We start from the raw sequence: 56391 nt of genomic DNA on the forward strand, positions 1-56391 counted from the left end.
GTTCTGTGCCATCCACTTCAATGGGGCATGATCCGTCACCAGTTCAAACTGTCTACCCACGAGGTAGTACCGGAGAGAATCCAAAGCCCATTTCACCGCCAAACATTCTTTCTCAATGGTGGCATAATTTTCTTCATGGGCCTTCAACTTTCAGCTGAGGTACATAACAGGGTGTTCCTCCCCCTTGATAATCTGAGACAGTACAGCTCCTAAGCCCACATTTGACGCATCTGTCTAAACCACGAAGTCCCGTGAAAAATCAGGCGAATTTAAAACTGGCTGACTACATAAGGCCTGTTTTAAAGCCTGAAAAGCTGTTTCTGCTTCGGGAGTCCATTTGGTCATTACAGACTCCTTCCCTTTGGTCAAATTGGTCAGGGGAACAGCCTGTGAGGCAAAATGGGGGATAAAGCGGCGATAGTAGCCCGCGATCCCCAAAAATGCACGAACCTGTTTCTTGTTGGTGGGACGTGGCCAATCCTGAATAGCCTCAACTTTATTTATTTGGGGCTTGATAAGACCTCTTCCATTGGTATACCCCAGATACTTCACCTCTTCTAGCCCAAGGGTACATTTTTTTGGATTGGCTGTAAACCTGGCTTTCCAGATGGAATCCAACACAGCCTGAACTTTTGGCAAGTGTGATTCCCAATCCTCACTGTGGATGACAACGTCATCGAGGTATGCAGCAGCATTGGCTCGATGAGGCTGAAGGGTCTTATCCATGGTGCGTTGGAATGTGGCGGGAGCATTTTGTAACCCAAAAGGCATCCTCCGATATTGGAAAGATCCGTCTGGAGTTACAAATGCTGTTTTTTCCCTGGCCGACTCCGAGAGAGGTATTTGCCAATAACCCTTGGTCAGGTCTAATGTTGTCATGTATCGGGCAGTGCCTAGGCGATCAATCAGTTCATCTATGCGGGGCATGGGATAGGTGTCAAACTTAGTGATTTGGTTAAGGCGGCGAAAGTCATTACAAAACCGCCAACTTCCATCTGGTTTGGGCACTAAGACAATGGGACTTGACCAATCACTATTTGACTCTTCTATCACCCCCAGCTCAAGCATATTTTTTACTTCCTGGTGAATTGCCTCCATTTGCTGCTGGTGTCTCTGTTCCAAGCCTGCAATGCTCTCTCGTGAGCTGCAAGACTCTCTTGGTAAACCTGTTGTTGAGCTGCCATGCTCTCTTGGTAAACCTGTTGTTGAGTTGCCATGCTCTCTTGGTGAGCCTGTTGTTGAGCTGCAAGGCTCTGTTGTTGAGCTGCAAGGCTCCGCTGCAAACCTGCATTCGTCTGTTGTTGATTTGCATTTGCTAAAGCCAGCTGTTTCAGTATCTCGTCCATTTTGGGTTTACTTTAACTGCCCGCGGCACTCCACCATATGTAAGGGGTTAGCTCGGTAGCGGGGTGTGTGACCCCTTGGATGGGTTCACCACACACTGAATTTATACAGACTGGCAGTCGAAGACGGTTGAAAACAAAGTTTTTGGTTTATTTTTCCATCTTGCTGGAAAACAATTGCAAGCATCCAAACAGCATAAACAAAATCAAACATAAAATAAACCCTAGCCACTCTGGGCATCTACCTTCCACACAGGAACCTATCTATGGAGTCTGACTCAACCTAGCGCTGGGCAGACAGTGCTGGTCGTTAAGCAATAGTCTTTTGATTTTTATCACACAGAAAAATCAATTTCCTCCTCACCTCCTCAGAAGACATTCAGCTACTGCTCTCTCTCACTCAGAAAGCCTCAGCCTGCAGCTAATCAGTGGTAATCCCCTGGATTACTTATAGAGGCCTTAATTGCCTCATTCTGAACAGCTGGAATCTTCCAACGGCCTTTAGCCTTCCTGGCTACATTTTGCAGCTGACGCCTAATAACAATTAGTGTATTGTCTAAACAAGGCAGAAATGTAGGTCCCGTCTGTGACAACATCCACAGATTTACCTGACTTCCTGTCACAGACTATTATTTCACCATTTATTTGATGCACATTGTTCATTATGGTTATAATGAGTTAACTTTATATTTTTACACACATATTCATTTTTTATTGATCACTAGAGAGATATTGGTTTTGCATATCTTTTAGATTAATTATGATGTGCATACCATTTCTGGTGGCATGACTCCCTTGTTTATTTTTGCTTTCTCCCTGTTCTCTTTGTTATTCATGGTTATGTTATATTTTTAGCTATGTCTCGTCACATGTCCAAAATAAAAATATGAAAAAAATATATATATATAGTTTGGGGTCTTCTGTTCCCAATGAGGACCTGCCCCCTCCATTGAGAAATGTTCTTTTATTGCTTTCACTGTCTGTAACCTGATAAATGGGGTAGAACCTGACAAGTCACAGAAGTCTATTTCCAACTCACAGATTCTGTTACAGGCAGTGAAAGCAAAGAAAGGAGAATGGAACCCGAGTTCAGGGAATTTTTTTACAGAAGCTTCACAGTAGAATGGGAGCTTTTAACCTCCACAGTGCCAGTAGTTCAGAGACAGGAAGATGACAGGACATTCCGTTCAAAGCTACTAGCTTGCTAATAACCCCATTTGGTCTTAATATGTCTCTGTCATTGACCACCTATTGTGGTAAACACTGAACTATATTGGAAACTATAGCTGTGATGATTATAAAATGTTTACTAATAAAGTGAATAATAAAGGACACTCTAGAATATAAAGGTTACTTTAAAAATACACTTTTAATTTCCACCAAGATCATTTTGTAGCATACTGTAGCATTAGGAAATTTGTCAAAAGACTATACCAAAAAAAATTATGTTCTGTAACAGATCTCAGCTGGAAACAATATTGAGTTACCAGAATCAAACATGACATCCCTCTTGTTTGTATATCTACATGATGGCTTTTTTGGATATAGAACTGGTTCATATTTTTTCATAATCACATCATTTGATATGTATGGGAGCCAAGAAACTGCCTTTCTGTGCTTCTAATATAAACATGCTGTAAGTGACATAACACCGTCTAGTCAAAAATGTTCAAATGACTGTAGACATCAGAAAATTGTAATATGCTAATCCTTGCCTTTATTACCTCTTAGGCCCCGTACACACGACCGAACATGTCTGCTGAAACTGGTCCGCGGACCAGTTTCAGCAGACATGTTCGGTCGTGTGTACGGCCGACCGGACAGGTTTCCAGCGGACATTTGTCCAGCCGACCGTTTTCCAGCGGACAAATGTTTCTTAGCATGCTAAGAAACATGTCCGCTGGAAGCCTGTCCGTCGGACATGTTCGGTCGTCTGTACAGACTCACCGTACATGTCTGCTCGGCCGCCATCCCTCGCATGCGTCGAAGTGATTCGATGAATGCGTGGAAGCATTGACCTTCCAGGGCCGCGCACGTCGCCGCGTAATCGTCGCGGCGACAGCGCGGCCACGTCACCGCGTATCGTGTACGCGCGGATTTCTGTCTGATGGTGTGTACAACCATCAGACAGAAATCTCCGGGCAGACATGGCCGTTGAAAACGGTCGTTGAAAACGGTCCGATTTCAGCGGACAGTCCGTCCGTGTGTACGAGGCCTTAAATGTTTGAGGCAAAAATAAACGTTTGTTTTGTTTACCCAAATCTTATAACCTTTGTTACCTATAGAGTAAGCACATGTTACCTCCAATAGATCCCAATACCTTCCTCCATCAGCAAGTCGGGACCTATACTTACATATCCCCTTCTCTGGGAAGAACCTCACTGCCCAGCACTACACAGCTTCTTATTTAAAGCGGTAGTAAACCCGTTGACTTTTTTTTCCTTTACATCTGTAAGGGAAAAGGCATAATGAGCTAGTATGCACCGCATACTAGCTCATTATGAAATACTTACCTTAGAACGAGGCGTCGGTGTCCCTCCCGGTCCACGCCGAGGCAGCTGACATTTCGCCATGGCGTGTCTTCCGGGTATCGCGGCTCCAGCACTGTGAGTGGTTGGAGCCACTATGTCGTCACTCGGGAGACTTCTTTCCGGCAAGGTCCGTTGGCTGCCGAGCCTTAAGTGGAAAATCCCCTGTGCGCATGCGCCACTGCATTCAGCGGCTCATTGCGAGGGGAATATCTCCTAAACCGTCAAGGTTCAGGAGATTTTTTTTACCTACAGGTAAGCCTTATTATAGGCTTACCTGTAGGTAAAAGTAAAAGAAAAAACGTTACTACCACTTTAAAATACCCACAGTCAGACCTTCCTACTCTTTGCAAGCATCATGGTCCCCCTTCTTTATTTGCAAGATTATCAGGTAAAAGAAAAAGGCCAAAAAAGCTTGAAAAAAAGATGAATGCATGAAATTCTGTGTATCATGTTGATTATCCCATAAGGATGAACAGTTTATTGACGTGCACATACAGTAGCTCACAGGACTTAAAGTCATGCAGCCACATATGTCTGTCAGTACAGATAATACATTCCTAGTGTCACGAGGAAATTAGATGTTATTTTTTCAAAAATGCAGTTATCTAGGCAAACCACCTTGAGTGTGATGGATTAAATATGACATTTGATCAAATAGAATCCTCTGTAAAGAACAAACCACGCGTTTGTGAATCAAACAGTCATAGATAGCTGACTACAAATCGTAGATCCAGTAGAACAATAATGTAAGGGTATCCATGTCTGCAGCCAGCACACTATAATGGATCATGTGTAAAATGACAAACATTCCCAATCCAGATGATACATGCTTAAAAATATCTTGAACCCAGAAGGGGGCGCCCGCTCGTTGCAAAGAAGGCTTGTTTACAGACTTGACAGGCTTAGCTGTCCAGATCTGTGAGTTGGGCTTGGGCCCGGATGCCCAAGTGAAATGAAAGAGCCCTTCTTTGCCACAGAAGCTGAAGACTTTCTTCTAGCTGAGGGCTTTTGTCTTGCCCTCTAGCCCCCCACCCCTCCTCAAAAAATGTATTAAAAGCATTTGAGACGGAGTCATCATTCATTCAAGACAGTCTCCATGAGTGAGTGTACAGGGCATGTTTTGGCTGGCTGGCTGAGGCATTTTTAAGTACCCAAGGCTAATGACATTTGGATGGGTCAACACAGGCAGCCCTAGGGCAAGACAGTACTGTATCAATAAGGAGAGATTGTTTCCTTTAGGATGGGTGAGATAAAAAAAAAGAAAATGTGTTTATTTCAGAGCGGAGAGAGAAGTTATCGGTACACCTAAAGACTCCAGCAAAAAAACTGAGGTTTGCTGAGAGTAATAAGGTTTTATTGGCGCTGTCCTTACAGCTTTTTCTGCCAGATTCTGACAATCACCCAAAGCAACATATAACCCAATTGTTAAATACAATTCTGTGTCCTTTAATGTACAATTATGAAATAAAATGTTTGTTCTTGTTGTCTTCACAGCAGCAAACAACCTGAACTCACTGACACTTGGAGGAGTAGTGCCGTTAATCCTGGCGCATCTTATGGTTTACTTATTTTTATTTACTTTGGTTTACTTAAGTTTTATTGGGCATAATGCGGTGAATTTTTAATGTACAATGCTGCACTGAAAAAAAGTACTGCTTGCCATAAACTGGCATGATATGTAACAAAGTTTTTTTGCCTTGTCTTGCATTGGCAAGACTGCCCAGCACAGTTCCTGCTTCCAATCCACATGGTGTGAACAGGCCCTTAGGATCAGACAGTGGAAAAAGGTAAGGAAAACCATAAGGCCCCGTACACACGACCAAACATGTATGCTGAAACTGGTCCGCGGGCCAGTTTCAACATACATGTTCGGTCGTGTGTAGCAGACAAATATTCCTGGACGTGTTTTAAAACCGTCCGCTGGAATCCTGCCCGCTCGGACATGTACGGTCGTCAGTACAGACCTACCGTACATGTCCGAGCGCCCGCCGTCCCTCGCATGCGTCAAATGACTTAGACGCATGCGCGGAAGCCTTTAAATGGCAGGCCCGCCCACGTCGCCGCGTCATCGTCGCGGCGACGCCGCGGACACGCCCCGCGTATTGTTTACGCGCGGACTTCTGTACGATGGTTAGTACAACCATCGTACAGAAGCCCTCTGGCAGGCATGTACTGTGAAAACGGTCCGACGGACCGGTTTCATCGTACATGTTTGCTTGTGTGTACCGGGCCTAATGGAAACAGAAATGCTGCTAAATTCTGTACTGCACAATCTGTGAGTCCACAACTTGTAAATGAAGAGGGAAAGATATGGATAGACTGCATGACATTACTTACATGACCTAGGGGGTTCAAGTATCTTTTACCTTACTTGTTACTATAGTTATGTCATGAAACCTCCTTTTTCTGCACTGTTATGCATACAGATCACCGGACATTCCAACAACAAAACCGTGGATAAATTTCCAATGATGTTGGCTCAAACTTGTCTTGCATACACACAGTCACACAAATGTTGTTGGAAATTCCGAACATCAAGAACGCGGTGACGTACAACGGCACTAGAAAAAGGAAGTCATGTTAGTAGAAGTTTGGTGAGAGACAATTCGCGCTTTTCAGCCTCATGCTTTTCAGTCCGTTACAGCGTGACGAATGTGTTATCTCCATTACGAACGCTAGTTTTACCAGACCGAGCGCTTCCGTCTCATACTTGATTCAGAGCATGCGTGGAATTTTGTGCGTCGGAATTGTCCACACACGATCGGAATTTCCAAGAACGGATTTTGTTGTTGGAAAATTTAAGAACTGGGACCTAAAATTTAGACAACAAATGTTCGATGGGGCCTACACACGGTCGGAACATTTGTTGTCGGAAAATCCGAGCATTACAGAAAGGGGCATAGGGCTAGTTTCAGAGACATTTACGTTACTCAGCGGCAGCGTAACGTATCCCATTTACGTTACACCGCCGCAGGTTTACAGCGTAAGTGCCTGATTCACAAAGCTCATACCTGTAAACTTGCGGCGGTGTAACGTAAATGCGCTCGGCGCAAGCCCGCCTAATTCAAATGGGGCGGGCACCATTTAAATTAGGCGCGTTCCCGCGCCGAACGTTCTGCACATGCTCCGTGTTAAAATTTCCTGACGTGCTTTGCGCCCTGAATTTTTTTTTGAACGGCGACGTGCGTTACGGCGTTTCGTATTCCCAGACGTCTTACGCAAAAAAATAAAAAATTTGAAATTCGACGCGGGAACGACGGCCATACTTTAACATGGCTGTTCTAAAGATAAGCCATGTTAAAGCAGGTGTAACTTTGCGACGGGAAAAACCGACTAGCGACGACGTACAAGATTGCGACGAACGCGCGGATCTTCGTGGATCGCCGTAACTAGTCATTTGCATATTCTACGCCGACCACAATGGAATCGCCACCTAGCGGCTGGCCTAGAATTGCATTCTAAGATCCGACGGTGTAAGTCAATTACACCTGTCGGATCTTAGGGCTATCTATGCGTAACTGATTCTATGAATCAGCCGCATAGTTAGGACGGGCGGATCACAGAGATACGCCGGCGTATCAGGAGATACGCCGTCGTATCTCTTCTGTGAATCTGGCCCTTAGTAATTTAATACACTTTTTAGAAAATAACTTCTTACCATCACTGAGAATTTATCAGTGCTGTATTAAACAGAATTTTTCTTTGTCACTACAAATTTGCTCCATAGATAGTAAAATCATACTATTCTCTGGATTCTGTTTCTTGGCATTTCATTGATGACATTTGTAAAGAATAATTCATGATATCTAAGTACAGATCTTGAATATAGTTCTCCCACAAAGACATTTCTATGGTTATAATTGGACTGCCTAGTCTAGCCTTTTTTTTTTTATCAAAAAGAGACCCATGGAACCCTAGGATTCTCCAGTGGTTGTTTGGCAGTGCCATAGTAAATTTTGTACTCACCTGACGATCCCTTTATAGTACCAGAGCTGGCATCACTCAGAAGAGCCAGTGGTGTTGAACCAATTGAGCTGCTTCTTTTGTTTCTCAGATAAGTACACGTCTCCACTAACCTCCTATATAAGGAGACACTTGTACGCTGACCACCAATAAAGGAGTGCACTTTTCCACTGTCTTATTACAATGACACTTTTCTATTGACCACCAATGTAACGCAAAACGTTTCCAGTGACCTCCAATGTAAGGGGACATATTTTAGCCTGTAAATATAATCATGTTTTAGCAAGGGATTCTTGGGACCTAAACATGATTTTAGGGGGTTTCTCTGTGGTTGAGAATAGCTCATCTACTCAAAACGTTTTATTTTTTAAATCATACAGCTTTTTCTCTGAAGGAGTCCTTTTGTGAAGGTGATAATCTTCCAGACCTGTATCTACACTTCCAATGTGCAAGTGAAATGGCAGGACTGTTGCTTCCATCTTGTGGCCATGATAAAAAGTGCATTTGATCCTGATTTTATTCTAGCACTTTTTCTTTTTCTGTTAGTATTTGCTCTCCTCATAGAACCTCTCGCACAAAAGATTAGGTCAGATCCAACGATTTTAGGGATAGAAGTAGGTGGCCATAATCATAAATTATGCATGTTTGCTGATGACATTCTCCTTTTTCTCGCGTCTCTCCAGGTTTCCGGACCCAACTTAACGTTAATACTAAACCAATTTGCTTCTTTCTCTGGGCTAGCTATCAATCCCAAAAAATGTCTTGCATTATCTCTGATATAGAGCTAAGCGCAGCCAAATCTGGTTTTCCCTGCAATTGGTCAGACAAGAACATCCCCTATTTAAGAAAACGCCTTACAGCAACGCCGTCAGAACTGTACTCGTCCAATTACCCCAATATTTTGAAACAGATATCAAATCTCCTAAAATCCTGGGTCCATTTACCACTGTCATGGTTCGGAAGAATTAGCGCGGTTAAAATGATAATATTACCTAAACTCCTATACCTCTTCAGAGTGTTACCCGTCCCTATTCCAACATACTTCCTAAGAATTGTGCAAAAAAGAGTTTCTACCTTTGTTTGGGGACTCACTAGACCGATAATAAAACCTCAAATCCTTCACCTTTCTAAAGTTAATGGGGGATTGGGATTACCCAACTTTACGAGTTACTATAGAGCAGCACAACTAGCAAACCTAGTGAAATATCACGCCAAATGCGAACCTCCTCTCTGGGTATCAATTGAAGCGGTAGAGTGCGACCCTGTTTCAATTTCAAATGTTTTATGGATCTCTCCCAAAGCACGTAAACACATACAGAATCCTATCACTAAGCACTCTCTCTCCCTATGGGACAGAATGAAGGTCAAATATCTCCTACAATCCCCTCATATCCCCCTACTCTCGTTCTATAGAAATCCTGCGTTCTACCCAGCATGGATTTATCCCAACACTTTTAAAGAATGGGTGATGAAAGATTGTACATGCCTGTATAAACTAACGGACACTTCTTCTTTCAAGTCCTTTCCCACAATCTGTGAAAATTATGACATACCGCAAGCCGAAATATTTAGATATCTGCAAATAATTTTTTTTTTAAGCCATCACTAGATTCTTCACCTACGCCGTTACCCTTATCCATTTTCGAATATTTCTGTAAAAATTATCCTCATGCTAGGGGAATAATTTCAATGATCTACTCCCAGTTACTGACCAGCTCTATCACAGGGAAATTATCTTATGTGAGTAAATGGGAAAAAGATCTAGAACTAGAGGCTTCGGAGTGGAAACAAATCTGGAATTGCACCAAGTCAGCATCCCTGAATGTATTAGCAATTGAAACAAACTATAAAGTAATCACAAGATGGTATTTAGTACCTGCCAGGATTGCGAAATATGTACAAAATTACCCGGAACATTGTTTCAGGGGTTGTTCATCAACAGGGACATACTTTCACATTTGGTGGTCGTGTCCAATAGCACAGTCATTTTGGTCAGAAATTTTCCATATAATCAACATACTCTCAGAAAAGAAAATTTCTTTAGATCCTAAAACTGCACTATTAAATTTAAAACCTGACAATTTGTCACTCACGCAATTTAAATTAATTATACAGCTTCTTACAGCTGCGAAACAAACGCTTGCGAAGGCATGGAAATCCCCTAATCTACCACTAAATGAAGTAGTCAACAGACTGAATAACGCAATGATTCACGCCAAAATGATGGCAATCGACACAGATACGATCACCAGATTTGAGAAAATATGGAAGCCTTGGATCACCTATACAATCCCAAATGTATTTAACAATGATGTTCTACAACCATGGTAGCCCAGCCAAGTTAACATCCTTTCCCCGACTTGTTCATTCCCCGACTTAGTTGGGGTAGGCGGTACACTTTGGTGGGGGTGGGTCAGCCATGCCCTGTGACCTTTGACCTCTGGGAACCCGCCTTCTGACCTTTGACCTTTGGGGGAGGTCCCTGTTCCAATTCCTGAGTCCTAGTCATATTCTTTAATGGGAAACCCTAACACCCTAACCCTAACCCATCTAACCCTAACCCTAACCCCAACCCTGGGACCGTGACCTGGAGTCAGCTGCAGCCAAATCCATCCTCACCATCAGAGGCTCTGGTGAAAATCTACTGGCTTAGATACCGCTCCCTAGGGACTCTTACGCTCTAGCTCCCTGTTTGGACCGTGTCAGTGTTCAGGTGGAGCTGCTTTTCTGAACCACCCAAAGCTCCATCAATCAGACGAAGGGTCCACAACCTTAGCGGTGCACTCCTAACCCCAGCAGTGTGCATCTGTCACCTGGCCTCAGGTGACCTGACAGTTTTACTACTTTAACTGGTAATTGCGCGGTCTGCTCACCATGCCTCTTAGCGACTAGCTTAGGGTGTCTACTTTCCAAAAAGGGGTCATCTAGGGGGGTTGTTTGAACGATCCTGGCATTTTATGCCCAACATTAGAAGCTTATGCCACACATCACCCACTCTTCTAACCACTTGAAGACCAAGCCTTTTCTGACATTTTTGTTTACATGGAAATTTTATTTTTTTGCTAGAAAATTTATTTGAACTCCCAAACATTAAATTTTTTTAAAGCAAAGGGGTTTAAAAAAAAAAAAGGACATTGATTTTATTTGGGTACAGGGTCGCGCAATTGTCAGTTAACATAATGCAGTGCCAGATCCCCCCAGTACCATGTGTATAAATAAATGATTAGCGCTAAAGTTCAAACATACAAGTGCATGGTGCTGGCACCTTGTGCCATATAATAAGAAAATGCTAATAAGCAATCTAATACAGATGTGTAAACTCAAATATAAATAAATAATTAGTAATATAAATAAGTAAATATGAGTGACATGAAATACAAAAATCCTGTTATCCACAGTGATCAAAAGCATATATGTGCAAAAATGCTGAATACACCACCTCTAAATTTAAGTGCAAAAATGTGAACTGTTGCTGAAGGCAACTAGTCTATAATAAAGTGCTGTCCGTGATGGTTAACTATGAATGTCCATGCTGGTAATGGTTCAATAGTGCAAACAATAGATCAGTAATGGAATTATTCCCATAGATGAGAGGTTCTCAGACCTCCTGGCCGTTCAAATTGTAGATCCTTCCCTGGTTAAGTTGTGAGTTGTATTATTGAACCATATGGGACCTCCTCCACCTGTCTCCCAAAACTCTCACCTCCCAGCTCTTTAAGTAAGGCACATAGGGCAAGCGATAATCTCCTAGTGTCCAAACGACTTGTAGCCTGTATCCCGTGGTCCGGTGTCCTACAAGGTGACTAAAATAGAGGGAGGGGGGCAGCAGGGGGATAGATCCAACCCGAGCCCAGTGGGAGGAGAAAAAGCCACTATAGTGTAGTATTTCAGTAAAAAAGTTTTAATATTGCAGTAAAAATGGACTCTTACATCAAATAAAGGGATTTTTAATACAGCTTACCTGTAAAATCCTTTTCTTGGAGTACATCACGGGACACAGAGCAGCATATTCATTACTATGTGGGTTATATGGAGTACCTTCAGGTGATGGACACTGGCAATCTCAAACAGGAAGTGCCCCTCCCTATATAACCCCCTCCCATAGGAGGAGTACCTCAGTTTTGTAGCAAGCATTATGCCTCCCAAAATGGTCCCCACAAGAGGGGTGGGAGCTCTGTGTCCCGTGATGTACTCCAAGAAAAGGATTTTACAGGTAAGCTGTATTAAAAATCCCTTTTTCTTTCTCGTACATCACGGGACACAGAGCAGCATATTCATTACTATGTGGGATGTCCTAAAGCAATGCTTTACTGAGGGGAGGGAGAAATCTTCCCAAGACACAAGGATTTAATTCAGAGATACTCTCAAATAATAATAAATCCAACTTAGTTGAGAAAATTAAATTTAAACTTAAATTTTAACTCAAGGGTGCCCCCGATTCTGAGGGTCTTAAATCGCAGCCCGCAGCACTGCCTGCCCAAAGGCTGTATCTGTATTCCTTCTTACGTCCACCTGGTAACATTTTGTAAACGTGTGGACTGAAGACCAGGTTGCCGCCTTGCAAACTTGAGCCATAGAGATCTGATGGTGTGCTGCCCAGGAGGCGCCCATGGCCCTAGTAGAATGAGCCTTTAATGATAACGGAGGAGGCAACCCCTTCAAGCCGTAGGCCTGAATAATTAACTGTTTAATCCATCTCGAAATGGTGGATTTTGCAGCTGCCTGCCCCTTCTTGGGCCCATCTGGCAAAATGAATAACACATCTGTTTTCCGAATCTTCTCTGTAGCTTTAAGATAGGCCTTCATGGCCCTGACAATATCCAAGGTATGCAGCAACCCTTCCTTTCTGGAAGTAGGTTTAGGAAAGAAGGATGGTAATACCAAATCCTGGTTCAGGTGAAAACTGGATATAACCTTTGGTAAAAAGGAAGGATGAGGACGGAGAACCACCCTGTCCTTATGCAGAATAAGATATGGCTCCTTACAAGATAAGGCTGCCAACTCTGACACTCTTCTGGCGGAAACTATGGCGACCAGAAATACCAACTTCCTTGTTAGTAAAACCAAAGGAACTTCAGCCAACGGCTCAAAAGGTTGTTTCTGTAGAGTTGACAGAACAAGATTCAAGTCCCACGGACAAAGTGGTGACTTAACCGGAGGTTTAATACGCAAGACCCCCTGAATGAAGGTCTTAACCAGCGAGTGGGTGGCCAGCGGCCTCTGAAACCACACTGACAAAGCTGAAATCTGTCCCTTGATTGTGCTCAATGCCAGGCCTTTATCCACTCCTAGCTGGAGAAAACTTAATACTCTATCAATGGTATATTTGCGGGAAAGCCATTTCTTGGACTCGCACCAGCCTACATAGGCCCTCCAAACCCTGTAATAAATTACTCTGGAGACTGGCTTTCTAGCCTTAATCAGGGTAGAGATTACTTGTCTAGATAGACCTCTACCCCTAAGAATCAGGGATTCAGCCGCCAGGCCGTCAAATTTAGACGCCGTAATGCAGGGTGGAGGATCGGGCCTTGCGAGAGTAGGTCTGGCCGTAGAGGAAGCGTCCAAGGTTCTCCCACTGACATCTTTAGGATTAGTGAGTACCACGCCCTTCTGGGCCATGCTGGAGCTATCAGAATGACTGGCTTGTGCTCCACCCTGATCCTGCGCAACAGGCGGGGTAGTAACTGAAGCGGGGGGAAGGCATATAGAAGATTGAACTGATGCCAAGGGCAAACTAACGCATCGGTCCCGCAGGCCATAGGGTCCCGAGTCCGGGACATGAACCTGTCTAGCTTCTTGTTGAGCCTTGATGCCATGACATCCACGTCCGGCATTCCCCACCTCTGGCAAATTATCTGAAATATTTGCGGATGCAGAGACCATTCCCCTGGCGACAGAGTCTGACGACTCAAGAAGTCCGCCTGCAGGTTGTCCACCCCGGGAATGAATATTGCCGATATGCAGGGCACATGATTCTCTGCCCATAGGAAAATTAAGCTCACTTCTCTCTGAGCTGCTTGACTCTTGGTTCCCCCTTGGTGATTTATATATGCCACAGCCGTGGCATTGTCTGACTGTACTCTCACCGGGAACCCTTGTAATTTGGAGGTCCAAGCCTTGAGGGCTAGCCGAGCAGCTCTGAGCTCCAAGATATTGATGGGCAATTGACTCTCCTCCTGTGCCCAAGTACCTTGGCGAGTGCACCCATCCAAGATCGCTCCCCAGCCCTTCAGGCTGGCATCTGTGGTCACTATCTTCCATGTCACGGGGCTGAAAGATTTTCCCTTCAGTAGATTCTGAGGGTCTAACCACCAACACAGACTCTGCCGGACTCTTGATGAGAGTGGCAACGGAAATTCCAAGGCCTGTGGCCTTTTGCTCCATGCTGACAGAATGGCTGCCTGCAGGACACGAGTGTGGCTTTGAGCGTATGGCACCGCTTCGAAGGTGGCCACTAGCTTGCCTAGTAATCGCATGCATAGGCGAATCGTTGGTTCTCTCTTGCTTAGAACCAGATGTATCAATTCTTTGATAGCCTCGACCTTTATTCGAGGCAGGAACACCCTTTGTTGTTCCGTGTCTAATGACATGCCGAGATATTCCAACCTCTTTGTGGGTTGGAAAGCTGATTTTTCTCGGTTTAGGACCCAACCGAACCTTTCTAGGTATCGAACCGTGAGAGCCACTGCTCTTTCCAGGCCAGGAGACGAATGATCTATGATTAGAAGGTCGTCCAGGTATGCTAGGACAATGATCCCCTGGATTCTTAGGTTGGCTAGAATTGGAGCTAGGACCTTGGTGAATACTCGAGGAGCTGTAGCCAACCCGAAAGGGAGTGCCACAAATTGAAAATGACGCCGAGCCACTGTGAAGCGTAGAAACCTTTGATGTGGCTGAAAAATTGGCACATGAAGGTAAGCATCCTTTATGTCTATGGATGCCAGAAAGTCGTTTTTCTGAAGTGCGGCGGCTGCCGATCGCACGGATTCCATCCGGAACGAGCGTACTTTTAAGTACGCATTTATTCCCTTTAAGTCCAAGATTGGCCTGACATCGCCGTTGGGCTTTGGGATGATGAACAGATTGGAGTAGAACCCTAGCCCCTGTTCCTTGGCTGGTACCTCTACTATCACGCCTTGGTAAAGCGAATGATTTAATGCCGCCATTAAGGCGGCCTTCTTTGTCGGCTCGACTGGCACTCTCGACTCCTGATAATGAGGTGGAGGGATTCTTAGAAATTCTAATTTGTAGCCTGTGGCCACGGAAGACCGGACCCACTTGTCGGGAATGTCGGTCTCCCAAATTTCCGAAAAAAGACGCAGCCTTCCCCCCACCTTCGTGGGTGGGGGCGTCCCTTCATGAGGCAGACTTAGGGGCTGTCTTTGCTGGCTTACGATACCACTGCTTCTTGCCTCCAAAGGCTTGTCCTGGTGGCTTATTGTTAAAGTATGATCTCGCAAGAGGCCGTCGATACTGCCTGGAATTGGCGGGCCCCTGAGCAGGGGGAAGCTGCCGTTTGAACGCAGGTCCCCGGACCTTCTTTTTTACTGGTAGAAGTGTACTTTTGCCACTTGAAATAGTCTGAATGTATTTATCCAGATCTTCTCCGAAGAGTCGTTCTCCATGGAAGGGAAACCCTGCCAGGAGCTTTTTGCATGGGGGCTCAGCCTCCCAGTTCTTTAACCATAAGAGCCTTCTCATATGTACTAAAAATAGTGACAGACAAGACGCTTGCTGGATGGAATCCTTTATAGCATCCACCGCGAAGCACATGGCTCTAGGAATATCAGATAATTCTTCCGCCTGTTGGGCCGGAATAACCTTAAGCATTTGTCTTGTCTGGTCTGTTAGTGCCTGACAAACTCCAATAGCAGCCACCGCTGGCTGTATTACTGCACCCGCCGTAGTAAAGGATGCTTTTAAAAGCGTCTCCAAACGCTTATCAACCGGTTCTTTAAACACCTGTATGTTTTCTACCGGGCAAGTCAAGGACTTATTTACACAGGAGATGGCGGCATCCACCACTGGGAGAGTCCACTTTTTGGCAAATTTTTCTTCCATAGGATAGACGACTGAAAATCTTTTAGGTGGTAAAAAGATTCTGTCTGGTCGTGCCCAATCCTGGAAGATTACTTCCTCTAAAAGAGGATGGACTGGAAAAACAGCGCTACTGCGAGGCGTTTTCAAAGAGCCTAAAGATGATACGGCCGGACCCTGAGGTTCCGGCAAAGGCAAATTAAACGCCAAGTGGACCATGTCTGTCAGAGAATGAACCCAGAAGCTTTCTGCTTGGGAGGCCGAGCAAGGCTCTTCATTAGCCGAACCCTCAACCTCTGAACCAATTTGGTCCCGGTCCAAATGATCTTCCTGCAACTCAAATCCCCCCGGGGAGAGAACCTCAGCATCTGAGGGTCCACACTCAGGCGACGGAGACCTAGTCCGCTTTTTACCCGGTGTAGATTTGGCTATCATAGCCGCCAATCTTTTCTCTAGCACCTCCAAGGAGGCGGCTAGCATACTCTCTGTGATAAACACAGGGTTGGGTGGATCTGATGTAGCCTCAGCACCAGATCTCCCTAATGGCTTAACCAAGGTGCCCAATGGTGTAATAACCTGTGGGGAAAGTACCGGCATAGGCCGATCTGAACCGTCAGAATCTGAGGGGGAGCCCCTTTCTTTTGTACCCCCTGATCCTGAACCTTTGGAAGCCATGGTACAATACCGAGGTACCCCTGCTTACAAGCTTTGATGGTTGTAGCTAGGAGAAAGAAATAGTACGGTTTAGGGAACGGTATTAACAACTAACGTCCAAAAACCAAAACGGGAAGACCAGCATGTTTCCTATATATATATATATTTTTTTTTTTTCAATAACCTTTTTTTTTTTTTATGAAAACATGCTGTCTTCCCTCAAAAAATTGCAAGTATCCATCTGCTGTATAAGGAATTTTTTAGGCTAGTAACCACACAGCTAGTTCTGTTCACCAGAACTGCAATACTTCCTTGCGCCACTGGGTGCCCTCAGCCGCTCTGCAGCCGCTCTGGGTCCTCCTCCTTCAAGCTCAGCAAGCAACTGAGCTACACAGCATAGAGGAAGGGCTGCCCCTTCCTTTTATGAGACTAGATGTCCCGCCCCCCTTTCTCCACAACAGCGCGCATCATCACCCTGCGCCTATATTACAGGGCGCGCGCCCGTGTTGCGGAGGATGGGGGCCACGCCGGAAGCGTTTACTGATGCTGGAGGACGACACCGCACGGCACCCAGACAGGTAAGGCCTCAGGTGAGTCACTGACCCCCCAGTCCTGGGAAAGCATAGCCAATACACAGCTCCTTTCCCAACCCAGCGCCCAGCAGACAATTTACAATGCAACACATATCTTTAGGAAGATCACACATGGGAGCCCATACATAGACCATCCTGTCTCTTTGATAGACATAGTGGCCCAAAACTGCCAATGCAAGAGCATACTCAGGCACATCCCCCAAAGATCTCCCTAGAGAGCCTGCCGACGAACCAAGTTCCGCGGGCCCCCCCTTTCTTACCTGCTCCATGCCGCAGGACTTTGCATAGCAAGCGGTCCAATCTTCCCCCATCTCCGTGGGTGGCGTACTAGACCTTCAGGCCCTGGGGTCCTAAAAAGGAACCCACTGTCCTGGGCCCATATAGCACCCTGGCAAACAGGTTACCTTAGGTACCGCAGAGGTTCTAAGTCCTGGGCCCAGGGTCCAGCTCTCTAAAAAGAGAAGCATTATGGGCAAAACCCCACGGTTTGGGGCCCGGGTACTGTCCACTTTGGCTCTGAGGCACCTTGGACAGATCCGGTTAGCCTGCCTTGATCCCAAGGATGTAGGAGACAAGCTATTCCATGACCAACACCTAAGACACTGGCGAAAAAACTGAGGTACTCCTCCTATGGGAGGGGGTTATATAGGGAGGGGCACTTCCTGTTTGAGATTGCCAGTGTCCATCACCTGAAGGTACTCCATATAACCCACATAGTAATGAATATGCTGCTCTGTGTCCCGTGATGTACGAGAAAGAAAAAGAAAAAGTCAGCAGGGTATGTTACAGTGTGTAAGCACTGTCTTACTATGAACCTCCGCTGCTCCTGGTCCGCGCTGTCGGCCTCGATTTCCCTACGGCGTTACGTCACTAACCTCGTGACTTCTTCAGGGGAACCTGATTGGCTATTGAGGCAATTCCTTTATATCGCTAAACCGGAAGTCTACGATCCGCCATTTTGTTGGCTATTGTAAACAAGACCTATGGAAGTCGCCATTTTTCCACAGGCTTATGGTTAATGTAACGACTCCATTTTGTTGAAGCTCTGTCAGTTCAAAAACGTCTTTCATTGTATGCAATGAAGGTTAATAAAACTGCATTTAAAACATCGTCAGCAAACATCAAAAAAGAGAAGAAAGACCCAAATGTTACTCATGTCATTAGTTCAAATTATCTACACAGCGGACTGACTGGCTTTAACTGGATAACAAAAACAGAGGAAAACATCTTTGTTTCTCATCCTCAATATCCCGTATTGCATTCCGTGCTTCGGGTGTGTATATAGAGTGATGTCAAAAGTAGAAATTAAAAACATCAAATCTATATGGATTCCCTAGAAAATTCCATATAGGATGTATCTATTTAAAATGTTAAAAATCATGAAAGATACTGAAATTAATATATATTTTTAACATTTTAAATAGATACATCCTATATGGAATTTTCTAGGGAATCCATATAGATTTGATGTTTTTCATTTCTACTTTTGACATCACTCTATATACACACCCGAAGCATGGAATGCAATATACGGGATATACAGGCTACCAGTCGTTTGGACACTAGGAGATTATCGCTTGCCCTATGTGCCTTACTTAAAGAGCTGGGAGGTGAGAGTTTTAGGAGACAGGTGGAGGAGGTCCCATATGGTTCAATAATACAACTCACAACTTAACCAGGGAAGGATCTACAATTTGAACGGCCAGGAGGTCTGAGAACCTCTCATCTATGGGAATAATTCCATTACTGATCTATTGTTTGCACTATTGAACCATTACCAGCATGGACAATCATAGTTAACCATCACGGACAGCACTTTATTATAGACTAGTTGCCTTCAGCAACAGTTCACATTTTTGCACTTTAATTTAGAGGTGGTGTATTCTGCATTTTTGCACATATATGCTTTTGATCACTGTGGATAACAGGATTATTGTATTTCATGTCACTCATATTTACTTATTTATATTAATAATTATTTATTTATATTTGAGTTTACACATCTCTATTAGATTGCTTATTAGCATTTTTTTTATTATATGGCACAAGGTGCCAGCACTTGTATGTTTGAACTTTAGCGCTAATCATTTATTTATACACTTCTATTTTATGTTCGGTGAACGTTTTGAGGTTTAGCAGCTTTAGTCGTGTTTAATTATTTCATATTAATTTTTATATACTCACAGTAGCGCGAGAGATATATTTTATACACCCCCCAGTACCATACCAGGCCCTTTGGGTCTGGTATGGATTTGGAGGGGCCTGTTCCTTGGCAACCAACTACTTAGTGTGTGTTTAACTGATTGCTGCCCGCAGACATACATCTGCAGCATGGCACGGGCAGGCAAAAGGACGTATATATACATCCCCTTTAAGATAGCAGCATTGTGTATGTCACCGCCCGCCGTGACTCCGACCGTGGACTCAATGTCCACGGGTATACCCGCGATCATGTCACTGAGGAAGAACGGGGAAATGCTGATGTAAACAAGCATTTCCCCAGTCGTCCTAGTGACAGGACAGTGTTCGCAGCTTCCTGTAATCGGAAGCTGTGATTACTGTCCTGTCACACACAGCCCATCCCCCCTACAGTTAGAAGCACTCCCTAGGGCACACTTAACCCATTCAGCGCCACCTAGTGATTAACCCCCTCACTGCCAGTGTCATTTTCACAGTAATCAGTGCATTTGTATAGCAAATATCGCTGTAAAAATTACAATGGTCCCAAAAATGTGTCAAAAGTGTCTAACATAATGTCACAGTCACGATAAAAATCGCAGATCGCCCCCATTACTAATAAAAAAAATATATATAATAAAATGCGACATTTCTATCACCTATTTTGTAGACGCTATAACTTTTGCGCAAACCAAATATACGCTTATTGCAATTTTTTTTTACCAAAAATATGTAGAATACGTATCGGCCTAAACTGGGGGAAAAAAAATAGGATTTTTGTACTCACCGTAAAATCCATTTCTCTTTTCAGTACAGCTCCTCCCAGGGGACGTGGCCCCCCGGGTATAACCCACTCTCTGACTCAGCAGGGGGACAGAGACAGAGAGAAAGAGGAATCTCCCGAATGTCCTCAAACGGAGCCCTTTTGAAGCACCTAGAGCAGGGTTTCTCAACTCCAGTCCTCGGGGCGCACCAACAGGTCTTGTTTTCAGGCTTTCCATTATTGTGCACAGGTGATTTGATCAGTTTCACTGCCTTAGTAATTACCACAGCAGTTTGATCTGAGGGAAATCCTGAAAACATGACCTGTTGGTGCGCCCCGAGGACTGGAGTTGAGAAACACTGACCTAGAGGACCGAATTCAAGTCCCATGGAGGCAGTGGAGGACACACAGGAAGGTCACAAGCCTGACCCCCTGTACAAACGTACGCACCAGGGAGTGCGTCGCCAACTGACGCTGAAAATAAACAGCCAAGGCCGGAATCTGACCCATAACCGTACTTAAGGCGAGAGCTTGACCCACTCCCCGCTGTAGGAACAGCAGCATCTGGGACAGCACGTATGTGCGGGGGTGTCCTTTCATCTCTGCACACGAAGAGATGTAGGCCTTTCACGTACGATGGCGAATCCTACGTGAAGTAAACTTCCGTGCAAGTAGCATGGTAGAGATCACCGAGTCCGACGGACCTCGAACCTCCAGCTCCTGGCTCCCACAGCCATGCCGTTAAAGCCAGCGACTGTAAAGCAGGGTGAGGAAAAATCGGACATCTACTCTGAGGGGTAGAATCCAAGGGACGTCCGCCACCAGACGCACCAGGTCCGCGTACCAAGGAAGGCGCGGCCAATCCAGAGCGACTAGGATTGTTGGCATCTCCTCCGCTTCCACTCTCCACAACAGGTGAGGGAGAAGCTTCAGAGGAGGGAAAGCGTAGATTTAGGCGAAAGTGACCCCACGGTGCCACCAACGCGTCCGCCCAAGGGTCTCTTGACCTGGCCACGAAACGTGACACCTTGCGATTGAGACGGGATGCCCGAAGGTCCACGCCGCGAAAACACTTCCGGGTGCAACGACCATTCTCCCTGGTCCAGTGTTTGGCGACCTAGGTAGTCGGCTTGCCAACTCTGCACCCCCAGAATGTACACGGCCGACAGAGCCGGGGCTTACCTTGTGGCTCACCGAAGGATGTGTGCAACCTCCACCACCGCGGCCGAGCTCCGCGTGCCCCCTTGATTGTAGACATACGCCACGGCTGTGGTGTTGTCGGACTGGATCCTGACCGAACGGTCCTGCAGATCCAGAAACCACTTGGGGAGACGCAGCCTGATAGCCCGGAGCTCCAGGACATTGACTGGCAGGCGGGACTCCACCTGAGTCCAGCGCCCTGGGCTGACTGGACACTCCAGAACGCCCCCAGCCGGAGAGGCTGGCATCTGTCGTGACCACTGTCCGATAGCACGGCAAAAATAATTTCCCGGTCCGAAGTACCGGAGATGTCAGCCACCACACTAGGGAGGACCTGACCAGCCAACTTCACCCAAATGTGGTAATCCAGAGACGAAGAGAGCTTGTCCCAACGTGACAGAATCTCTTTCTGTAACACTCGGGTGTGGAATTGGGCATACGGAACCGCTTCGAAAGAGGCTACCATGGGACCCAGAATTCTCTTGCAAAGGCGAAGCGACGACCACTGCTGGGTCGCAAACCGATGCACCGCAGATTGCAGTGTCTGGAGTTCTTCCGTCGGGAGAAAAAACTCGCTTCTGAGGAATCCAGGACCAACCCCAGGTATTCCAGTCGTTAGGATGGTACCAACATTGACTCCTGGACATTCAGTAGCCACCCGAATCTTTTGGAGGGGCTGGCAGGTGATGAACCCATCCTCTCCTAAGTCTGAGCTTAAAGAAGCTCTTAGGAGAAAGTCGTCCAGGTCTCCAACAATAGCGATTCCGCAGGGCCAGAATCGGAGCGAGCATGATTGTGAAAACGCGTGGTGCCGAAGCCAGGCCGAAGGGGAGGGCCACAAACTGAAAATGGTCCTCTTCAAACGCAGGAACCGCTGGTGTTTTGCGCGTATGGGAATATACAGGTACGCGTCCTGAGTACCCAAGGATGCCATAAAGTCCCCCTGATGGAGAGCCGCCACTACCGAGCGAACAATTCCATCCTGAATCTTGCATTTTGACAAAAGAGTTAAGGGCCTTGAGGTCCAGGATTGGAGGGACCCCCCACAAGATGGCATAGTACCACTGCGTAGGCGGAGGCCCTGGAGAGCAAGGGGAGCATATCCAGAGCCAATTCACAGACAAACTGCAGGCCCTGCACCAACTGGTCAGCCAGGGCCACACAGAGCTCAGGAGCATTATGCGCCTCCAGATCCTGCAGCAGGGACTTTGCCCGCTCGGTATTTGTCTGTGACACTAGAGCTCCAGCCAAAACCGGTCTCACTGCCGACCCCACTACTGTGAACATGGAGCGAGCCACAGCCGCAGCTCTCCTAGCTGCGGGGTCCATTAAGGCGGGAGCCCCTTCCACAGGTAATGTGGCAGACTTGTTCAGTCTGGACACAGGGGGGTCCGCTGACAAGAGGACTTTTTTTTTTTTTAAAGACTTCCTCAAAAGGATAACGGACCGCAAAGTATTTTGGTACAGCAAAAACTTTCTGCGGCCGATCCCATTCCTTGTACATTATTTTGTCCAGATATTGAACACAAGGAAACACTTTTTGCGGTGCGGGGAGGCTTGCGAAACCCAAAAGGGACGACTCCGCCGTCCTCAAGTTTATGAGTATCCCGCACCGTAGTGATAAAAGCTCCAACAAAACGCCTTATCAAGCGCTGACCCTGAAGCAGAGTCATCCTCACTGACCGTGTGGGCTAAGCCTGCAACATCTGACAAGATGGAACCAGAGCCAGCAGCAGGGTCCGGTTCCGTGTCAGAGCCATCCCCAGAAGCAGGCGCAGGGAGGGGGTTTTTACCCCGCTTCTGGCCATTTGCGCTTCAATCCTGGCGATAAAATGCCTAAGGGACTGCCGTATGGGCTCTACAGAGACCGCAGGGGCACTAAGGGTTAACTCGGGCATGGTTGGGGTAGGAGCCTCTGTTCAAACTCCTTGTGGACCCACCGCTTATGCCTCCTTAGTATTGCAAGGCAGACACACACCGGTCACCCTCCCCGTTGCAAAACAGAGGGGCAGGGGACCCCCAGGGAACTCACCACCCCCGGTTGTAGTGTTAGCTGAAGCGCTGCGATGCCCCTCAGGAAGCTATTCGCGGGCTTTTGCTGCGCTATTATAGGCACTAGAGGCCAAGACTTTTCCAAGATGGCTGCCGTATGCAGAAAAAACAGCATTCGGGCCACAAGAAAATGGCCGCCGACCTATACACACCGCGTCCGCGGCAAAATGGTGGCCATACACGTGTTTAAAAACACAGTGACACAGCAGATACAGCAACTCCCCCAACAAAAACAGCACCTTACAGTACACGGTCCCCGGTAGTGACAGAACCCCAGGAGGGCCCCCCCCCCCCCTTACAGCTGCCACCCAGCATGGGGAAAGAGGGAGAGGAAGGGAGAGAGGAAAGCAGAGCGGACCCTCATTCGACCTGCCCAAGGAAAGAACCAGCCATACCACCTTGCCAGGGCAAGGGGCCGCTACTTACCCATCCTGCAACCACCGGCTGGAGGCATCCCGGACAGAATCAACGTCCGCTCAACGGCATGGCTGTCAGCCAGAAACATTGTGACAAAGCCATAAAGACCGGTCTTATGTGTGCCCTGGAACATGTAGTTCCCCGGCCACCCCTGGAGCAACAGGGCATGCCGTGGACGATCCAGAGCTGAGGGCTGGCACACACTCGATGGCCGAGCATGAGGGGGGACTACAAGGGTCAAGACCCAGCCTGTCACCCAGTCAGCAGTTGATAGAAGATATCAGGAACAAAAATGCAGGAACAAGAACAAAAAAAAAGCGAAAAAAATAAATAAAAAATTCTAGAGTACGTGGACTCCAGAAGGCCATGCCTACTCCTGAGGCTAGGCAGAAAAAAAAACTGGAGCTGCCGAGTCAGAGAGTGGGTTATACCCGGAGGACCACGCCCCCTGGGAGAAGCTGTACTGAGGAAAGTGTTTTAACACTTGAAGTGCTGTTTTTTATGCCTAGTCTCTCCTGGAAGGAAGGATATAATACCCTAAGATCAATTGCTGCTGTGTCCGTCCATGAACGGAAGAGAAAAAAAAAATGTTTAGATATTTTTAGGGGATATTTATTATAGCAAAAAGTAAAATAGAAAATATTGAATTTTTTCAAAATTGTCGCTCTATTTTTGTTTATAGAGCAAAAAATAAAAACCGCAGAGGTGATCAAATACTACCAGAAGAAAGCTCCATTTAAAAAGAAAAAAAAAAGGCGACAGTGAGGAATCGCAAAAAGTGGCCTGGTCTTTGGCCAGCAAAATGGTCCGGGGTTTAAGTGGTTAAAGAGAGAAAAAAAATATGTAAAACGTAAAATGCATTAAAATTGCATGCAAAAACTAGGGTTTAAAAAAAGAAAAAAAGAAAAGAAAACACGCCTGAAAAGCGCATCAAGTGCAGCCCTCATAGATGTAAACCTAGACTTCCTGGAGAGCAAGAAGACTCAATGAACTGCAAAAGGCGGCTCAATAGCGCCCTCATGCAGGGCTTAACTAAATTGCCTAATTAAACGATATGGTCAGACAGGTTAAATTATCCTTTAACCACTTGCCGACCGCCGCACGCAGATGTACATTGACAACATGGCACGAGCAGGCAAATGGGCATACCTGTACATCCCTTTAAATTTGCTGCTGTCAGTGTGAACCTAGACTAAAATCGTGATCAGATTTTCATCTAAGTCACAATTGACAAGCACAATGGTGTTTATTTACTAAAGGCAAATCCACTTTGCACAAGTGCAGTCTCTGTAGATCCGAGGGGGACATTCAAGGAAAATAAAAACAGCTTTTTTGTTTGTACATGATAGAAATCAGCAGAGCTTCCCCTCAGATCTACAGCGACTGCACTTCCAAGTGCACTTGTAGTGCAAAGTGGATTTGCCTTTAGTAAATCAACCCCAATGTGCCTAAAGCTGGATAAACTAACAATTTTCTGTAGATTTTCCAAAACTATATTATGGAGGTCAAACTTAAGAGTTTAAATGTGTATGCAATCAGGCAGGCCCTTGCACTACATGCTTTTCGGTAAATCAGACAAAAGTTGTATAGTGTGTATGGGATCTAAGCTGACAAACAATTGTCATGTCTTTATTGAACACATACATTAAACATTCAAAGAGCTGGAGGAAAAAGCAAGTTAACCCATTGAGTTAATGACTGGTCAAACCCTCCTTTGGCAGCAGACTTCAAGTGCTTTCAGTAGCTCTGGATCAGACCTGCACAATGTTCAGATGGATTTTGACCATTCAACTTTACAAAACTGCTTCAGCTCAGACACATTTGTAGGATGTATGATCACATCTCCAGGTCATTCCACAGCAGCTCCATGGGCTCTGACTGGGCCACTCCAAAAAGGCGCATTTTTTGTTAAAGCGGTGGTTCACCCATAAAAACGACTTCCCCCTATTACACTGCCCCCCCGCATTACAATACGAATATGCCATTAATTTTTTTTTGCCTGCTGTACATACCTGGGTACAGCTATTCACCCGTCACGACTGGCGAAAGGAGCCGAACTGCGATGCGCAGTATAGCGCCGACTCGCCGTTCGGCTCCTTCCGCCAATCGTGACGCTGCTTACGCGACGGGGGGAGCTCGCTTTTTAGTCAAAACGTCAATCACCGCCATGGTAGGAACGCCCACTCCCGCGGGACTCGCAACCCGGAGGACACGGGTGAATAGCTGTACCCAGGTATGTACAGCAGGCAAAAAAAAATTAATGGCATATTCGTATTGTAATGCGGGGGGGCAGTGTAATAGGGGGGGAAGTCGTTTTTATGGGTGAACCACCGCTTTAAGCCTGTCTGTGGTCGATTTACTTTAATACTTAGGGTCATCGTCCTCCTGCATCACCAGACTTCTAAAACTTGAGAAGGCTGACAGCCACTCTGACATGATCCTGTAGGATATTTTGGTTAACTTGGGAATTCATTTTCCTTTGATGATGGCAAGTGGTCAACATAATAAAGTTCAAATCATAATGTCCCCTCCATCATACTTCCCCACTGGGGTGATGTTAAGCGGTGCCTTACATCAATGTTTCTCAACTACAGTCCTCAAGGCACCTAAACAGGTCATGTTTTCAGGCTTACCATTATTTTGCACAGGTGATTTGATCCATTTCACTGCCTTAGTAATTACCACAGCCATTTTATCTGAGGGAAATCCTGAAAACATGACCTGTTGGGGCGCCTTGAGGACTGGAATTGGAGAAACACTGCCTTACATAGTGCAGCGTTTTCTTTCTGAACAATTCAACTGGTTTCCTTCGTCCACAAAACATTCCCAGTAGCCTTACGCTTTACCAAGGTGTTCTTTGTCAAACTTCAGACACGCAGCAATGTCTTTACCTTTTGGAGAGCAACAGCTTCCTCTGGTGTGTTCTGCCATGACACCTTGTCTGCTCAAAATACCTACTAGATTACCGAACAGGGATGTTTGACAGTTACAGTGATGTCTTTAAGTCTTTAGCTTTCCACTTGAGTTTTTCACCTCATTAAAGCGGGAGTTCACCTGAAAAATAATTTTTAACATTAGATTGATGCTCATTTTGTCAAGGGGAATCGGGTAGTTTTTTTTAAATCCGAGCAGTACTTACCGTTTTAGAGAGCGATTTTCTCCGCCGCTTCCGGGTATGGTCTTCGGGACTGGGCGTTCCTATTTGACAGGCTTCCGACGGTCGCATACATCGCGTCACGAGTAGCCAAAAGAAGCCAAACGTCGGTGCGGCTCTATACGGTGCCTGCGCACCGACGTTCGGCTACTCTTGGAAAATCGTGACGCGATGTATGCGACCGTCAGAAGCCTGTCAAATAGGAAAGCCCAGTCTTGCAGCCCATACCCGGAAGCAGCAGAGAAGATCGCTCTCTAAAACGGTAAGTACTGCTTCGATTTAAAAAAAAAAAAAAAAAACCTACCCGATTCCCCTTGACTACATGAGCATCAATCTAATCTTAAAAATTAACTGTTCGGGTGAACCTCCACTTTAAGGATTCTGCAGGTGTGTCTTGGGAGTCATTTTGGCTGGGAGCACACTTCTAGGAAGGAGAAGCCACAGTACTAAACAGGCTCTATTGATAGACAATGGGGTTGATATACTAAAGCCAGAGTGCAAAACCTGGTGCATCTGTGCATGGTAGCCAATCAGCTTCTAAAACTTCAGCTTGTTCAAGTAAGCCATTGCAATAAAAACTGGAAGCCGATTGGTTTCTATACAAAGTGGCACCAGATTTTACACCTTTCCCATTTCAGTAAATCTCACATTTCTGTCAACTGATGGATACCTAAACACTTTGAGATAGATTTTTTATCTTTTTCTATATGCAGATCAACTACACTTGATCATAGTTTTCAGAGCTTTTTTTGCAAGGCGTGGTTCACATCAACTGATGCTTATGAGCAGCAATCTTAAAATGTTTGAGTGTCTTAGCAAAGTGGCTCTAACCTATACCTGCAAATTAGTTGCATTAAGTGGACTCCAGGTGTGCAATACACATACACTCTCGAGTATAAGCAGGGTTTGTCAACCCTTTTTTTAAAGCTGAAAATACCCCCCCCCCCCTCGACTTATATTCGAGTCAGTGTACCTGATATTTGTGGCAGGCTGTGGGCATCCATTATTTAAAAGTCAAGGCCTCCTCCTGATCCCATTCTGTGATAGGCGGAACAGTGTCTGCTGGGAAACGCCCATCACGGAACAGGACCAGGCCGCGACTTTTAAATAATGGACGGCCGCAGCCTGTCACGAATATCAGGTACACCGACACGGGCACAGTGAGGCGCACAAATGGTCATTGTCTATCTTTCCGCTTACAGTAGCTGCTGGATTCTCATACTAGGCTTTTACTTGAGTCAATACGTTCCCAGTTTTTTGTGGTAAAATTAGGTGCCTCGGCTTATATTTGGGCCAGCTAATTCTCAAGTATATACAGTAGCTTTTTTTAAAGTACTGTATTTATTGGCATACAACTCATTTTACCCTGAAAAGAGGGTAAACTGTGCCTGCGCGTTGTATGCAGGGGGCCGTGTGCCTTTTTTCCTGAAAACTTTCCTCTTAAAGTTAGGGTGCGTGTTATACACCAATAAATACGGTAATTAACCTATAGGGTTTAACTAGGACAGCCATACACCGTTCAAAACGAAGCCATTTCATCTTTTTGTATATCTCTTTCCATTGCACTGCTTTGATCCATTTCTTATATGGTCCTCATTGATTGTAAGATATATTATGGAAAGTCTCTCATGTATGTTTGTACCATGGTAATTAAAAAAAAAAAAAAGTTTTGACCTAAAACTCAGCCATTTCAGCTCTCATTGTGTTGTCCATTTTTGTGACTTAGATGAGGCTCAAATCCCAATTTATGGCAAATTACAGCAGAAAACCAATTCTGATGGGTTCACATACTTTGTCACTGTATAGAAAAATCTACCAAAAACTTTAACTCTAGTAGAAATTTACACATGCAGAAATTTAAAGTGATCACTAAAAGTAACATGCAATAGCAATATTGGCCACTTTCAAAAATGTTAAAGCTACAAGGCTTCACAGAGGTCAGCTTTGTTTAAATAAGAGTGACCTGGGACATGCACATGGGGAGTTCTTCGCCCCCACATTTGTTTTAGGTCAGTGAATCATTAAACATTGAAGCCAGGATAAGGATGACAACCCCTAATCTTGCACTCTATAGAACAATCCACCAAAACTGTCCCAAATATCCAATCAGTTTTGCACCAATATTTCAGTAGTCAAGATTTCATTATTCTCTAAACCTTCACTTTTCCAATATTTTCTCTTTACTTCAAAAACGCAAAGTGTGACAAAATTCTCAATATTTCATCCGCCTGGGTCTTCTGTTTATTTAGAGACAGGTACAGTGGTAAAACCAAGTTACAGTTGTGGGGTACCAAGCAGAGTGAATACAACCAATAATTACATCTGAGAAAATGGCAAGTCCTACGCAATTGCATTTATAAAAAATTCTCAGTTTAAAGTGTCATTGGAACTTTCACTATTCAAGTCCATGCGTTTACTCAGTCAAGCTAAGCTTCTTCTTCAGAGACTCTGGCATCTCAGGGGGAGGAGGACGAGGAAGTCTAAAGTAGACCTTCACAGAGTCATAGATGAACCACTGCAGAGCAGTCAAGGTACCAATCATGATGATACGGGCCGTTAGCCCCTTCCAGACTCCTGTGCATAGACAAATAAAAAAAATATATTTGAGTCGAATGTATAAAAAAGTAAAATGTATTAAGTGGAAAAACAAAGTATATACACAACTTTATTTTTTTTTAAACGCACCTTTTGGTCCAAGTTTTTTAAGGACTGCCGTTGCAGTACTTCCCTTTTCTTTGTTCAACACAGACACCACTGAATCAGCAGGATGGGAGACGATGGCACAGAACACACCAGCTATAAAAGAGACGTTATTCAGTCTTTATAGTAAAACACATCAATTGTCAAAGCACAACTAACAAACCTTTATTGCTACAACAAACTGCAGCTACTTCTGCTTTTTAAACTTTATTGAATATGTGGAACAGCATGGGAGTATACAGTCTTTATGGTCCAAGACGACCTGTCCTCATACTAGCCAAGTCCTGTTGGTGAGACATGGTACTGAAACCACTGCCAACAGAACATAATGACCAACATGAAGGTATATTATTCTTACATGCCAATGACTCAAGCACCTTTGACTGTACAACCAAAAAAGTTGCTGGGTGACACTGAACTGGAACTGCTAGATCGATCCAGCTGAACTCAGAACAAGTTAAAACACCCACAAAGGTGGATCTAAGGGAGCATGTTTCATTTTGAAAGTCAAGAACAAAAAACACACACACACACAAAGTATGGGAATCTTTTTTTGCCCCCCGGGGCCACTTCACTGAGAACCGAGCAATCAAACATAGCCAATGGCTCGGTTCTCACTGCTCCAGGCAGAGAGCTGCTGCCAGTCAATCAGCAGCTCTGCTTCTCCATGCTCACTGGAGCGCTGAGCTGAGAGTCTGAGGTGGCTATCATTTCAGGCACCTGGTGGAACTAGACTCCCATAGTTGGGAAAACGGGATGCCTGGACTGATCTTGGTGACATCAGCAGAGTGGACTGCAGACCACTCTCTTCTGAAAACGTGTCACAGGAGTGCTCCATAGAAGCCCATTCAAACGAGGTCAGGCTGGACTTGTTTAAAATAAGATTCATTCAGAAGAAAGTTTAATACTTTTATGATGAACAGAAGAACTTTGCCCTTTTCCAAAGTTCATTATGTTGGCAAAAAAAAAAAAAAAAAGGGGGGGGTTTTAAAATCTTAGACCACAATCCTGGACTGCACCTAGGTTGTGTAGGTGAAACTGGTCAACAGCTGTGACAGACTCGGACCCTCTTATGTCTAGAATCATCCTATGTCCACTAGGGGCACAGGATGACTTAGAAATGATATCTTGGACTACCTGAGATGGGATTATTATACAATTATCATCCACAATATATTAAAGAACTATTTACTGGTTGATTCTGAACTCAAGGGGTTAATTGTAAGAGAGACTCCTTCATACTGTTGGATGCTAATGTCCTCGCCTCCAGCCATCTCTCTGTTCTGTGCTAATTGAGCCTGCTATTGTGTGAAGATGTCCTGTGTTTACACTTATGTGTATTGTATAGCAGGTGAGAGGAGACGGGACATCTACCTTGAAAGGTCATATCTCTGAGTCACCTCGTCTGGGTAAATTATTAGTTAATTAGCTCATGTTAATTTATGTTCTGGTTACCACCTCTTTAAACTGTATATAAGGTTGCATTCTTGGTTCTATTAAACACTCAAACAAGTCTCGTTGGGTGTTAAGGGCAGCTGGAATATCTGATATCTATATCCAGACTGATAAGCGGTAAATGACGGAAGCACTTAATCGGAGTGTGGGACGTTCCGTTACAACCGCTTTTTGTCCAATTCTTTTTATGTAGCAGGTACACAGCACCTTAAATTCATGAACTTTCTGAACCACCTGGAGTCATCTAAACGGAGTAAAATTTCATGCAGTGGTGGTGAAGTAGTAACATAGCAAACCTGGTGCACTTACCAATATAGCCAGCAACAAATGTCACAACCAACTGTTCGGACTTTGAACATTCACTTCGTGGCTTGGGTACAACGTGCTTGTACAGTGCTTCAACTGTACGTTCAAAGCAAGCAAACTTCATCATGGTGTAGGGAATTTGCCTCATCCAGAGAGGAGCAACTCCTTTGTAGAACCTACAAATACAGCACATTTAACTTATGCCTAAAGTACAGCTTGAGAAGACAATGCATAGTGTCTCTTTATGCTCCAATTAACTGTCCGCATATTAGCCAAGTCCTATTGGTGAAAAGCAGCACAGCATTAAATGTTGCAACCACTGTCAACAGAACATCAATAGCCAACATGCAGGTATATTATTCTTACATGCCAATGACTCAAGCACCTTTGACTGTACAACCAAAAAAGTTGCTGGGTGACACTGAACTGGAACTGCTAGATCAATCCAGCTGAACTCAGAACAAGTTAGAACACCCACAAAGGTGGATCTAAGGGAGCATGTTTCATTTAGGAAGCCAAAAAGCAAAAAACATTTAGAACAGTTTAAGAGATTCATCAATTCATTTTAAAAACAATGAAAAGCAGAAAAACCTACGCCCAGATTCCTTCTTCAGCAAACATCTTGGGTGCCGCTTGTCGCAAAGTATTTGCATATCCTGGCTGTGTTTGAATACGGACTTTTGCAGCTTCCATTGGAGCCAGTGCAATATCTGCAAAGAACTCAGCACTAGCAGATGCAGCCAGGTACAGAGATGTGCGCCACAAATAGGTATTTTCCTAAGATGTAGAAAAAATAAAAACCCTCAGGGTTTGTATACAAAGTATTTAGGAAAAGCTGCATTATGTATTGTTCCCTGAAGGCCGGTTCACACTGGTGCAAGGCGATAATGAATGCGATGGAAAAAAGTGCACATCCAAAAAGTCATTGTTTTCAATGACGGTTGTTCACATCCATGTGTTGCGATTCAATAAAAAGGGTCTTGTGTGAGTTTACAGCGTTGCAAAATTTAGTCTCCATAGACATCAATGTAAATCGTTCTGGAATCGCATTGTTGGTTCAGATATGTGCAAATTCCACACTACTCCAAAAACAAACAAAAAAACATAAAGTACACAGGACGTTAACACTTTTTTTTTTAACATGAGACATTGTTGATCTAGCCAATCACAGCTGTGTCCAACTCCTGAAATTTGCAGTAAATTCACACACAAAAAAATAAATAAAAAATGTGCAACATATCGCAGCGCAGCAGTGTGAACCGAGCCCGAAAGTCAAATATATACACACACACAGTTTCCAACCAAAACATTTTGCTCTTAGCCCCCCAAAAACAACTTCGAACCCCCCAAAGTTTATTAAAACAAAGGCCCTGGAGAACAAAATGGTGGCTCTTACATTTATTTCCGCACAATATTTGTGCAACTGTTAATTTTTTTTTTTCTTCAAATAAACACAAATTAAATTAACCACCATCATACTGCGGCAGGTCGGCTCGTTCCCGCAAATCACCATACGTCGTCCCGTTTTACAGCTATAGCAGGCACGCACCAGCAGCACGGCAGGGTAGCCGATGCGCGTGGCTGGCTCTGCAAAGCCAGACAGAAGGGGGGGGGGACGGGGACTGTCAATGTAAACAGATCCCCATTCTGAGTCAGTCCCCTCCCCCCACAGTAAAGCCTTGTACACTCAATCCAATTGTTAGCAGTGGATTGTCTGTTGGACTGCGGTCCTAAAAACTGATCATTAGTACACTCCATTTGACAATTGTTGTCCAACTTTCGACCAAATGTTGGATGACATGCTAGTAAAATTTTCAGCAGACAACGGTTGGTTGTCAGATTTTCTGATGGTCAGTAAACAAATCCATAACACAAGTCAAAAAAGTACAAACACACATGCTCTGAATCAACGCTCAAACACGAAATTAGCAGAAGTGCCCAAAGGGTGGCACTCAAGAGCTGAAATTCCTCGTAGTACGTCACCAATATTGTGTTTGTTGCGCGACAATTGTGTACCGTTAGACGCCCGGTTTGCCAACAATTGGATCGTGTGTACAAGGCTTTATACAGTAATCAGTGCATTCTTATTGCACCAATCGCTGTATAAAAAAAAAGTGACAGGTCCCAAAAAATAGACGTTGAGAACCGCCATCACTAGCAAAAAAAAACATTTTGTAGACACTAACTTCTGTGCAAACCAATCAAAATATGCTTATTGCAATTTAAAAAAAAAAAAAAAAAAAAAAAAAAAAAAAAGGTATGTAGAACGATACATATTGGCCTAAACTGATGAAGACATTATGGATAGTTAAAGCAGAGGCCCACCCAAATTTTTTTAAAAGCCAGCAGTTACAAATTCTGCAGCTGCCAACTTTTAATAAATGGACACTTACCTTAGGTGAGGGAACCAGGAAGTGAAACGTTGCGGCTTCACTGCCCGGTTCCCTACTGCGCATGCGCAAGCGGCGTGGCCCATCCTCATTGTCTCCTGGGACCAGTGTGTTTCCCAGAAGACAGCAGGGGGTGGGGGTGTTTGCAGTAGTGGCACTAGACAGAAGGGAGGGGCCAGGAGCAGCAAAGAGGGACCCCGAGAAGAGGAAGATCCAGGCTGTCCTGTGCAAAAAACAATTGCACATAGGGAGGCAAGTACTTTTTTTTTTTTTTTTAACAAACACTTTAAAAACGAGGCCAAGTAAATTTCATACACATTTTAAAGATCAGAAAACTTACAAAACACACTTACCTCTCCTAAAAGGTTAGAATACAAGACCTTGAAGACTTCATAGAATCCAAATTTACATAATCCTTGCATGGAGTACCCAATAAATGTTGGGGCCCATCCCTTGGCAAGTCCACGGACACCATCTTCCTTAAGAGTTACAGAAAACCCACTGAAAATGCTCTTGTACTTTTGGGGATCCACCTAGGAGAGAAAATTGTTATAAATTATAGTGTCTACATACTATGGTGCTCAAATTATTATTATTTTTAACCCAAAAATATGTAGCAGAATACATATTGACTGAGCTTTAAAGATTTTATTTTTCCAGAAATCAAATTACAAGCAGCGGGAAATCCCCACCCCCCTCCACCTGGGTCTCCCGTCCAACTGAGAGGCCTGAGCAACCAGCCAACACATCCGCCGGCTGGGCCGAAGACCTGAACAAAGCAGATCGGCTTTGTTTGGGTCTCAGATCTAGTAACCCGGAAACAATGTCATGATATCACTTGCGGATTACTGGCATCCTAAAAAGTGCCAGTTAATTTTTTTTATTATTGATCTTGAAGTTTTGAATACTTTTAAGTGTAGAGAGAATATATATATATATATATATATATATATATATATATATATATATATATAAAAAATTTGCTGTAATGTTAGCCGTGTACAAGGAGTTATAAAGAGGACTTCCGAGTTAAGTAATGGAAGAGAACCCCCCCTTTCGCTCCAGAGCAGGTTTTCATAAAGAATGTCTCCGTACATTGCGGCATTCATCTTTCCCTCCATCCCGACTAATCTCCTCGTTCCTGCCACAGAAAAAAAAAAAAAAAAAAAAAAAAAAAAAAAAAAAAAAAAAAAAACTTTCCCACAGCATGATACTGCCACCAACCTTGCTTCACTGTTGCATGGTATTGGCTGGGGGACAGGTGTGTGCCTTTCCAAATCATGTCCAATTAACTGAATTTACCATAGACGGACGCTTTTTTACAATCAAGTTGTAAAAAACATCTCAAAAAGGATGATCAGTGGAAACAGGACGCACCTGAGCTCAATTTTGAGTGTCATGGCAAAGGCTGTGAATACTTATCTACTACATGGGATTTGTTTTTCCAGATCTTTAATACATTTTCAAAGACTTCAAAACAAACTTTTTCATGTTGTCATTGTAGAGTATGGTTTGTAGAACAACATTTAATCCATTCCAGAATAAGGCCAGCAATGAAATGTGGAAAAAGTGAAGCGCTGTGAATATTTTCCGGATGCACTGTATGCTGCTAGAATTGGAAAAACATTTTCTGCTAGACCCCCACTTTGAGCCTCATCTTGAAACCCACATATCAATTTCCCAACTCCAAATGTCAGCTTACACAGGGAAATTTATCAAAACAAGAGCCAAAAAGGGAATCTGGATCGTTTTCTAGCTACAAATATAGGTCAATTGGTTGCCATGTATAGTTGGTCCAGTTGCAACAAATTGCCCCCTCTGTACCCTTCATTAAGGCCCCTTTCACACTGGGTGGTTTGCAGGCGCCATTGCGCTAAAAATAGCGCCCGCAAACCAACCCTAAACAGCGGATGCCGTTTCTCCAGTGTAAAATCCGAGGACTTTCACACTGGAGCGGTGCGCTAGCAGGACTGCTCCAAAAGTCCAGCTAGCAGCATCTTTGGAGCGGTGAGAGGAGCGGCATGTTCACGGCTCCAACTCTCATTCCCATTGAAAGCAATGGGAAACCGCAGCTATACCGCCAGCAATGCGCCTCTGCAGAGGTCCATTGCGAGTGGTATTAACCCATTTTCGGCTGCCAGCAGGGGTTAAAACTGCACCGCTAGCGGGCAAATAGCGCAGCAATTCCGATGGTATAGCGGCGCTATACTGCCACCGCACCCCCCTCCAGTGTGAAAGGGGCCTAAACATAATATAATAAACAGCATGCATGCAAACTGGAAATAAATGCAACATGTATAATGCATATAAACAAAGCTTGTCATGTTTAGCATGCTTAGTAAATTGTGCTTCTGAAAACATTGTTAGCATACCCACCTGAATACGACATTTCACCAAATCCAAAGGTACAACTGCTGTGTGAGTTATACCACAACTGAGGATGCCACCAAAGCCACAAAAAGCATAAAATTTTGTTGAGCCATATTCGCAACTGTAGTCGCCTAAATGAACAAACCAGAAAACCATGCTTTAAAAAAAACACGCATGCGTGAGGAATATATTTTTAGTACGAAAACAAAGTTAATTTAGTCAACACTAGTTAGTTTACACTACAAACTTCATAACGTGCATGTAGAAACAAACCTGAATTCTGCATTTAACCAGATCTAATGGGACCACTGCAGTATGTGTTGTACCACAGCTTATGATTCCACCAAAGCCACAAAGAGCAAAGAATTTTGCAGATCCATAAGCACAGCTATATTCCTCTGTTTAATTAAAAGTGACACAATGTGTTACTCAGACTCTATAAGTGAAACAGTTGCATTTAACATGCTTTACAGTTTATATTCTGCTACAGTTCACTTGTCTGTTGCCTCCTTCCCCTGACCCAACCACCCCCGCTCTTTACAAAGGAACACTTAAGCTGGCCATACATGAATTGAAATTGGGCCGGTTCAACAGCAACCAGCTGAATTTATGAACTAGCTGGTTGTATGCATATTGATCCATCGTGTACCACCCTGTCAGAGACCCACCCCCAAGCGATCAGTGCCATCAGCTATAGCCGGCAACACACTAATTGTATTCCGACAGTGAGGAAGGCTCGTCGCTGTCAAAATACAATACCTCAGTGGGAAGGATTCCCCCATCCACCTAAATGTGTGAATTAGGGAATTGCATTTTTTTGGAGTACAACCCGATTTTTACCCTTGTTGTCATGCCTGCACATTATAGCCACTGAGACTTCCATGGGGCTGGGTCCCAAGCCCAGGGAAGTCTAGGGGGGTGGGCACTTTTCCTTTAAAAAAAAAAAAAAAAAAAATGCACATTTCATCTGTAAAGAAATTACAAATAACATTTTAAAGTCAATGTCTGTTAGAAATTATAAACTAAAAGTGGAAAGGAACTTGAGGAAGTAAACCCTGGAACCAAGCCCAAAAAAAAAAAAAAAAAAAGCATAATGAGCCAGTATGCATAGCATACTAGCTCTTTATGTTGCACTTACCCGAGACCAAAGCAACCAAAAGTGCTCTTCGTCCCCCTCCGCCACCATGTCTCCTCGGAGCTTCTTCCTTGTATCGCCGCTCCCGTGCTGTGACTGTCCGGAGCGGTAATGACGTCACTCCTGCACATGCAAGTTTCCAGCATAATCATCGATAATGGCGGGATAATGCTGGAACACTCAGTGCGCATGCGCCGTAGACATCGGTGCAGTGTTTTCAGCAAATATCTCCTTAACTGTGTAGGTTAAGGAGATATTTCTTGCACCTACAGGTAAGCCTTAAGGGGTTGTAAAGACAAGAATATTTTCCTCTTAAATTAAAGTCTGACCGTAGCGGATAAAGTAAAAAGTAATGTTTTGCATTATAACTAGTTTGATACCTGTTGAAATGGAGACGTTTTATTCACCTCCAGCACTGAATCGTTATTCTCACTGACTTCCTGGTTTGCGGTACGCATTCATTCTTGCTACATCACGGCCTAATGGGAACTACAGTTCCCATTAGGCTTAGCCTCCATGCCTGTGAGGGATAAGAGAGCATCTTCACACAGGGCTGTAGTCATAGGGAGGGGGTGGGCACATTCTGCTTTCCACCATGCAAAATGGCTCAGATGCTGGTGGAAAGCAAGAAGAGGAGTGACAGGAAATGGCATTTTCAAACCTGGATTACTGTATTTTGGAGGTCAAAAGGAAAAACGAGGTAAGTGATATTTAAATGCTCTAGATTACAGCAATCAATTGATCTAATAAAAAACGAACCTTTAGTGTTCCTTTAATCTAGGCTTACCTGTAGGTGCAAGTTGTGTGGTTGGGTTTACAACCACTTTAATAATGAATACATCCCCTTATTGTCAGCACTCCTACTGAAGGTACCCTACTTATGACACATTGTGTGGATACAGAACTTTTCCTAATGACCGACAACCATGATAAACTTTTCAATCACTGCCACTTAAATGTTAAGATATGGATGCAAATACATAATTCACAAAAGCAGTATTTTTCTGCCCATTGTATTCTGAGCCAAACCATTAACGAGATATCATACTGGATAAAGCTGGATATTAAAATGGTAATCAAAACATTACTACTTCTGTCTACATTTAAGACTTAAAGAATTCTAAGAAAATGTTTGTGCCCCCACTGCATGGGTTAACTGCTTGCCTTCGTCAAAGGGGTGAAAGAGTGGAGATATACTTATCCACAATCTGCCAATCCTCCATGCACAAGACTGGTTCCTGACCCCTCCCCATGCTAGCTGTCGTGTATGGACTGTTGGATGTCCTCACGCCCATAGACTGGCTCTGGATGTGAGGTAGGCAGGACAGTCCACCGCTGGATGTGGGGGAGCGTATTTTCTAGAGGATCGAATGATTGGGTAAGTATAGACTTTCGGTTCACCGCTCTACAAAATAAACAGTTAACTCATGCAGTGTGGGCACAGTCCACTGCATGGGAGAGAAAAAAACATTTCATGGAGTTCTGCTTTAAAATACTGGTTGGCATTTTAGGGACTTCAGCATGAATCAAATAGTAAAAAGATATTCCTAGCCATGATATGAATATTCAGATATCTATAAAGATTCTGGATGCTAGAAAAGTTGCACAACATGTATGTTTGCCTTTTATGTCCCTTTAGGAAGATTTCCATTCAGTTCCACTTGCTGTCCCTTAGACAAGAAATGCTCTCTTGCAGTTGGAACATGTACAGCAGTGGTCATCAACCCGGACCTCAGGGCCCACTAACAGGCCAGGTTTTATGTATTACCTTGGGGAGATGCAGACTAGAATACTGCAATCACTGAGCAGCAAATTATATCACCTGTCATGTATTTCAGTTATCTTGCAAACCTGGCCTGTTAGTGGGCCCCAAGGACAGGGTTGACGACCACTGATGTACAAAGTGTCCCTATATGCAACACCGGTCTCTGCCAGGTCCTACATAACTGGAAGACTGGTGGCACATACTGCAGTTCCTAAGATGGCGGCATGGAAAGCCATTCAGTCAAGCTTTAGGTTTTATATTTACTTCTAAGAACACCAAGGTCAAGCAAAAGCACAAAATACTACCCTAGTTATCTAGACCAGTGTTTCAACTCCAGTCCTCAAGGCGCTCCAACAGGTCATGTTTTCAGGATTTCCCTCGGATGAAACTGATCAAATCACCTGTGCAAAATAATGGAAAGCCTGAAAACATGACCTGTTGGTGTGCCTTGAGGACTGGAGTTGAAAAACACTGATCTAGACAACACATAAAGATTAAATCGGAGTGCCATCCAAAAGTGGAATTTCTGCTCATTTGTCCCCACTTCTGAGAGACCGAGACACAACGCATTAGAGTAGCAGCTCGGCTCCCTCCTCCTCCCCTGCTGGGCCAGTAGGATATTGCAGCAGTGCCTCGTGCATGAGCAGTAGGGACCCAGCGTAAAGCTTTAGCGTTTCACTACTGGGTTCCCTTACTGGCAATGGCAGCAGCGATGGACTCTAGGACAGGAAAGTGTCCTATTAAAAGTCAGCAGCTCCAGTATGTGTAGCTGCTGGCTTTTATTTTTTGCAGGGGTGGGGGAGCTTCACTCAAGACAATAGAAAAAATTATGCAGTTTTAGCAAATTTTCATTCTACATAAAAAAATTAAAATAAGTACTAGGTGACCTTGTAGGACTGGTGTCCAAAAAGACATATTCATGTGCAGATAGCAGAAGGCAACATCTACCAACATTAAATGCTACCATCAATAAGGGCAGCTATGCATCGCACACTTCACCCTAATCCAACCGATTGCTAAAACTCACCATCAGCAACAGCAGCTGCAGCAGCAAGGCGTCGGACCGGTTGAATCTCTGGAGTGTTATTCTTCCTTAAAGTCGCACATTCCTGGCCCACCTGGAAATGTGGTGCATTGAATGGATTTGCCCGGGCTAGCTGTGCAACGGTGGAGTACATTTCGGCAGCTGTGGGTTTGACAGAAAACAAGTGAGCACTCTACAAAGGTGAAGGACAAACTACAGGCTTTGGATTGGCTGCAAAATTAAAGGCTCAAAAGTCCACATGTAAAAAACGTCTTCCTTCAAAACTTGTATTCTTTTTCATATCAATCTGTGTCTCATCCGTCACCTGTTTTGTCCTTAAACAATATTCATCGAGGATGAGAAAAGACTTGTGTATAACCAGTTTAGGCAGGATAAATTTAGATCTGCACTTGTATTTTCCAGGTACAGTAAAATGGCCAACATGAAAAACCAGCATTAGCATACCAATTTTATCATTTTCATAAGAATTTAAAAAGTGTATTGTCAAGTAACTAAATTCTAGAAATTGTTACAGTGTATTATAACACGGGGCTTTATTTACTAAAGGGAAATGCACTTTGCACTACAAGTGCAGTCGCTGTAGATCTGAGAGGGACATGCAAGGAAAAAAAAAAAAACACAGCATTGTTGCTTGCACATGATTGGATGATAAAATCAGCAGAGCTTCCCCTCAGATCTACAGCCACTGCACTTACAAGTGACTTGTATTGCAAAGTAGATTTGCCTTTAGTAAATCAACCTCACTGTGTTGCATTATGAATGAGCAGCCAATGCACCTCAACAAATCTACACCTTCCCGCCCCCAATGTGTCACAATGCATTGCGCCTCAGCAGCTGCTGCAAAGTGCGTTTTGGTGCCATTAATGAATGGCATGCCAGAGGACAATCATTCTTTCAAGATTCTCATGTGTACAAGGCATAAGCCACTGTGCTGCCTCATCAGGAACTTTCACTAAATAAATTTAACAAAATATATTTCTTAATTCCAATTGTTCACAAAGGGTTCCTTTTCATTTTGGAAAAGGGAGTTACCGCTCCAGGTGGGTATGCTGGGTAATAGCTTCTCAGGAGACCAGGAGTGCCGGTATAGTGTCCCATTCGGCTCCCCATCACAGATTGCTCCAGAAGTGACATTTCGTCGCCGCTATCTTGCTATACCCCAGACCATTGCACAGTAATGATAGTGTGAAGGGGGCAAGCGGACATCTTGTTACACCCACCAGAGTTTTAGATATTACTGTTATTTTTAACACAAAACGGAGCTTGTATGTTTAAATACAGTATTTGTAAATCCGACTGACTGTGGAACGTCACTTCCGGAGCAATCTGTGATGGGGAGCGGAATGTGACACTACACAAGGCAATGAATTATGTAAAATAAGTTAAAAATGTGAGCTCATACTGCACAAATTTAAAGGTTCGAGTTGCGCATACTCTGTATTGAAGTCATTAACGTATCTTAGTGCGTTGCAACACAAAGAACTAAGGTCTAAAGCAGTTTCCCTGTTTTCTGGGTGGATTTGCAATTGCTACAGAATTTCTGAAGCACGTTACATTACTTTATGTATGCAGCTATAATCTGGTGTTCAGATATCAGGAGGCCGTTTGTGCGATAAAAATAGCTCCTGCCATTGAAAAATTTACGGCTAGCTTTAAATGCTAAATAAAGTTAAATCAGTCAGGAAACAAACTACAACTTTCCACAACCAGTCTTGGCACTAAAGAAACCTACAGGCAAAACATTTTCCTTCAAATTTCAGATAGAAAAGAAGGAATGTTTAAAAATGCTGAAAGTCTTTTTTTTTAACTGTCATTCAAACTTTTTTCCAGGCAAGCTGCCCTTTAAAATTATGCGCAATCTCGAAGGAACCCAATACTAAAAGTGCAACAAACTAAGGGAATAGTTTGACATTTGCAAGACACCGTTAGAGGCAATTTATTCTTTCAAATAAAATACAGCTTTGCACACTGGTACTGACTAGTATTCTCTTCGCCCTCAGTTTGTTCCTCACTCAGCCAATGTGACCCCAATGCTTACAGAGAAGGGCAGGAGAGGGACAAACAAGGATGCTGTACAAGCACCTGATGTCCACATCAACCAACAATGTCAATGGTTGTTAAGATACTGGAGATTGTAACAAGAGATTGTAACAGTGCATAACAAACCTGTGGCTTGGTGTACCTAAAAGGCAGGCTTGAGCCACCTGCTGGCTTGTATACAATTTTTAGAAATTGGTTAAAAAAGGCTGCCTTCAATGCATCACCGTGAAATTTGTATATTTCATTCTCTCCTAACACTCCTTATGTGATCTTGATGAGGTTATTATCCGTTGTTATATGTATGTATTCCCTCTCTTTTTTCTCTTTCCCTTCCCTTTTCCACCCCTTCCCCTCTTTTTGTCCTTTATTGGACATGACATGTACCTATGCAACATTTGAATTCTCCCTTTGTGGAGCATTTTGTGTAGTCTACTTATTATAGGATTTATATAATTTATGTATACTTACTGTTTTATATTTAATTCTTAAAACTTCAATAAAATATTTGAAAACAAAAAAGGCTGCCTTAGACCCGTTTATTTTTTGGGATCAGGGTCCCATTAGGAAGTGGGGAGGTGAGGGGGGCACAAGCTTCTTCACTACCTATCCCATAGCCACAACAGGAAGTGAGAGGATATGCCTGTCACCAGAACTAGTGTCCCCACTGCAAGATTTCCCCTTTATTCCTGTTCTGGTGACAACTCAGCTTTTGTCATTGTCTTTCACTCCAGGTAACAAAGGTAAACAGGATAAATAAAGGTCAACCTCCCTAAATTGACCTTCACAGGGACACCTCTGTTCTGCAGGGGGGGGGTTACTCTGCTGATCAGGGGGATGACAGATATGTCTCCGCTCACTGTGCAGAGAGGTGATGGACAGAGTGCCGCTCTCTATGGAGAAATCTGATGAAAAAACAGACCACTTTTTCGTTTTCATCCGATCCCATCTACCAGACGGATGGAAAAATAGGCCCTCCATTCGTCTGGTTCTGGCGGTGGAGATCGGATAGCAGCGGGTGTCAGCAGACATCCACTGCTCCACAGAGGTGAATGGAGTGTCCGATCAGGTCCTCCTGAAAAACCGACAGGTCAGATCGGACAGCCCACATGAAGGGGGCCTACTGGGGATACAGACAGCAACAGAGACCTGACAGATGATCGATTTCCTCTACAAGATAAAAACCAAGTTTGCCCTTGGTTATACTTGAACCTCCTAATTATGAAGGTGAATGGGCGCTATCTGATCTTGTGGCAATCCTGGTACAGATCAAACTTGAATGGACTAATATGCAGTACATTACAGGATCAGATCGGTCCAGGTTGGAGGTCACTGCCCAGGCGGCTGAGCACTGCAGTGTCCTATGTAGCCGGTGTTCTCTAGATCCTGGTGCAGTGCTGGCAATGTGAGCCGATAAGGAGCACTCAGCTCTCCCTTCTATGGCCAGTCTCCTGTGTCACCCTGTGCACACACCAACCCCGCTCCTCCTCCCAAGGACAACGCGCTCTAATAAGCGCCTCCGCCAGGCACACAGGCCTCGCCTGCTGGTGACACGCCTCGTCCTGGTACCGCTAAACACGTGAAGGACGTCCCGGCAATGAGCGCTTCCTTACACCACCTATTACCACAACCCGCCCGTCCCCAACTCCCGCCATGCCTCCGCGGCCTACTCACACTCACCTAGAAGATGGCGCTCACTCGGCCCACACCGGCTAACAGAGACCGAACGTCCTCCAGACCTAATGAATTTGTCCTTCTGTGACGTAGAGGCAACACCCCCACCACCTCTTCGTCGACATCATTGGCTCTCGTATGTAGAGCCGCTAAAAGCCCGATGTCCTCATTGGCTGCTACAGAGGAAGGGCGGACTTGGCCATGTGACGCATGGAATTTACGTACACTACGTGAGCGTCAGCTGATGGCCCTGACTTGGTGTTTAGTGTATACATGGCTGTGATTGTCTCCAATGTCACTGTGCGAGGTCATCTCTCCTAGGTGACCTTTATCCATAGCGAGTGCCCTGTTCCATCTATTTCAAGTGCTTTCCATAGAGCTTATATAGCAGTGCTTTTTATATTTCCAAAGAGGTCATTCACACCAGCCCAGGGTTGCCAACCGTCAGTAAATTTACAGACAGTTTGTAAAAATCAGTGAATCTCAGGGGCTCATCATTTGTCATGCTGTGTTGACTTTTGTAAGTGTAAACTACCCAAATTGCTTGCTATGCGTATTGTAGATGTTTCCGTATTGTGCTTATACTGTTTTATCATTTTCATAGATTTTAATGTCATTTTTCAGGTTGACGGTAAAAAATGTGCTCCACCAGTACATTTTTTAATGTTTTGTCAGTAAAAAATGGTGCGGGAGGTTGGCAACACTGCACCAGCCCCATTGACCAACGCAGTCCCAGTGCATGGACAAGGCACTTTGCCTTAGTTGCAGTTCACATATGTGTGAGGCACAGACTTTGTGAAAATTAATATTTGTGTCATTCCCAAAACTTTTGGCCACAGCTGTACAATAACGACACCTTTAGAGCCGGTTCACACTGGGGCGACTTGTCAGGCGACTCAGCCGCCTGACAAGTCGCGTCCCATTCTAGTCAATAGAACCGTTCTAATAGGAGCGACGCAAGTCGCTCCGACTTAGAAAAAGGTTCTTGTACGACTTCGGGGGCGACTCGGGGCGACTTGCATTGACTTCTATATAGAAGTCATTTTGCAAGTCGCCTCTGAAGTTGTCTTCAGGACGCCTTGCCGAGTCGCCCCCGAAGTCGTGCCGCCCCAGTGTGAACCGGCTCTAAGAGCCGGTTCACACTGGGGTGGCACGACTTCGGGGGTGACTCGGCAAGGCGTCCTGAAGGCGACTTGCAAAATGACTTCTGTATAGAAGTCAATGCAAGTCGCCCCCAAAGTCGTACAAGAACCTTTTTCCAAGTCGGAGTGACTTGCGTCGCTCCTATTAGAACAGTTCTATTGACTAGAATGGGACGCGACTTGTCAGGCGGCTGTTGTACAGCGACTGCCAAAGGTTTTGGGAATGACGCAAATATTAATTTTCACAAAGTCTGCTGCCTCAGTTTTTTGAATGGCAATTTGCATATACTCTAGAATGTTATGAAAAGTGATCAGATGAATTGCAATTTAATTGCAAAGTCCCTCTTTGCCATGAAAATGAACTTAAGGGTTAACTTTACATTATCCTCTTTGTTGATTTATATAATGTACCCCTGTGACTTTGCTTTATTAAAAATGCAGCGACATACCATGTTTACTGATCGCAGATCAGCGCTCACGTGACATGACGCCTCTCTCTTCTCTCTGCCTGACAGATGCAGCGGGCGGGGCCGAGGATCCCCCCCGCTGATGTCATTCAAGAGGGGAGGAGGAGGCTCGCCCACTGCAGCTGTCATGTAAAAGAAGAGAGAGGCAGCATGTCACGTGATCGCCCATCTGCGCTTAGTAAACAAGGTATATAGCTGCATTTTTAATAAAGCACAGTCACAGGGAGACATTAGATACATAAAAAAAAGGAGGATAATGTAACGTTAACTCTAATTTGAGCAGCAGGACAGGGGGTGGCAGCGCGGACGCGGAGCTGACAGTCAGAGAGGGGAAGGGGGAGAGGATGGAGTAGAGGACACAGAGCAGGGCTGCGGCTGACAGAGGCACGTACACTGACAATGGTGTCAGGGCTCAGCAGCCCTGATATATTGTGGTCAAAGTACACAGGGGAAGGCAGAAACTGTCAGGATCAGCCAGGTATTTCAGGTGATAAAGGGGGCCTAATTACATAGCACAAGCGTTGTGCTGTATATAATGCTTTAAAAGAACAGTATCTTTTTTTTTTTGGGGGGGGGGGGGGGCAATAAACACTTTGATCCCATAAAAATTCCCTCTGCATTTGACAAGAAGGCTTCAAGGTGCCCAAGAAAGTCCAGCAAGTGCCAGGTCCATCTTCTACAGTTGATTCAGCTGTGGGACCAGAGCATCACCAGTGCAGAGCTTGCTCAGAAATGGCAGCAGGCAGGTGTGAGGACATTGGCACGCACAGTGAATAGAATCTTTTTTGGAGGATGGCTTGGTGTCAAGAAGGGCAGCAAAGAAGCCACTTCTCTCCAGGAAAAACTTCAGGAACAGACTGATATTCTGTAAAGGGTACAGCAATTGAACTGCTGAGGACTGGGGTAAAGTCATTTTCTCTGATGAATCCCCTTTCAGATGGTTTGGGGCATCCAGAAAAAACCTTGTCCTGGGAAGAAAAGGTGTCATGCCAACAGTAAAGAGTAAACAGTAAAACAGTTTTTAATACCATAAAAAATAAATATCTATTTGTATGGAAAAAATGGTATATATTTTATTTGAGTACAGTGCTGCTTGAAAGAACAATTGTTAGTTAAAGTGGAACTTTATGCTAACAAAGTAAAATTGTTGGATAGGTATTGTTTTTAATTAAGAAGAGACACACTTTTGTTATCCTTGATTTTGCAACGATTTTGCCACAATTTTAGTTTTGTATTTTTTTATTTGCCCAACAGCAAATTGCCCAAAAAAAAACATAAAATGCAAATCGCTACAAAATCGCTGTACAGTACTTTGATACTGAATACTCCAAACCATATTCAAAAGATAACAAGTAATTTGCATTCATATTTTTAGCACCCAAGCATATTACTTTATATTTTTAATATTAAACTATTGTTTTGCCATATACAGTATCTCACAAAAGTCAGTACATCCCTCACATTTTTATAAATATTTTATTACCTTTTCATGTGACAACACTGAAAAAAGAACACTTTGCTACAATGAGTGTACAGCTTGTATAACAGTGTAAATTTGCTTCACAGGTTGCCACTGGAGTCCTCTTCCATTGCTCCATGATGACATCATGGAGCTGGTGGATGTAAGAGACCTTGCACTCCTCCACCTTGGACTGTGGCGGAGTCTCCGAAGGGAGGGCATCGTGCTATGCTTCAGTATGTCACAGTACATGTTGGCATTCGTGGTTCCCTCAATGAACTGTAGCTCTCCAGTGCCGGCAGCACTCATGCAGCCCCAGCACTCATGCAGTCCCAGACTATGACACTCCCACCACCATGCTTGACTGTAGGCAAGACACACTTGTCTTTGTACTCCTCACCTGGTTGTCGCCTCACACGCTTGACACCATCTGAACCAAATAGGTTTATTTTGGTCTCATCAGACCACAGGACATGGTTTCAGTAACCCATGTCCTTAGTCTGCTTGTCTTCAGCAAACTGTTTGCAGGCTTTTTTGTGCATCATCTTTAAAAGGGAGGAGCGGTGTGCTGACGTCACCATTGTTCACCTCTCTGCTATCCGGAAGGACGGGCGGATAGTATAGCCGGCCGGCTACAGCAATTTTAAAACACGCACTATTTATTCTACCAGCATGTGAGTGCATCCTTTTTTACTACAATAAACAGTTAAGACGTATTTTCCTTTCTGGGTCATCTGCATTGAGGAGACACGTTTGACTACACTAAGGACTGAATGCAAACATATATAAAGGATCCTAGGAAGTCTTGAGCAGGGCTGCTGGCCACACGCACATACGATCTCCTTACCGAGATCAACTTATTCTGGTAAGGCTATTCTCATCTCATCTGTCTTGCTGGTTGGCACGATTTCCTTCGGATCTGTTCAGCACTTGTTTGGACGAGTTTGCACTCTCTTCTATTTTTATTTCTCTGAACCTTTTGGGACTAATTCAATTCATATGGACTTGTTTGTTACACATCACTTTCTTAATTTTTAGGTTCACGCTTATTATTGATTTAAGTGAAAATATGTGCACATTATCATATATTTTGTATTATCCAGATGCATTAAGTTTTGCCCTATATCACTCATGGTTCTATGCAGCACAGTCTAAATTTTATTTTATCTTTAAAAGCGTCTTCCTTCTGGGACAACAGCCATGCAGACCAATTTGATGCAGTGTGCCTCGTATGGTCTGAGCACTGACAGGCTGATCCACCACCCATTCAACCTCTGCAGCAATGCTGGCAGCAGTCATACATCTATTTCCCAAAGACAACATCCAGATATGCCGCTGAGCACATGCACTCAACTTCTTTGGTCGGCCATGGCAAGGCCTGTTCTGAGTGGAACCTGTCCTGTTAAACCGCTGTATGGTCTTGACCACTATGCTGCAGCTCAGTTTCAGGGTCTGTCAGGGATGGGCTCAGCCCTTCCTTCTCTGAGCTGGCCGCTCAGCTGTCCACAGTGACTCACCTGTTGATGATCCGGCTCGTCAGTCCTGCCTACTTAAAGCGGTTGTATAGTCCCCTAACAATTTTATATTTTTTTGGTCACCTGTAAGGCAAAAGGCATAATGAGCTAGTATGCCGCATACTAGCTCATTATGAAATACTTACCTTAGAACGAGGCAATCGGTAACTTACCTGGTCCAAGCCGAGGGAGCTGACATGTTGCCTCGGCATGTCTTCCGGGTATCGCAGTGTCTGCCGGGCCTTAAGCCGAGAATCCCTTGTGCGCATTTGCCGCTGCAGTCAGCGGCTCATTGCAAGGGGAATATCTCCTAAACCGTATCAGGACTGATACTGAGCATTTGCGAGAGTACTTATGCTCCTGATGCCTTTGCCGATACCTGGGATGGGAGAAGTAAGCGGGTGGAGTCAGCGGGCGGAGAGCGAAGCGGAGAGTCCTCAGGTGGGTAAGCTTGCAGCCACATCATGATCCATCGGCGACCAGAGCCATCATTCGGTAAAGGAAGTGATGCTCCGTGTTGCTGTTACACTGTCAGTGCTTGAAAATCTGCGACGCTCATCTTGGTACACCCTGCACTCGGCCACAGTATGCCAGCAGCGGACATCTTGTTACACCCAGCCCATGTAGTAATTTTTCTATTGTTTTTTTACCAAATAAAGTTGTTTGTAATGGCATTGCGCAATGAGGATCTTTGTAATTTCCATCCATCTGTATGAGTTTTTTTTCTGCATGAGATGTCAGTCAACAAACTTCTACAGGGGTATCCCCACACGCTTGAGTGACTATACCAGAGATAGGTGGTCGACATCTAGGGGTGAATGCACATCCATGTGGGGCACCCAGTCTGTTCACATCTGCACATTATATCATCACCTACTGGGACTGTATCAGATATATATGTGTGTATATTAACCTAACACTAAGCACAGCGAATTGTTTTTATATTATACATTTCTTTCTGGCATTTTTTTCTTACTGCAGCTGGTGTTTAGTTGAATATTTCTGGTTATCCATAGGTGCCAAGGTTTAATTTTTTTCTTGTCATTAAAAAATTATGCCATTAGTCACCACCCTCTTGACACGCTTCTGCAACCAGTTTTCTACCCAGGTACTTAAAATATCATCAGTGCCAAAACACCTTCATTTGTAAATTAAGAGTTTATGGGCTACTGTCTCAAATGCCTTGGTGAAATCTAGATATTGTTATTATTATTATTATTATTATTATACACAATTTATATACCGGCAACAGTTTACGCAGTTTTACTACGTCCACAGGCCTTTCTGTATTTACTAAGCCTACGATGGGTAATTCATTTCTCAATTATAAAAGTTGCCATCACCCTCAGTGGCTTAACAATATACCTAAAAGCCAGTATTGTAGATTGAAAAAGAACTGCACTAGGGATACCGATTATGAGACTCAAAGTAAGATCTTGGAAGAAAAATTCCTTGATAAAGAATTCCCAGCCGATATTGTCAAAACAGCCTATTCCTTTTTGAAAGATGCGTCTATTCCATCACGTCCTAAGATCCAAGCCGACATTAACAATAAAAATGATATACGGTTTATTACTCAATTTCACTCCCGCCACAGACAGATGGAGGGCATCGTGCGGAAACATTGGCCCTTATTGTTGCAGGATGAACACCTTGTCCCTGCTTCAAAAAAAAAGCCAAAATTTGCCTACAGAAAGGCCCCTAACATAAAAGGTAAAGTGGCACCAAGTAAGTTAAAAGAAAAACCCTTACCACCAGGGTATTCTATCCCTACATTTTTAGGTATCTCAGGCATGTATCAGTGCCGAAAACCCCTTTGTCCCTAGGCACTACCTTGATCATCACCAAAAATCTACTGAAGGTCTTTCGGTTTGGGTGATTGAGGCGATGCCTAGAGACTTACCATCAGCTGAGCGCTTTCGCAAGCTTTGTCATAGGGAAATGTTTTGGATTTTTTCTTTAAGTGTTTTGGCCCCTAGAGGGTTAAATGAGGATTTTGAAATTAGTGCCATTGTATAAAGCAATCCTCTATAATGTTCATCCTCCTCTGTCTGGTGTACTATGCGTTTTTTATGTATGCATACATATGTGTATGCATATTCTTATTCCCCTTGATAAACATTCCCCTGTTTTTAACTTCCTCTATGTCTGGTGTACTATGCGTTTTTCATGCGTTTTTTTTATGTATGCATACATATGTGTACGCTTATCTTTATTCCCCCTAATTATAATTCCCCTTTTTTTACTGTAATTTATATAGATTTTAATATCGTCAACAATTGATTATTTGTCTGTTTAATAATAATGCCATACATCATTTTTTTCCCCAACAAAAAATGAGTATGCAGACTGCGCAAAAAGTAGTATGCAGATTCTGTCCTATTATGCTGTCCAGTTATGGTCCTCCTTCTTTCCTTTTTTTTTTTGTTCTATTGTTATTTTTATTATTTTTTATCTTTATCTGTGTGTGTAAACAGTGTATAGTCATTTGGCAGCATTCTGCTGCTAAAAAACTGTGGCCCGGATTCAGATACAAATGTGTATCTTTAGGCGGGTGTAGCGTATCTCCTATACGCTACGCCACCGTAACTTTGTGAGGCGAGTATGGTATTCAGAAAGAATATGCGCCCGAAGTTATGGTGGCGTAGCGTATAAGGGCCGGCGTAAGCCCGCCTTATTCAAAATTGGAAGATGTGGGCGTGTTTTATGTAAATTCAGTGTGACCCCACGTAAATGACGTTTTTAACGAACGGCGCATGCGCCGTCCGTGAATGTATCCCAGTGCGCATGCTCCAAATTACGCCGCAAATAGTCAATGCTTTTGACGTGAACGTAACTTATGCACAGCCCTATTCGCGAACGACTTACGCAAACGTCGTAATCGGCGGAAAATTCGACGCTGGCCCGACGTCCATACTTAACATTGCGTACGCCTCATATAGCAGGGTTAACTTTACGCCTGAAAAAGCCTTACGTAAACTACGTAAAAAAATGCGCCGGGCGGACGTACGTTTCTGAATCGGCGTATCTGCCTAATTTGCATATTCGAAGCGGAAGCTCCCCTAGCGGTCAGCATAATAATTGCACCCTAAGATACGACGGCGTAGGAGACTTACGCTGCTCGTATCTAGGCAACATTGAGGGGTATCTGATTCTATGAATCAGGCGCCGAGATGCGACAGCCCGCATTCGGAGCTGCGACGGCGTATCTGGAGATACGCCGACGTAACTCCTTTCTGAATCCGGGCCAGAGTTGCTTTCTATTTGATTGCTGTCCACAAGTCCCGCCCCCATTACAACACATAGACTATAAGAAGTCTAGTTCTTATGGAACCATCGTAACTGACTGAAGAAGTCAGTCATGACAGTCATGACACACTTCCTGTCGACTTCCTGTTTGTGTTCCATGCTGGTTTCTGTCTGCCTTCCTCTGATCATCATCCCCAGGCTCCAGCGTTATTGTGTCCTCTGAACATTCACAGCACAAGTCGGCTGTTATTTCGTGGACTTTCCTGGAAGCTTTACCATCACAGACTGGGACTGCCCTGCCACTGGAACATCTCCTGGACGCACTTAGCTGCTACATGCCTGTTTCATCCACTATCTTGTAAGTGTTTTTAACCCCTTAAGAGTCGGTTCACACTGGGGCGACACGACTTCCAGCACGACTTTCAGAAGCAACTCCAACACGACTTGAGCATGAACCACAGGGCGATCTGGGGAGATTTACAACACGACTTGAAGACGTCTCCAGGACAGGAGACATTCCAGTGGCCAATAAAACAACAATCAGCTCTGGGAGAGGGAGGGGTTTGCCTGAGAAATGTGTTATCTTCCTGGAAAGTAGCTTCAGTTAAGACAGTGATCCGACTTCTGAGGCGACTTCCATTGAAATCAATGGGTACAAATCGCCTACAAGTCGGATTGAAGTAGTACAGGAACCTTTTCTGAAGTCGGATCGCCTTGAGTCGTGTGTATTAACACCGCTCCCATTCACTTCCATTGTTTTTCTCTACAGCACGACTTGGGACGACTTGAGGCGACATGAAGTCGGATCGCAAGTCGCCCCAGTGTGAACCGGCTCTTAGGGCCCTTTCACACGCGGCGGATCAGTAATGATCCGCCTCCGTGTGTCCGTAAGCTCAGCGGGGATCGCTCCGTATATCCCTGCTGAGCCGGTGGCTGACAGGGCGGTCCCCGCACACTGTGCAGGGACCGCCCTATCCTTTCTCCACTCTCCCCAATGGGGAATCGGATGAACACGGACCGTGTGTCCGTGTTCATCTGATCCGATCCGCAGACGGAAGAAAAAATAGGGTTTTCTTCCATCCGCAAAATCGGATGTTTGCGAAGGCGGGTGATTACGGGTGTCAGCCGATGTTTATCAGCTGACACCCGCAATCACATAGGGACCAATGTATGTCCCTTTTTCATCCGCAAACGGATGGATGAAAAAGCGGACATATGGTCCGCACATGTGAAATGGGCCTTAGGGGATATTAAACGTTTTATACTTCTGCACTTAGAGGCGCCTTGTTTGTTTTTCTGTTTCCATTAGAGATTGCTTGTCTCCCTGAGTGCTGTCTAAAGTGTGTGAAGATTTGCTACCCTCTCCAACACAGACCTTATCTGTCAGGATTCAAATGCTAGGAGCTCCCTGGATATACACATTTTTCTGTATTCAAATAACAGCTCACCTCATAAAATGTTAAAAGGTTGGTCTGGAAAGAATACGAAAAAACAAGCATAAATCTGCGCTATCTGTGTAAAAAGCTGCCACAAACAATCTAGTGAAACAAGAAAGTGATAAAATATACGAAAACAATAAAAGTGGCGCTAGAAAGTGATACTATTAGAAATATTATAGTGAACTGAATCATATAACTGTGTGAACAAAAATAAAAAGTCCATATATGATAAATCCAAAAGCAGTGAGTCGCTGGAAAGAAGCACCGTCTGTGAATGGTCTCCTGTGACGGACAATTAAAAACACCACGGTGGAATGAATGAATGAATGTGAAGAAATGACCACCACCAGGAGGGGAGGCTTACCAGAGATATTGAACCCTGTTAAGCATACGCCTAGAGGGTCAATATAGGCTGTTATGTGAGTTGGTGGAACCACATCAATCGGATCCGGATACACTAAGAAAACGATGGCTTGAACACATCACTTTAAATTAGAGCGAAGGGGGGTGGCAACGTCTTGATAGTGACTCCCAAGAGGTCAAACCGTATCCAAAGCACATAAAAGAAAACGAAGTCTCATAGTGTAATACCGTAATACTGGTGAAATTTATTAACGGTTAAAAACACTTACAGTTCTGATGAAGACAAAGGGCATCAATAAAAGGTGGCACATGGCAGCAGCAGAGTCCCAGGCGTGAATCTGGCCCAATGGTCTTGATATGACATGGCTAAGTTCTTTATGGACTCTTAGCGTGAGCCATCTGATCCTGATGATTTAATCACATTAAGTTTATTCGTTGTTTATTTTTCCAACACTGGTTTCTGTCAGCCACAAGGGTACATTCAATACAGGGGCATTACTGTTCATTTCATTTGTAAAAATTTAGTAGAATTTATTTGTCACAGTTGCCTTTGCCCTAGAATAGCTGATCATCTTTTATGGGTCCAATATGTTCTGACCTAGGTTTTTTTTTTTACACTCCTCAGCAACGTGCCTCTCATATTTTATTTACCCTAGGTCGTTTCTGTCTCCATAGAAACCTAGTACACAGTAGTTTGTACGATTGAAAGAAGGTTGGGGGGAGTTTAATGGGTAAGGTTTGCAAGATAAATAGAATGCAGGGTATGTTCATCTTTAGAATTGCTGCCCTTCCAAACCAAGAAAATGGGGTTTGTTCCATTTACTTAGGTCGTTCGTGATGGTTTTGAGTATGGGTTGATAATTTTTGCAAAATATGTCTGAAAGGTTTGCCGTTAGGTATACCCCAAGATATTTAATCTGATCATGTTTCCATTGTAAGGGGAAGTTGTTTTGACATTGTGTTACTGTTTCCTGTGAGAGGGAGATGTTCAGGGCCTTGGGTTTTGTAAAATTAATCTTGAAATTGGAAATATTATGAAAGAGATTAAATTATTTTAGAAGATTTGGGATTGATATGTGAGGTTCCTTCAGGAATAGTAATATGTCATCGGCGAAGGCAGACATCTTATAAGTGCGATCGGCGATGAGAAAGCCTTTGACACTGTCGTTGGATCTGAGACATTGGTGGAAGGGTTCAAGGGTTAGGACGAATAGGATTGGGGAGAGTGGGCATCCCTGTCTTGTCCCGTTACTAATGGAGAAGGCGTTCGACAGGTGGCCGTTTACACAAACTCTGGCAGTTGGAGCCGTATAAAGGGACATAATGGCATTGAACATCCGATCCTGGAGACCAATATGTCTTAGGACTGCTCCCAGGTAATCCCATGCCAGCCTGTTGAACGCCATCTCTGCATCCGACGACAGAAAGAATCCCTCCTGTTTGTGTGTTGTAATCCAATGATGTATATTCAGGACTTTGATTGTATTATCCCTGGCTTATCTTCCAGGGATAAAGCCAACTTGGTCAATCCCTATCAGGGATGGCAGGAAGGGCACAAGAAGGGAAGCTAAAATCTTGGCATACAGCTTTATATCGACATTCAATAAGGATATCGGCCTGTAATTACTAACTGATGTAGGGTCCTTCTCCTTTTGGGATCACTGTGATGTGGGCTTTAGTGTTGAGCGGAATACGCCATATTCGATTTCGCGATATATCACGAATATATAGCCGAATATTCGTGAAATATTCGCTAAAATCGAATATTCGTGATATTTTATAAAAAAAAAAAAAATTGCGAAATTTCGCTAATGCGAAATTGATTGCGAAATTTTGACAACTGTGGTAGGAGAACTCTGATTGGCTCTGATGCAAAAGAAGGGCGGAGAAAGTATTCGCGAATATTCGGAAATAGAATATTGGTGATATTTTATCGAAATTTCGCTAATGCGAATGCGAAATTGATTGCGAGATTTTGACAACTCTGATTGGCTCTGATGCAAAAGAAGGGCGGAGAAAGTATTCGCGAATATTCGGAAATAGAATATTCGCGATTGCGAATATTCGGCAACATAAGAGGATCGCCTCAGCTTAGCTACTCGGCCCAGGGTCTCTAATCATACCAGCAATGCTTTTAGACGTCGATAGGATGTGATCTGTTTAAAAAATAAATTTGAAAAAATACGAATATTCGGAATAGTGAATATTGGCCGCGAAATTCGAGTTATTCACGAATATTCGAATAATATGCCATATTCGTAACGAATATTCGCAATGCGAATATTCGTGAGCAACACTAGTGGGCTTCCATCAATCTATGAAAGGAGAGAGTGGGCGATGTTAAGGAGTTAAAAGTCATAATAATATGCGGGGCTAAAGTGTCTGTAAAGGCTTTATAGTAGATAGCTGTAAGCCCATCAGGGCCATGGCTTTTACCATTCTTAAAGGGTCACTAAAGGAATTTTTTTTAGCTAAATAGCTTCCTTTACCTTACTGCAGTCCTGGTTTCATGTCCTCATTGCTCGTTTTTGCTCTGATGTTGCTGTAATACTACTCTGTTCTGGACACTTCCTGGTTGTCTGGCTCCTTATGAAAAAAGTCATGGGAGAGTTTAGTTTGTTTTCCTAGCCATGACTCTCTATGGCACTGTCCAGCACAGAGGCATAATATAACATGCAAAGACTAAACTAGTTTCAGTTTCGTTTTTGCATCGAAGAGGCACATTATTTGATTGATTTGTATCCATTTTTAATCTTTTTTAAAAGGAATCAGTTAACTATTATGTCTCTATACCATACCCCGTAAACAATCATTTCAGCAAAAAAATGTTTTTCCTTTAGTGATCCTTTAAGCTGTTTGATTGCCGATTTGAGTTCCTCTTCCGAAATTGGGTTTTCTAACTGAAGGGCATCTTCTCTGTCTATGGGTTTGGGGCAATATTTGTCGAGGAAAGACTGGTTTGAGGTGTGACAAGCTTCAGAGCTAATATGGTTTGA

At 44.1% G+C, this 56391-nt stretch overlaps 1 protein-coding gene and 2 non-coding genes across 4 annotated transcripts; all 3 read right to left on the reverse strand.

The window, feature by feature from the left end:
- Positions 1-29094: 29094 nt before the first annotated feature.
- SLC25A3 (solute carrier family 25 member 3) lies at positions 29095-43875 on the reverse strand. Of its 2 annotated transcripts, none has more exons than XM_040344219.1 (8): positions 43769-43875; positions 40034-40192; positions 36113-36237; positions 34090-34269; positions 31942-32123; positions 31350-31522; positions 29571-29681; positions 29095-29459 (listed from the first exon to the last, which is right to left on the reverse strand). In XM_040344219.1, exons 2-8 carry the CDS (start codon positions 40182-40184, stop codon positions 29299-29301), a joined length of 1083 nt encoding a protein of 360 aa, XP_040200153.1. In that variant the 5' UTR covers positions 40185-40192; positions 43769-43875; the 3' UTR covers positions 29095-29298. The 2 variants fall into 2 exon arrangements, with proteins under 2 accessions (XP_040200153.1, XP_040200154.1); XM_040344220.1 differs by lacking the exon at positions 36113-36237 and adding an exon at positions 36380-36504.
- On the reverse strand, positions 29847-30080 carry LOC120934195. Its single transcript, XR_005748341.1, has one exon. It is a non-coding gene; the product is annotated as a small nucleolar RNA SNORA53 (small nucleolar RNA).
- On the reverse strand, positions 31603-31849 carry LOC120934196. Its single transcript, XR_005748342.1, has one exon. It is a non-coding gene; the product is annotated as a small nucleolar RNA SNORA53 (small nucleolar RNA).
- Positions 43876-56391: the final 12516 nt, after the last annotated feature.

The sequence above is a fragment of the Rana temporaria genome, chromosome 3 (assembly GCF_905171775.1).
Source record: "Rana temporaria chromosome 3, aRanTem1.1, whole genome shotgun sequence".
In the NCBI taxonomy this organism is placed as follows: domain Eukaryota; kingdom Metazoa; phylum Chordata; class Amphibia; order Anura; family Ranidae; genus Rana; species Rana temporaria.

Excerpts from the sequence above, each read along its gene's own strand:
- SLC25A3 (XM_040344219.1), bottom strand. The coding sequence starts at position 40,184 with ATGTACTCCACCGTTGCACAGCTAGCCCGGGCAAATCCATTCAATGCA. Across the intron at positions 36,238-40,033 it reads TGCAGCTGCTGTTGCTGATG|GCGACTACAGTTGCGAATAT; the intron begins GTGAGTTTTAGC and ends TTGTTCATTTAG. Across the intron at positions 29,682-31,349 it reads ATTTGTTGCTGGCTATATTG|CTGGTGTGTTCTGTGCCATC; the intron begins GTAAGTGCACCA and ends TCTCTTTTATAG.